Source organism: Candoia aspera, chromosome 6, assembly GCF_035149785.1.
Source record: "Candoia aspera isolate rCanAsp1 chromosome 6, rCanAsp1.hap2, whole genome shotgun sequence".
In the NCBI taxonomy this organism is placed as follows: domain Eukaryota; kingdom Metazoa; phylum Chordata; class Lepidosauria; order Squamata; family Boidae; genus Candoia; species Candoia aspera.
In genome coordinates, this window is record NC_086158.1 from 97,429,224 (window position 1) to 97,500,527 (window position 71,304).

Sequence of the window (71,304 nt, forward strand, 5' to 3'; positions counted from 1 at the left end):
ATCACCAAACAATATACCTCTTTCTCGACAACCATCATTTTTAAAAGATCATTTGCATTTCTCCTTTCTCCAGAAAGGTTGCAGTGTGTTTCAATGGCTGCCTTCTTGATTTATAACTGGATCTGAGCAGCTTCTTGTACTTGCTGTTGGTCTTCAGACAGATTGGGCAAACTCATTTTCAAAACAGATGAAATAAAATGCTGTTTCCACAGTTGGGGAACTCAATTGCTCTGGTTGAACTCAGCAAAGGTATTCTGGGTTTACACATCGCTGGGAATGGACAAATGGCTTGCCCTTGGCCTGTGTGCTAAACATGCTGGAGGGTGTGATTAAGCTGTGGCAAAGAATCCATCACATTGTGTTTGGGTAAATGTCATGAGCTGAGTGTTTTTGGATGCACACAAGTATGCATGCCAGGCACAGGTTGTAATATTTCACACCATCACACGTTGGGGCCTATTGTGACTAAACAGAAAACACGAAAATAGTTCCCATACTAATCTGTGAAAGCAACCAGCCAAATTTAGTGCAAAAAATTATGGTGTGTTAGTAGTAAATCAATAAGCTGGAATTGTTAGCCTGAATTCTGTAAACAATAGCTTTGTAAAAATATACATTGCAGGTGGCATAACACACTCTTTGGTACAGTGAAATGCTACATATAAAATATATAGCCTTTGGTCCAATGTTTTTCAACCCTGGCCACTTTAAGATGGTGGACCAACTCCCAGAATTCCCCAGCCAGCTATGCTGGGAGTTGATGTCCACACATCTTAAAGTGGCCAAGGTTGAGAAACACTGCTTTGGTTTATTATACTACATGCATACAGCACATTGCCCAAAGCTGCATGTGTGATTCCTTAAGATGAAGCCAGCTCATATCAAGAGCTTGCAAATGGCTTGTAGATAGATCCTCCTGCATTTGCCCAGTGTGACACCCCCCAGAATATTTGGCTACAACACCCATTATCTTGAACCTACAGTACATGCTGGCTGTGGATTATGGGAGATTAGTCCAACACATCTGAAAGGCCCAAGATGGGAGAGGCTGAAATAGTCAATGTTGGTGAAGTTAATTTTCCTTCCAGCTGTTTCCCCAAAGCTATGTGGAGGCCAGATAAGAAAATCAAGGCAGCAGGTTTTATAACACAACCAAGTTTTCACTCGTCTTCTCTTGGTGTTTTCTGCTTAACTGTCCTAGCTGTGAGACACACACTGGGACGAGGAGTAGTTCTCTAGTGTTTATTACTGCTACACAAACAGAATCCTAACAAACTGAAGAAGCGTGGGAAAAACCCAGACATATAAACCCCAAAAGCTAAGGCGGGCCTGATCTGTGTCTCTTTGAATGGCTGCTTAATTCCTCAGTACTACGCATGCGTTTGCCACCCTGGATGGGAGCCCCTTCCTGCTCGCCATCATTACTCATGACATCAACCTTGTTAGCATTTCTCCTCTCTTCTGCGCGTAGTCAGTGTTGATGGTAGAGTGGGGAGATGGTGGGGATACCATGATAAGTGGAATGGAGGAAGTTAACCAAAGCCTTACGAGATGGGTGGGGAGGAGCTTACCTAGATGGCTTCCAGCTTCCATCTGAATTTGCCAATGGTGAGACTGTAGAAAAGGTAGTCAGACCTCTGGCTGAGATCTCCTCATGAGCATTCTTGCTTGTTCTTTGCATGGGGCAACTGTATCATGGGAAAACTAGACATACAGTATACTCAAGCAGCACTTGGGATCCTATTTATGAGTGAGTGAAGTCTGTGGAGTCCTTGGTGCTCTCTGAGCCTGGTGGTTTTCTTGTAGATGTTTCACTGCCCAGCTAAGTAACATCATCAGTGCTGGAAGGGGTTGGGGTTAAAGCAAACCCCACTCCCTTCTAGCACCAGCACTGAAGATGTTCCCTATTTGGGCAATGAACCGTCTGCAAGAAAACCACCAGGCTCAGAGAGCACCAAGGACTCCACAGTTCAACCCTGAGCTACATTCTCTTCTATTGGTGAGTGAAGTCTCATTGAGTTGAGTTCAGTTCCTGGGGATAATATACAGAAATGCTCACCATTTTAACCTCTCTTTAGTAGTAATCTGAAACTCTTCCAGGAATGTTCCATTCAGATCTTTGATCCCGTCTACCCATCTTTTCTGTTGTCTTCCCCTTCTTCTTCTCCTTCTCTCAGCCTTGCCAAGCCTCATCTTTTTTCCTAGCCCATCATCCGGTTGCACCATACAAGATTCAATCCAATTCAGTTCTGCGTTTTCTGGCATGGGCCCTCCTGCAACAGGGCCAGGAAGCAATACTCCGTTTGTATCAGGAAACATACGTATCCTTCAGTTCTGAGTCTCGCCTGCCCAGCTTTGATTGCATTTTCTGAGCTGCCCAGTTAATGCTTCATCTCAAAGAGTGAAGGAACGGAAACAAATAAAGCTGTGGCATAGTTTGCTGCCCGTTCCCAAGCCCTGCGAATCTGCACACACTTCCCCGTTCCCCACCCAGTTCCTTCTGCGAAAGGAAAGGAAAGGAAAAAAATATCTTTGTTAGAGTGATGTGAGCACCCTGCTCAGATCAAAACATGGGTGTAGGGATGTATGTATGTGCCGGTTTCTTCTTCCAAGGACTGGAGCCCCCAAGAAGGAAAGAGGCTTTGCTTATATTGTCAGTGGCTGCCAATCGTTCTGTCAAAGGAAGACCCAGGGCTGGGTTTGGGATCCCTTCACTGCAAGAGCAGAAATTATCCTCCTTGATGTATGCCAGTGGACTGCCTTTGCCAGCAACTCCCTGAAGTGCTTCTCCAGAATAGAATGTCCACTATATGTACAGTGACCATATTTCCTGGAAAACATAAAGGACCAGCCTGAAAAGGGGGCAGATCTGAAAGAGGTTCATAAGGATAAAAACATGTTTAATGGTTTATGTTCATAGCTTTGTTTTACGGGGGAAAATTCAAGAGCGAAACCAAGAAAAACTTGACAAAAACGCATATTCTAATAAAAGATATCTAAAATCACACAGTACGAGTAAGTTTATTTCATAAAGAACTCCATTTCCATATTTTTCACAGGATTGTGAAAGACTGTGCTACTATTTGTACGGTAAAAGTTAAATCACCAAAATGAAGGATCAAAGTGAGTTCTTGAAAAATAAAGTAATCTAAAGGACAGCTTTCTGAAATAAAGGACTGTCCTTTATAATGAAGGACATAGGGTCACAGTACCTATATGGCATCAAGAGAGAGAGACTGGGGATTGGCATCCCTGCCATAAATCATTCCCTGTCTCCAGATCTTGTTCACACAAGTCACCTGTTGCTAATAACTACCCATTTTGCTAGTTCAACCCTGATTAATTGATATTGTAAACCTCTGCATAAGAGAATCACAGAGCACTTTCCAAGACAGAAAATCGCAAAACCTTAAAAGCAATTTTTACAACCTACTCCATAGCAAGGCAAGGTAAAATATAGGTAGTCCTCATTTAGCGATTGCCTCATTTTGTGACTGTTTGCAGTAATGACGGTGATGAGAAAGTAACTTTGCAACCAATCCTCACATTTACGACCTTCACGGGTCTGTAAAGCCAAGGAAAGGTGAAGTAGGATTGTAAGCGCAGTCGCAATTTCACTCAGCAACTGCTTCGTTTAATGACCGAGTTGCTGCTCCCAGCTGTGGTCACAAAATGAGGACTACCTGTATTTATCTCTCAGGCACGGTGAGATGAGGTTCTCTACCAGGGTGCTCACACCCCGGAAGATCTGGCATGACCAGGATATAGAGCCACATGATTTCCTCCAGAGATCCTCAGGAGATCTCCCTCATTTGCAGAAGGGATGGGTCTGGCCCCTTCTTGAAAGAGGAGGAAGTAGGGAGGAAGAAACCTCAGTATATACTCATCTAGTGCTTTGAGCAGCTGGTGATTATAACTATGACTTCTCTGGTATTTGCTCATTGACCCTTAATTCTGTTTATTTGCCCTTTTAGCTACAGGGCAGGGTGGAGATGGACTTCCCCAACTAAGTAGAAGGTGGTGGATGGAGACATCAAGTAGCCCCTGGATAAGGGCTGGAAGGACACACAGAAGTGTTGTGTATTTGAAGAAACGGGGTGGGAATGAAGTTGGAGCAAACTTTCCCCCCAAGCAGAAAATAAGCATCTGCCAGAAGGTTGGGCAACCTGATTTTTCTTTTTGCTGTACCTGTGTGTGTTTGTGTACCCAGAACAGGTAGTTGCTGTGGCTGGTGGAGTGGTGGGTGGACTTCTTCTGCTGGTCCTTCTGGGGATAGCAGCATACCTCTTTTGGAAGAGTAAATATCTCAAGGGGTCTTATGAAGAACTGACTGATCCATCCACCCCGGTTTTGCAGGAGCCAGATGTTGCTCAGTCAACTTCAGGTCCTCCTCAAAATGCCAGGTAAAAATGTCCTTCCTGCTGGCCACCTCCTGCCTGTGGGGACAATGATGAGAGGATCTCTGTCCCATCATATTCTCTGGGAGCTTCTTCTTCTGCCAGGGTGGGGAGTCCAGTCTAGTCCCAAGTGGGTCATCTCGGTAGGTCAGGCTTTGGGGAAGGAAGATCAGCCCAGGGAATCCAAGACTTCTCTAAACACTGGGCTGGAGACAGGGTCTCACTCATCTTTCATCCCTCTCTACCAAGTAGCAAAAGAAATACAGAAAATACGAATAAATAGAATGGAGATATTTAAGGCCCTTAAAAGCATGTGATTCTTCAATAAAAGCAATGAACAGCAGACAGTTTGCTCTTTTCCAGACCATTGAACACTCCCTGTCTGAATAATAACAGTGTGAATAATAAAGTGACTGTAAATAACTGAAAAGCACACCACATTAAGAGAGAGGCAGTTTCAACAGATTTTTCCTTTGCAAGAGCTGGGGAAAACTCTTATTTCTAATTATCAGCTAATTGGAGACTGAAGATGTCCTTCTTGAGCATCAAGAATGTGAACAAGGAGGGAGGAAAAAGAACTGGGAAAACTGGGGAGAAAAAGTTTGTGTCAGCTCCGGGGCAGAATTTCCACAACCAACCTATCAGTATAAAGCTCCCAAGCCTTTGGGATTGCACTGATCCACCATTAATGTGATGCTGAAGCATCTTTGGCAGTGATGCACTGTAATTAAAATATATAAGCAAACCAAATGGAAGTTTTCAGAGCATGCTGCCTATTCTTATAATTAGATTTAAGGCCCCTGAAGTAGTTGAAGGGAGATTAAACAAGATGTGTCAGGTTTCAGAATCTACTTGTCATTGGATGATACTAAAAAGTTTATAGTAATTTAGCCATGATTTGGGGGTTCTTTGGGCATTCATGTGGTTAAGGATGGGTTTCAATTTGAAACCATTTTTCCACAGGAAAATTTAAATCTCCTGGGTTCCTATCCACTTTTTTTCAAATTAAGTCAAGCCAAGAAGAAGGCTTTGTCTTCTGTCTGTCTGTCTGTCTCTCTCTCTTTCTCCCTCTTTACTGGTTTTAAACGTTGTTTCTCACTTTTATTCATTTATTCATATTATTTATTAGAAGAAAAGGAAAATGCAGCTCTAGAAAAGTGCTAAAAAGCAACAAGCATGACCAATTAATGTCAGGCACCTTTTTAATTTCCTTTGATTTCAGTGGGGAGAATTTAAGCTCCAATTTCTTCCATTTCAGTTGGAAGGATTCCAGATGCTCAACCTTGCCCGCATTCTTTTCAGAGCATTTAGATTCCTGATATATTTTTGTTTTCTGAAAGTAACTCAATGCTGTGTTTGCCTTTGGACAGAGCAAGAAGTGTTCCTTTTATTGTTCCACCCAAATTTCATCGGCAAGGGTGGACCGATACGATAAATGGAGAACAAGTTCAAAAGGAGAATGACTTTTATGTTACGCCAGATTCTGGGCCTCGATCCTCTTTCCATTCTTTAGGTAGGTTGGCACTCTTTAGGTGAGTAGAATGTCAGGAATTGGGTCTGCACAACAATCCAGCTTCGGTATTATATTTAATGAAAATTGCTATTGTGCTGCTGTTTAAATAAAATAGTTTCCTGTTTAAATAAAATAGTTTCCTGTGAGTTTGTACAAACAAATGTATCTGTTAGAGACGGAGGAGGAGACTTATTAAAGTAGTTAAGGTCCAAAACCTATTTTGATGGTACAATGGTGTAACCTGGTTTAAGATCACTTCCTGTATTTCCAGTGGAACTCAGAATACTGTAAGTGAGCATTTGTTCCAGCCTTGGATTGGCTTCCTACCTACATGATCCCACAGAAATTGTCTTTGGTGACAATTAAGCCTATGATAGTTGTACAGGAAACATGCTGGGCTGAGTTTTCAACCAATGCTCTGCAACTCTGCATAATCTGGGGAGAATAATTTCCTGTTGGTGGGAACTTTACTTCGCAACAACTCCTGACTCTTGGACTGATGAGTGTGAGGCCCTGTAGCTTCACACTAGTGTTTCCATGTTGGTTTGATAAAATGAGAAGATGAAAAGTTCCTTGATGGCATGGTGCGCTGCTGGCTTTGCAGCCCTCCCCCCTGCTCCACTGGAGCAGAAACACTCATGGTGTAGAAGATACTATAACAAGAAATTTGGAACATCATCAAGCTAACTTCAGAGGGTGTATATGTCCTGATGAGATCTCCAGGTGCAAAGCAGAAAGTTTAAGGTGATGTCTTAGTTAAGAAGAACATGCAGTTATCTTGTCCCCATATCATTTATTCTCCTAAATTCTTTCATTTGGATTGAAATAAATTGCACTTAAGGTCTGCTGTGAAGTTTGTAAAACAGCAGATCTTGAAGCCTATATGTGTGGATTTATACTGCTAGTGTAAATAATTGTGCAGAAAAAAGGAACCATATTTCCCCAGAGAAACCTGTATCAGAAATGCAGCATATTGTCTTGTTTGTTCACCACAAAATTTCCTTTTTGTTTCTTACTTGCAAATATGTAAGTATAGTTTTTCGTTTCATATTTATTTTGGTCATTGGCCAGTACAATACATAAATATCATACAATATTATAAAATACTAGAACTAATATAGGTATCATATGTGAGTTCATGAAGACACACAGGTTGCTTGAAAATTGTCAGCTTAATCCCAAGATTTTTTGTATGATTTTTCAGGTCACAGGCACTGCTGTGCAATTTTAAGTGAGATCATGGCCATCAAAAATAAAATAAAATAAAATAAAATAAAATAAAATAAAATAAAATAAAATAAAATAAACATGTTTAAGTAATAAAAAAGGTTAAATAAAACATTTTAAATGCTGAGATTCTTCTGAAAACACAGAGATACTGTATTGTGTGTTTTGTGTATCTTGAGATTTGGCTGCTTTTAATTAATTAACTCCTAATTAAGAGTCCATTGGAGTTGGATGACTATAAAATTTAAATAAAGAACTAAAACTTTCGTTTTAGGATTCATTGATTATCTTCTACTGATTTATTAACTAACTTCATTGAACCGTATTACATTTAAGGGGTGGAATGAAGTAACATGCAGGTTCTGTCTTGGAGGCTTGATCCAGATCACTTTCAGAAGCCAATTATTGTATCATCGTCATCATCATCATCAAATGAAATGTGTGGATGATCCCCAGTGAATTCTGTAGAAACCATCAGCTTTTAAGTACGTTTTGCCTGTCTCATGTTTTTAACTCAGTGAGGCTGATGTTTCCTTTCTCTCCTGAAGCTGGAGCTTACCTCGTAGGGACCATTAATCCAGAGCTCTACCGGTTTCCCGAAGACAAGAGTGAGACGGACTTCCCAGAGGGAAATATTGGTCGGCTTTGGTTCTCGGTGGAATACGAGAAAGAGTCAGAAAGGCTCCTGGTGTCCTTGATCAAAGCCCGAAAACTGCAGCCTCCCTCCGGTTCCTGCAACCCCTTGGTGAAGATCTACCTCCTACCTGATGAGCGACGTTACTTGCAATCTAAAACAAAACACAAAAATCTCAATCCCCAGTTTGACGAGAATTTTGTTTTCCAGGTAAGCATGCTGAGGATGAGCTAGATCACTTTGGACAGCTGACAGCCCGAAAATGTCTACCCTAGCCTGGTGGGCCTTCATTTTTAATGAGAAGTTCCTTTGGGAGGGGGCAATTGGACAATCGGTGGGAAGGAGGCCAGCTAATCTTTCTGAGGCTCAGTCCAGTCCAGGTCGTTCAATCTGACCCTGAAAGAGTTAAATCTCATTCAAAGCTCAGATTCAGTAAAACAAAGTTGTAGGGAAACACAAACTGCTAGAAGTTCTGTTTTTTGTTTTTTTTTAACATTTCAGAAAAGAGAGTTCTTTAAGATCCAGAACTTTATGAGAAGATGAAGCATGGCACATTTTGTAGAAATCAGGATGAGTTTACACAGCTATATTCATATGGATTTTTTAAAGCTGAGATTGTCAGGAAGAAGTTTGGCAGTCTCAAACTTCCCTTCCCAGGAGCCCTCTCACCCTGGCCCTGCCTTCTGCTGTGGCTTAGTGGCTTGGTAGTTCCCATTGCCACCTCCAATGTTCCAGGGCCTCCATTCCCTAACTTCGCTCTATGAGATAAATAGGGGTCTTAAAACCACCGATTTCTTTCTGTCATGTGGGTCAAAATGTTAAAATAGAAACAATTCTAATCATGCTAGTTCCTGGCCATGTAATATACAGGAGTGTGGCTGGAGGTTTCTTTTCCTTTTTTTCCTCCTTGCCTCACCTTGGGAGATAGACTCACCTCACCAGAGGGAACTGGGCTAGAACGTATGTGAGAGAGCGTCCGTCCCTTGTGAAGATGTGGATTCTATGTCTTCCCTGTCTCACATGTAAGCTGGCCAGCTGTGAATGTCAGGTTTGCAGCCAGCCAGTCACAACAGCCCCAAAACAGCCCTCAAGACTGTATCACCCCAGATGGGGTGACCACAGTGGCCTAATAGAAACATCATTCTCATTTGAGGGCAGTCCATTTAACTGTTGGATCCAATGCTCCTTCATCCTTCATGAAATCACGAAGAAGGTCCCCTATGGAGAAAGTGACTGGAAAAGGTTATCTTGGTCTGCCTCATGTTTGGAGTAGAGCTGTGGTCAAATCCAGCCCAACCGTTTATCCTCCTCTGCTTCCTACTATCTAGATTTCCAGCAGTGTCTTGTTTCAAAGGACACTGAAGTTCTGTGTCTACCATGTTGATAAACAGAAGAAGCACATTCTCCTGGGCCAAGTTATCTTCCCCCTGAAAAATGAAACCTTAGCTGAGGATGGGAAAGTTGTTGTCTGGAGAGATTTGGAACCAGATACCCTGGAAGTAAGTGATGAATGCAAGTTCTTTACATAAAAAGCAACATGGCTTTGTTTTTGCTTTTTGAGGACAAGTTTGTAGGCAGTGAATTTGATGGATCCTGACATACTCTCTATGCTGATTAGTATTCACACATTATCTAACTTCCAGTGTGATTGTTTTTAACTTAGTGTGATCCATGCAATTGCTCACTTGTGTGTGGGAAAACTTTTAGTGTCATTTTAAATTTGGGGGGAGCTCCGGGGTCAGAGAGAATGGGGCAGTCATGACAAAAATTGGTTGAGGCTGTTTTTTCTTTTGATTTTGTCCTAACAACCAGGAAACACACTGAAACAAGGAACTGGTCTCTAATATTTATTGCTAGTACTTACCAGGAATCCTAACAAACTGAAGAAGCGTGGGAAAGCCCAGACATATAACCCCCAAGGGTTAAGGTGGTCCCGATCTGTGTCTCTTTGAATGGCTGAACAATTCATCAGTGCTACGCATGCGCTTGACAGTCTGGATGGGAGCCCCCTGCTCGCCATCCTTACTCATGACAGATTTGGTGGGACATTTCAGAGCAAGTTCTCTGCTTTCTAAGCTATGTTAAGTCCATGCTAGGAGCTACAAGCATCAAGTATGTCCTGCCTTGAAATGGTGAGCATTTGTGCCACGCATTTTTAACAATAGTGGAGATAACTGGGAATACAAATAAGGGAAGTGAGAATTCAATTAAGTCCTGAAACCTCAAACGAGACTTACGTTCAAACTAAACCATTATGGGTTCTTCAAGAAACCCTGGCTTAGCGTTATGTGTGAGTACGATCAGCAACAGATGGGACGAGCTAAGAAAATCTTATTGACCTTATCTTGCCTTCTTCCCTCTTCTCAGTCCAATGTGGGAAATTTGTTGAGGAAAGGAGCCTGATTTTGCTGATGTGGGATAACCTTTCCCATTTCAAGCTGAGTAGTGTTCTCCTCCTTCACCACAGTGCTGACCACTGTCTTCTCCACCACCACATCTGGGGTGGATAAGGACTCAATTTAATGAGGGACAAGAAGTATAGTTAATTACTGCCTCATTAGCTATGTCATTTATAGTCCAGCTATCCCACTGATTGGGGTGAGCAAGACGTCAAGTAGTGGAGGAGATAATGTTTGTTCAAGACATCTGACCCATGTCTTCTTCTACCTCCTCCAAGCCACCTTCTGAACATGGCGACCTCCAGTTCTCCCTCAGCTACAATGACTACCTGGCCCGTCTCACGGTGGTGGTGCTGAGAGCTCAAGGTTTAAAACTCCAGAATGAAAAAAGTGCTGTTGGTCAGTATGGGGAGACACCTACAGTTGTTTTGCTTTGTTCCGTTTCTCCAGCCAAGTATAGTTGGTAGGAATAATTTTGTCTTGCTCATGACTGCATTCTGAATAATGGACTAGCTGATGACAATCTCTGATCTTCAACTGGAAGGTCAACATTTGGCTAAACTGGCACCTTCATTCTTCAACCGTGAGAGGAAACTAGGCAAAAATTGAACATTTGAATATGTTTTCCACATCTCAGTTTCAGTCTAAATTGCTACCCTTCCTGGGTTGCAAAAATCCAGACCACTGGATGGCAGGGTTGATAGATTTCTTGTTTCTCTTTGCTGCCATCCAGTGCTTATTCAGAGTGTTGCAGCAGCCTACACTAAATTCAAGTAATACCTCCATGTACTTTAGCCCCAAATTCCTCTGTTTCAAAAAGTGTTTATCCTCGATATCAAGAAATTGTATTCCCAAAGATTTTACTTGAGACTCAATGTCAATGTCAAATGTCCTCTAAATATTCTTAAGACATTTCAATATTTGCTTAATATCCTATCTGTGTTTGACATCTCATGATCTTGCATTGCAATATTTGACATTTGCTATTTACCGGCTGGTATGTAAACTTACCTACTCCAATCTATTAAAAAGTTGACAAACAGTGATTTTTGAGGGTACTATTAATCATTCACATTTCACACACCCCTACTTCTCTCTTTCCCATGGCACCCCAGATAGGCAATGCAGGTGTGGTCCAAAAAGTCAGGTTGACAGATGGAGAGATGCAATCAAAGCTCTGTCTGTTTTTGTGTGTGTTGCATGTGCAATGCAGATAAAAACAGGTGGAACATTGATCACATCATTGTGGCCACCATCTTGACTGTTTTTTACCATATCCTGAGGTCAACCCTGGAGTGGGGGGATCTGGACTCATTTCCCCTATGTTGGCATCTACATGCTTATGTTGCGAACAAAAGATCTCAGCTGCAGGTGACACCCCGCCCCCCAGATATCCATTTTCATGGCCCTCTGAGAGCTTCTCCAAGGTCACATGGCTGGAATTTTGTGAGTCAACAAATCACTGATTTTTAGTGCCATGATTTCTAGGCATTTGCTTTCTCTTACAGTCATAATAGGGTGTCTAGGAGGTTTAACACTTCTATTTTGCAGGGACCCCACCCACAACCTGCCAAAACTAAAAAAGCCAACCATTTCAGCTCCAGAGACATTTCTACCATGTTCCTATAGCTTTTGGAGGCTGAAAAAAAAAAGAATTGAAAAGTTGTGTATTCCTGCCCCTGTAGATACCTGAGGTGAGAATAGATCACACTCATAGTGGCTGGCTGAATTTAAATAGTGTAGGATAGCACTGGAAGGAGTCTGATATCAAAACTATGTTTTTAAACTTTCTCATAAGGAATCAAGAGATGATAAGCTCGAAGCATTCGATTTATGGTAAGTTACAAGACTTTCCATTAGCTGTTTGAGCAGCAAATGTTGAATGTTGGCCAAACTTCATTTTAGACATATCCATGTCTAGTTTCCAACAAGATCAAAATTTCTACTTATCCATGCTTCTGGTTGCCTGAAAATTTGGAGCATTGTTGCAGGTGCAGCCCATTAAATTAATTAAAATTATATTTTGAGTGGTGGTCTTCCAAAGGACAATCTTTGGAGGCTGCATTTGACTATTGCTTTCTTCTCAGTATTTCCAACCTCATCCTTTTGTCCCAGATGTGTTTGTCAGAGTGTCACTAATGAACCACAATCAGTTCATCAAAAGCAAAAGGACCAGAGCAATCATTGGATCCTCCAATCCATTATACAATGAGACTTTTAGCTTCCGGGTTGACCAGTTGGACCTCGATGCTACCAGTCTGTGCTTGTCTGTTCTCCAAGGAGATGGTAAGCAGCCTATGAGGTTAGTTTCAAGAGTCCTGAATTAATCTTGCACAGGCCTAATAGGTGCCTCTCCCCTGAAAGGTGCCTGAAGATCCTGGAAATAATTCCATACTTGGTAGCCAACCAACATTTCAAATCCCTAGTCAGTCATGAAGATCTCGGGATGATCTGAGGTCACTTATTGCCTCTTAACTTACCTTGCAGGCTTGTTGGGAGGGAAGAGGAAGAGAGATTATTAGATTAGGTCTTTTCACTTATGGTCAGAAACTAATATGAAGCAGAGGGAAAGCATCAGGAAAATGGCCTTCAGCTTGCAGAGGACTGAGTTTTGTTACTTCATCCCTCCTGCTCTCTGTTCAGAAAAAATCACCAGATGTTATTTCTAGTGGAAAAGAGGCATGCTATCTATCACGCTTCATCTGCCCTGTGTAAAGATCTCCAAGCTGGTTTCTGGAAAGAATTATGGAACACAAAAGGCCCATCATCTCTGGCCAAAGTAGCTACTGCAGGGAGCTGAATTTAGCTACTTGAAAAGGGGGCCAAATTCTTCAGACTTTTAAGTTGTTGCTTTTATACTAACAAGGAAGGAGAAGAGGCTATTGTGAGAATCTGGATATTGATGCCAATGCTGTGGTACTGTGAACTTCTTCTCTGGGTTGGAAGAGGAAGGATCCCATTTTGCTTAGCCCCATGTGGCAAAATACGTTGGCTCAATCCCTGCAGACAGCTTCCTATCCATTACTTCTTCAATATTCCTACTGTAGATGAGTTATAGCTGCTATAGATGAGTTACAGCACAGGCAACCACTAGATGACTTGGGATGATCTCTAAAAGCTAAGCAGGGTCAGCCCTGGTTAGTATTTGGAGGGGAGACCATTAGGAAATCTCAGAACTAGGACTCCCCTCAGTTATATTCTCAACCCATCTGGAAAGTGCCAAATTGTGGGAAAACTGAGTTAGAAGTTTTGACCACCCAAGAATGTACAAACTATTCTTGTATGTACAAATCTGATGCTGATCATTATTATTGTTTAATTCTCATTGTTTTTCTGACCTTGTTTAGAAACCTCCTCACTGGGCTGTGTGATTGTTGGGCCCTTCATGTACACCCGGGGGAAGGAACTAGAACATTGGAATGAGATGATCAGTAAACCCAAGGAGCTGGTGAAAAGATGGCACTCACTGTCGCTTAGCAGCTGAAAGATGGAGTGCTCTGCTGCTTTTCTTACAAGAGAGTTTAACGTTATTATCTCCACGATGGGTCCGTCCGAGATACTTCCTGCTTCAGTTCATCACAGAAGTTCTGTGCCTCAGTGATCAATGGCAAGGAACAACATCTCTAAGGAGGCTGGATCTCATTCTGATCTCATGCTAGTGGATTATTTCAAATCTACTGAACTGCAATGAGAAGATTGTCTGATCCTAAAAATCAGAAGAACTCATCAGTCACTGAGAAATGTGTGCTGGCTGTATTGCTACATTTACCACAACTGACATTTGATGTGCTTAACCCCAAAGGTCTGTGAATTACTAGAATAATGCATCCTTAAGTATAATCCAGAACTGAAATCAAGGAGTTTAAGAATACCTACAACAGGGTGTTTTCTTTTTTTAAACCCCAGACCAATTACTGTTTATGAAGCCACAACCTTCAAGGGAATCTTCTAAAATGATACTGCAGCATTTCTGCTGAAAGCATGGGCTATTGAACAAAATGGGATAAACACCATAAGTTCATTTTAGTCATTTATTTAGCCAGTTTGCGAGTTATTAACAGAATATAACCTTCAGAATACTTAAACTGGAAAATTCAGATAGCTAAAGGCTGGCTTTTCCATCACAACTCGATGGAAGTCTGCTGCCTAAAATGTTTCCATAGCTTATTTGTTGTTCATCTTGGAAATACCCGTCTAGACCTGTAGGATCTCATAGTGTTATCAGTGAAGAACTGAATAAAGTTGCGCAGCCGGAATGGTGTAAGGATCAGAGAGTTGCTTTAGTAAGCAACTTCATAAACATTCAAGCTATCTCCCTGGTGAAATATCCATGGATTACCTCTGCTTACTAGTGACAGTAGAAGAAATGGACACTCTGGTTTCTATCATGGAGTTGTCAGAAAAGTTGATTCTATTGACAAGAGAGTGGTAGTTTAATCCAGTGTTTCTCAGCCTCAGCAACTTTAAGCTGCCTGGACTTCAGCTCCCGGAATTCCCCAGCCTTGCTTCAATTCTGGGAGTTGAAGTTCACACAGCTTAAAGTTGCCAAGGTTGAGAAACACACGTTTAATCCTTTCTATAGGGAGGAATGAGTTGTTTCTCTTCCCTCACTAACAACAATTAGCTTATTACTTGCCTCCTAATTTGGCAAAGAGCTGGCAGAGAAACACAACAATGGGGAAATAAAGGAAAGCTGATCTGTGCAACCACCACTGTAATATCTGTGTTATTGGAATTGTTTCCTGTTGCATGAAGACTTTTCCCATTTTCATGCTAGTCTCCCACGCCTAGGTGCAATTCTAGTAAGTGAAGTGTTTTAGCTACTACGTGAGTCTTGAAAACCAGATTACGGATCTGTACACAAATACAAAAAATGTTCACAAAGTAGGGCTCCCCTCCAAAAAAGAACCCCCCTTTTCTATCTGAAATTCAGCCAAGTTCTGGTAAATTCTACTTGTGATCCTTTGCTGTGTTCACAAACAGCATGTACATTCTTTAAACAAACGTAGGGGAAAAATCAAGTGATTTCAGAAACTCCTCTGAGAGTCAACCCGTGATCTTTTGTAGCTATTAATTTACTCCTTAGCTCAACAGCTCTTGAGTGAAGGAAAATAAAACCGGGAAGCTAGTTGAAACAGGAACGGCTTTTCTGCAGAACAGGATACAGTATTAATGAGTCCCAATTCCCTTTTGCAAAAGCACAGGATTTTACTCTTTACTGCATTATTACGGTTAAAGGCGTTCTGGTAAAGTGCCATGTCCTTCACCGAGTAGAAAACAAAGACTTTATATATTGTGTAGAAATAATGTCATTTGTTTCATTTTGGCTTGGCTCGCTGTGGGAATCTGGGCACTGTGGTCTGCAGGCCATGCTGTAGTGTTCATGTCCCCATGATTAGAGATGAGCTTGTAAATGCTGATTTCCAGGTAATCCAAAGGTCTCAATGTGCATTAACAGACATCCTGGCTAATGCTGGAAGACTACCATCCCTTTTATTGCAGGGCGGGGCACATTGTTGCAAAACATGTTAGCCCAGGATCACCACAATATTGGCAGCCATAACGGGGTTTCAGCTCGTGAAACTCATTGTTTTGTAAACCATGCTTGGGGCGATGTGTGAATCCAGCTATCCTTGCTTTTGTTAACACACTGTGATCAAGCAAATGAAGACTGAGCGTAACGTCCAAACCCACCACTGTGCTATGTTCTGTGTTGGCTGGTGTATCGCAAAAGAACACGTGCTTGGTGTCACTTGAAATGTCTTTGAGCCATACGTTGTATATTTTTGATGATCTGCCATGCATCGCATTTTGTTAAAATAAGTATCGCAAAGCCCAAGAAACAAGGCATTTCCCCTGCCCCTCTCAAGTGGGCACTGTATGTCTCATCTTACATAAAAGGGCATTTGAGAATAATAAACTGTTGCACATTCTCTAATGATTGTTGCACCTTGTCCGTAAGACCTCAGACGCTGGTACCAGGTTCTGCCTCGCTTTCTGCACGCACCTTCTCAAAGGCCCATCCCTCACAGTTTTCAAAGTACACAGTTTTGTTGGGCACAAGGAGCTCCAGGAAGGTTAAAAAAAGAAAAGAAAAAATCCTTGCCTACGTAGGAAGCCACTCAGGTGGTGAAAATTGCCAGGCAAATACTTCAGAAAAGACAAGCAATTGCTTTTCTAATTGCGAGGATAAGGCCTCTCCACCTGGCTCCACGCTCTGGGCTGAAGCAGCAAGGGAGCCACTCGAGCGAGAGGCTGGCTGCTGCAATTGGCAGGGAGCGAGGCGTGCCACCCAGTGCCTTTAGACTCTGAACTCTCTGGGGGAAGAAGAGCCTTCAGTCGGGGATGGGGAACCTGCCCCCCTCCAGACATTGCCCAGCTAAATTCCCAGCTGTCCACACCACTGACAGCGCAGGTGGGAGATGCAGGGTGGCACCATCTGGAGCAGGCGCGGCCCGTGTTTCACATCCCTTGGGAATGGATGCTTCTCTCCTGGTTCTCACTGTTGTTGAGGACTCACACCTCAGAGCCGGTTTGGAATGGAGTAGCATGGTACTCTTAGTAAGACATCAAACAAAAAATATATGTATTTCAGTAAAATGTGTTGCAAGCATAAAAGCTTTTTTGGCAACATGGAGAGGTTTATCCAACAGAGAAAATAATACATCTGTAGGACTGAATGACAGCTGAGTAATGTGCAGGGTTTAGGGCAGTTCTGTATATGAAGGGAGGGAGGGGTGTCACTGCACTCACAAGCTCCCTCTTCCCCAAAACCCCCCTTGCTGAAGCACGGTCCCTTCCGAGAGCAACATTTTAAGATCTTCTTAAATCAGAAGAGGTTCGGTTGGGCTCCAACAAGCTAAAATTCCCAAATTACAGAAAAAGAGGAAAGAGTTATTAAATTTACTTAAGGCTGCACTTTGAATTTGAATCTATTTCCCAGAGGAACAGCCTGGGAAACAGAATTTTTGGGGGGTGTCTTTAATCAGATGCATAATTTAAACTCTACTTTTTTTTCTTCTTTGAAGCTCTTGTTTGCTTTGCAGGCTGACTGAATTTGGCACATCTCCTCCAGGAAGTAAAAGGTTTTTATGTGAATGTAGAAATTCTTGTTAACAGTTTGATACTATAGCTGAAGCCCCTGCAATGTACTGAAATGCAATTACTGATATACTTTCATCTCAGTACATCAATATTTACTTTGAGAAGTGGGATTTCTATAGATAAACCAGGACAATTACATCAAGGCAAAAATTGGGGTTGATAAAAAAAGGGTGTGGCAAGGAGAGGTATTTTCTTAAGCGACACACTTAAAAATGTTGGTGGTGGGAGTTTTCAGATTTCTTTGCCATTAACTCTCTTTCAGGAAATTCTTGAGGTCCTGAGGATAAAAGACCAACAAGGAAAACATCAGTCATCTTTTCAATAGCTTTTAATAGCTACCCTGAAGAAATGATTGTTCTCAAAATGTACAAAACATATTCATAAAAATAAAATGTATCCATTCCAGGAGAAACATTTACTTTCCCCCCATTTTACATCATTACGTGGATGTGGATGGAGTTGACTGAAGAAACTCATTAGAAATGGCTGCTTCAGAGATCAAGGTGGAAACTCAGGAGCTGGAAATCTTTCTCCAGAGGAAAACTATTTTCATCCAGGACAAAATGGCTCCTGATGGTTAGAAGATAGGAGGCCTCTGGGTCAGTGAGCAGCGAGTGGCACAGGTCGGCTACGATCATCCCGTACGTGGTATCTGAGGAAGGCTCTGCAACAGAAGAGGAGGGAGACCTGACAATCCAGAGAAGTCTCTTTTCCCCAGCTATGCTACGGGATGGAAGTGCAAAAGTATGCGGAGCCTATTCTGATTTCTAGGGTATTGATGGAGTGCTAGCAAATCACTGCCCCTGCAATTTTGAATTGAGAAGTGCATTCTGCAAAGGGTCCAGGCTAATCCACTCTGACTCCAAATTCCTTGTTCCTGCTGAGAAAACACCTGTGGGACTGCTCTCGGAGGTCCCTATAGTACAATCCTATAAAAAGCAAGTTATTCATGCGCTTTGCTAGCACCCCATTTCAGACCATGCTTCCATCCAGAAAAAGCACGTGTTGTGAGGTGGTGTGGTGGTCAAAGCTTTGTCCTGTGACTCAGAAGACCCAGATTCAAATCCCAACTCAGCCAAGCATTTTATAGCATCGTCCAACCCTGACCGTGTCAATAACACATCATTAAAACCAGTTTTGCAATTGGGTGATGCCAGCAATGCTAAGAAACGCCTTCTCTCTCAGCCCAGCCTCCGCCACATGGCTGTTGGGGGAAAATCAGAAGGTCTGTTATGTGCACTGCCTTGAGCCCCTGAAGGAAAGGTAGGGTGTAGATCTAACCAACCAGCCAAATCTTCCCTAGCCAAGTACCCTATAGGCCTTTTGGAGGACATCTCCCATCATCCTGAGCAGCAGGGCACAGCTGGAGGGTGCCAGGCTGGGGTGAGACATGCCCTGGCCTTTGAAGACGGAATGTGGTGTGAGAACGGAGGCCAAGGAAGGGTTGTTGCTCTCTGCTTCATGAACCAGGAGTTAAGGGATGACAGACAAAAAAAAGTCTCCAGAGTTACACAACAGATTCCAGGGTATTACCTATGGCCTTCTTCAGCCATTCCGCTGGAACATTAAGGAATATCTTCTCCATCAGTTCGGATCCCACCCGGACGGGGATTTCATACCCCTCATCCTCAACGGTCATCACAGCAGGTCTAAATGAGGAAACAAGGGGAAAAAAATCTCAACAGCACCTCAGTTTAAAGGCTTGATGTTTCCTATTACAAGATGCTTAAGGATATTATTGTCTACAGTTGCGTATTGTTGTTTATCTAGGAGTGCAGCGTTGTGAGGCAGGGAGATGCCTTGGCTTGCTGCGATTGTGTGCAGTACCTGGCGTTAAAAAGCAGCTTAATTATTCCTCTAAGCAATGAAACCAAGTGCATTATTTTCCAAGTCTCTGGTTCCATTTAAAAGGATAAAAGTCAGCAGTACAGATCTTGGAGGCCAACTGGGTTTAAGAAGCAGGCGTATGTGAAGCACCCAGGCACTGACCTCCCTGTCTGGGTAGCCTCGCCACCCGAAAGCACGACGCTGCTGCCTTGAGAATTCCCATGTTGTCTGAGCATGCACAGAAGACCCAACTGCTGCAACCAAGATACAATGAGCAGCAAAGTCAGAAGATCCCTTCTGAATTTCCAAATGCTTCACACTGCCCTATTAAGAACGTCTGTGCCCAGGACTGTCCACAGGAGAGTCAAAGAATCCAGTTGGTAGCCACAGCCATGCGATCAAAGCCTTGCCTTTACGTGTGTCATAAAATTTATGTTAAAAAGGGGGGGGGCTTTGATAGCATGGTTATAGCTGCCATCTTGACTTTTTTGACACCTCATGGACAACTCTGGGCTGTGCTTCAATACAGCACTTTACAGTCTCCCCTAAAAGTAAATACAGGTAGTCCTCAACTTATGATCATTTGTTTAGCAATTGTTCAGAGTTATGAAAAAATGACTGGACCTTGCACTTATGACCATTGCAGCGTCCCCACAGTCACGTGATCAAAATTTGGGCGCTTGGCAACCAGCACATATTTATGAGAGTTGCAGCATCCCAGGGTCATGGGATCGCCATTTGCGACCTTCCCAGCCGGCTTCCGACAAGCAAAGTCGACGGGGAACCACACGATTCACTTAACAACTGCTGCAAAAAATGTTGTAAAATAGGGTGTGGTCACGTGATGCCTCACTTAACAACCACATCACTTAATGATGAATTTTCCGGTCCCTATTGTGTAGTAGCCATTTTTCTTTCTTTCTATAGAAATGTCTTGACCACTGCACTGCAGAAAGTCAAAATAGGAACAAATGATATTATTGGGGTTGATTTCCAAGGGTAGCATTTGGGTTGACTGCCCCACAGACAGAACCTACAGGTCACTTTATATGCAGATGCATCTTAAGCAACTGAAGACAGGAAAGGAGATCCCAGACATGGCTATCGCTGGATTCGGAAACATCTCCCTGCCACTGCACACCTCCCCTTGTGCCTGCCCCACGCTTGGCACTTCCCAGCTCAAGGACGTTTCCCACTTTGAAGTCCAGAGTGGCGCCTAATCAGCCCGGTCTCTGCAGGCAAGCAATTACTGCGAGCAGAAGATGCTGGCAGCCAAGCCAATCCCCCACCAATCCTTTCAGTCAACAGCAATTAAATGGCAATTTCAAAGTGAAAGAAGCCAACTTGCCTAGTTTCACTCTATACTAAATTATTTACACATAAAAAACAGTGTCCAATTATAGCCTTATCGGCTCCTGATATAAGGCTGCCAGAAACCATTTCACCAACCTTCACTGTCTTTGTAAAGTCCAAAGCACCCTGGCACACGAAGGGCATAAACTTGCCCGGCAAGCATTATTATAATAATAATTATCCATCTTGTTTCATTATGATCAACAACTGTGATTGTATTTTACCCACTGCGGCCTACCTTGAATGCCTGGAAAAGGAGGGCAAGATAGCGAGTTAAAAGAAACAAAATCCAAACTCAGCTTGGTGCAGGATCATCTAATTTAGCTTTCTCAACCTTCTGACCCTGGAGGAACCCTTGAAGTATTTTCCAGGCCTCGGGGAACCCCTGCACATTCAGGCTCAAATAGAGGCCAGAAGTCATACAATTAGTATATTCGTTTCATGGGTAGGCCTGTATATATGCATTCACAGTATTCTTAAACTAAAGAAGGAAACTTACTTCTTAAATGTGAAGTTGCCCAAATTTGAAACAATTTTTTAAATCATGATCTCCCAGGGAACCCCCTAGTGACCCCTCATGGAACCCTGGCTGCGAAACCCTGGTCTAATTCGACTCAACAGAGGCTTGTTGCGAAAGCTGGAGTCCCATCTGACTTTCCCCCAAGGACATTGGAAGCCCTGGAGAAGTGGAAAGTTTAAGAGAAAGACCCTCAGCTCAAAAACACATTGCCCAAATGGCTGGGACTGGAATATGGAGCCACTAGGCATCTTTTCCTCTTCAGGAAAAGAAGCAGACTGAAAAGAGCATTACAGCAGTATTATTTTTTGAAGAATAAAAGCAGAGAGGACAGGCCTAAGCATCCTGCCGAAGCTACTATACGAAACCTGAAAATCACCAACAAATGAACCAAAGATGGAAAACTGATGGAAAAAAACCAGAAAAAACTCAGCACGAGTTTTCATCAGAAGCAACTCCCTCATTACGTTAATATTCTGCAGCTAAGAAATGGAAACTCTTTCGTATGAAGTTCATAAGGCAAAAGCTTTGCCTGTACAAACTTCATGATGTTTAAATAACGGGCTCCCAGAGAACTTCAAGATACTCCAAAGAGGGCTTCAGAAGATAAAGGAGGTAAGCAGGATGTGTAGGACTGGAGCCTCTTTTGCTTTGTGGTTTTAGACAGAGGTTGAAGGGGCTTTACATCAATTCTCCAAGTCTCTGCAGTGACCTAGCATGGCACGTATGCTCTAGTGAAGGGTGCTTCTTTCTAACAGGGCAATTCCTTCCCACTGCAGGTATCTGCTGAAAGTATGGAAACATCTCTTACAAATCCAAGGGCCTTCACAAAACTGGGGAGCTAAGAAAGTCTTTCATCCTAGACAAGAGCAAGAGGCAAGGTGAATATAGTATTTATTTAAAAAATTGCCCTCCACTCCCCACTTGCAAGGAATATTCAAGCCCCTACCCAACCTTGGCTAGTCAAGAAAGCAGACCTAGTAAGTACTTGAACAGGACACCACTAGCTTTGTAGGCTAGACCGGGCAGTCCACAACAAAACTCTTGAAGAAAGCAAGCTACTTCTATATAACTGAGAAGAAAGCTACATAGATACGTCCATAGAGTCACCCTTTGCTCAAATGAGAGCTTACTTTTATAGTAATATGCAACAATTTTATAACAAAGCCACCAAACAAACCTAGGAGCAGTGATTAAAAATCATACTGTAGAAAGCCAGGCAGAAGAGAAGTCTTTGTCCATAGTTGGGAAAGAAGAAACTAAACATGAGAGTTGACTTCTCCTGACTCCGGGAGACAGAGATGGAGAGACGAAGAGGGAGGGAACACCATTGAGCCAGTTAAATCAAGTGGATCAGTCCTGGAGATCAATGAAGTGATAAGTGCTGCAACTTGATTGCCCACTCATCCTTTATGACTTTATAGGTAAGAACCAAACATCATAATTGGGTTTTGAAAACACTCTAGCAGCTGGTGTAATGGGGAAAGGATCTGTCTTAAGCCACACTGGAACGAAAGACTCTAAAATCCCCAAATTGTTCTGTTAAAAATAACTGGGAAGACGATCTTTAAGACCTTATGATTCACAAGAGGATTCCACAGCAGGGAATGGCTCTCAGAAACCCTTTATGGACTTTTTGCTGAAAACGAATAAAAATGAACTGGTGATATTGGGATTTATTGATTAAAAAGGTTTGTTTATTGGAAGAAAGAAACTATGTTATGTAATTTGGGAAGAGGGAGATGGTTATTACTGTGTTTGTAAATGCTGCAAAGAAGATCAGAAGTCGCTTCTTCAGGGACTTTTCTTGTTCTTTTGTTACTTTTCACTCTTTCTTTTACTCCTTTATATTTTCTTTCTTTTGTATTTTTATGTTTCTGTAGTTTTTTTTTTAAGCTTCTGTAAAATCTTCTTATAATAAAGCTTTCTTTAAAAAACAAAAAACAAAGCAGGGAATGGCTCTCAAACAGTTATGGGAATGCTAACCCTGAATCAGAAGCCATCCCAACAATTTCACTTTCTGAATTACCCATCCAGCTGGCTGCTTAGATGATCTACAGGACAATTAAATATACCAGGAAAAGTAATTTTAACTTGATCTTTGAATGCAATTTTTCAATAAGAGAAGAGTCAACCTTTAAAAACTCGGTATTTGCATTCCAACCAACGTAAGCAAAAAGCTTTGATTTAGAAGCCTCTAAATAGTGGTGTTCAGGTTTCCATCTTTATCTTGTAGGTAAATAGAAAAGCTATGCTGTATAAAAATATGTCATTTTGCAGATTCCCATTTTCCTCTGTCACATTAGAAATACCTTTCTTCTCCCCATCTTAATGCTAAGTTGCAAAGCCCCCAACTTCTATAGTGTGAGCGGAGTCCCAGATTTATCTTCTGGACAAGTGCAGGACAACTGGGAGTCCAAGTTGCACCACAAGCAGATCCCAGCCAGAATAGGTCATGAGCACAATGCCAGCACTGAGTTAGGCCTGGTTGAGATTAGTTTTACGGCGTTTCTAACCAACTCCTTGGCTCAGACTCCAATCAGCGTAGGACATGTCCACACAGAAATTCTAAGCCTCCTTGAAAGGCGTACGGCTCTTTGTATTCCCACGATGTCAGGGGCTGCTGGTGGTGGTGTTCTTCAGATCAAATCCTGGTAACAACTAGGAACAGCAATGAGTTTTGCTCCTTGTTCTTCTTGGTTAGCAGAAGTAAAGATTATTACTTTCAATCTGCTTCTCAGAGATGAAAATGGCTTTGGTGTGAAAGCGCCCATTGACAGGTTTGGGCACATTTCAGTCACAGATTGGGTTGCAAGTCTGGCTGTGAATTCTTATCACCAACAAGCACCTTCTTATACAAACTGTGTAAACACAAGGGAAATCACCTTCATGGCTTCTCCACAATCATGAGATTCTTCAGAAGTGTCAAAAGCCAAGAACGTTTTTCAGAAGGGATGCTGGGCAATTTTAGCTGAAATGGCTTTTGGCTACCCTGAAAAGTGAGGATTTTGTCACTTTTGTATGATTTTACATTAATGCTTAAACTAGCCTTGAGTAGGTAGCCTGATGCAGAAACAAGCAGCAACCCTACCACCACGCAGGACAAGTGCTACGAGAAACAATATAAATTTGATCTTTTCTGTGAAGCATTCCTGTTAGCCTTTCTCAACCAGATGCACTGGACCGCTAACTACAGATTATGACAGTGGAAATCCAACACTTTGGGAGGGTAGCAAGCAATGGGAAGCTGGTTTGAGCATTCACTTCACTGCACAGAGAAGATCAAGTTTTGTTCATTTGTACATTTCTGGGAGTCCCAGGGCTGTATATGGTTGTCCTATGTGGTTGAGAGCTTCTGTTACTCAGGTGTTCACGTATGTCCTCCAAGACATTGCTGGGGATCCTGACACAGCTAATACAACTACAGCCAGAGCAAAAACTTTGGGATCAGAGTAAGGTGAGGGTGTCTTTGCATCTCTGCTTCATTAAATAAGGTCTCAAACTGATTTGTCCTTTCCAACTTCTACTATCCTTATACGAAGTCAGATGCAACCTGGAAGATATTCCTTTTTCTCCACAAACTGTCCCTTACTGCCATCTGGTGTCAGCCAACAGGAAGCTGCTCTTCCTGCAGATAAAGTCTCTTTCAGGTCCAGCTTGACTCCTGGTGACTTCATGGACACATTCTTGGCATTTCCTTTGCAAGTACTAATGAGGTCGGATAAGGTTTAGCTGTCTAAGATCAGCCAAGATCAGCTACATGGCTGCCTCCTAACCAGGCTTTCTGTACAAACTGCAAAATAATGGGTTTCTAAAAACAGGATGTAACATCTAGTTTTCAATGAGCAGCTGTTTCAACAGCTTTTTTAAAAGTTTCCATTCCAAGTTTGCATCTAGAATCCTCCTGACATATTGATGTATGTTCTTCTGACACGGAGACTCCCAAAGATTAATGTGTAGCAAACAATGTAATATCCAAAGTATTTACCTTAACGATGTCTAGATTTCCCAAAGAGTTCCACGATGTATACTTAAAGCTTTCTAATTTCAGTACACAAAACCATGTGAATGAAAATTCTACCTGAGAGGTCCTAAGTAAGATCTTTTCAAGCAAGCTAGGTGTGGTCAAGGCTGTCCTTCAGCTGGCTTCAATTTTTCAGGGTTTTTTTTTGGGGGGGGGGGAGAAGGAGAAAATGACTGGGAAAAAATTAAGGTCCTGGAAAGGTGTCACTCTGCCATGCTGCTTGCTCCTCACCCGTGCCCTTTGTTCCCCTTCCCCAAGAGGGATGAAAAGAGTTGTCTAATTTTCTCCATCACTTGGCTGTGTGCCAGGACTTCAGTGATTTATAAATCTACCTGGACTACAACGAGGTGGGGCCTATTTTGGTTTTAAGTTAGGTCTTCAGTGACTCTCAAAATCTTTCACAATCTAGCTCAGGAGAACCAGAAGGGCATCTCTCGGTGATTCTCTGATGCAATTTAAGGCCCAGAGAGGACTCCAGATGTGAAGGGCAGTCCTCTGTTTTAGATGCCACTTAAAACAATTGCTGTATTTACTACTCTGCTTAGCACCTTCCTGCTCCCTCCTTGCCTCCAAAACCTATCCTAGTAATTCCACAAGCATCGGAAGGACTAAAACTTGGCTTTTCCATTGGGCTGCAATAGGATACTTTGCCCAAGCCTGTTCAAAGACTTCTTTGTGTGTAAGACAAATCCATTCACCCACTGCTGTGAAAAACAAAATAGTCTCCATTCACTACTGTCCATCCCCAGAGGCAGAAAAAATAATGGGACAAAAGCCTTCAACCCCTCAGCCCATTCAGATGGTGAATGTAATTTGGTTAGTCTTCAAAGCAGGGCCATTTTGCTACAGAGGGGTTTCTTAAAACAATTATGTCATGTAACTACAGAGAACTTCAGAAATATAAATGGGAAGCCGCTACCAACTTTACTGATTTTAGTTTCTTCTATTCCTCCACTTTTTTGCTTACCTGTAGAATATTTTGACTTTGTTAAAAGGTAAGCAGGCAAGGCACTGGTTGTAGATCTCATTATCGTCTGCCTGGAGTTCACGGCCACATTTTGCACATCCCGTGTAGGTGATCAGAGGCAGAGAAGCGAAGATGTGCTGCAGCGAAGTATCAGCGTCAAAGACAGCCTGCCCATATGACAAGCACGCGCCCGTAAAGTTCAACTTTGAAACGCAGGCCTTCGCTTGGATTATTCCTATGAAAACCACAAGAATGGGCAAGAGAATTTTATCACTTTTTCTGAGGCAAGAAAACAGTAACTAACACGAATGCTTTCTGGGTCAGTGAGGTTTGCAGCACAGCGTAATTTAAGATCAGTGGTTTCTGCTTGTCCATACAGACTCACAGGAGAACCGGGCTGGGCTCATGCTCAGGTATGTAAGAGGTTATTCTGGATTCTACTGCTGCCTGTGTCAAGTAGCACAAACAGAGGGTGACGTTCTTGATGAGGGATCATATCCATGCGGTTCCCTGTCACCTATAAGCGTTGCCAAAGAGCTCTGAGCATGTTTCCTTTCGGAGCTGACATTCATCTACCAGGCTTATGAAACAGAATTAATTCAGGCAGAAAGTCTGCATTCCAGTGGTCTTGCTTTATTCTGAGATGCAACACTTTGCCTCAAACTCTTTGGAAGGGAAAAGGAGAGGAGTTAGGGCAAGACCCAGGGCATCTTCTTCCTGAAAGAGGAATAAGGATCTCACCAGAACACTTCTCATCTAGATGTGTAGCAAGAGTGGTCATCTTCATTGAGTCTTTCACGTTCTTTTCAAACTTCTCTTTGAAGGCAAGAGCTCTTCGATCATCATCAAAAAGGCACTCCAGGACCGACCAGGGAGTTGTGTGCAGTTCCAAGTCACCAGAGACAGGACTGTGTTTTACAAAGAGATATTTAAATTCCCAAATATGATCTATGAAGAAGAATAAGAAAAGCATTAACATCACTGAAGCTTTGGACAAAACACTCTACTTTCAGAGATAAAATAACCGATAACGAAGGAGAAGTCAGCGTCAAAATCTTAACCCATCTTAAAACATTATTTTACCCAACAGTATTATACTAAGCAGTATTTTACTATTCGTGAAAATAGTAACTATGTCATATTTTGAGTATACATACAGTTTCTGCAGAGATTGAGATGTTTGGGGCAATCTCTTTTTTGGGGGGATAACTAAAGCAGTGGAAGAAGCAATATTATGGCCACCGGTCCCAATTAAGTGCCGAGACCAATGTGTCTCAGTTTTGGCCACATCCTGATCTACTGGCATGAACCCAAGAATGCAGAGTCTGTTGGAATGGGTGGCTATAATAAATTTAATGACATCAAATAACTACATTACCAAAATAAAACCCTAGCCATTCCTTAAAATTCTGGGAGCTGTCCGCACATCTGGAAGTTGCCAAAATTGGGAAGTGCTGGAAACAGTTGCCAATTAACACATCTTAGTATTTCAATGACAATACAATAAAGCGTGTCCCTACGGGAGCTAGTATAGTGACCTGGTTAAGATATTGGACTTGTAACAAAGAGACGCAAGTTTAAGTTCCCACTTGACCATGAAGCTGCCTGGGAGACCATAGACCAGACATTCTCTCCTGTTGTGTGAATAAAACCGGAGATGTAATTTGCCCTGGCTTGCAGAGGAAAGGCAGGTTATAAATGCAGTAAATGAACCATCTCTGAAAAATACTGTAGGTGCAAAGTAGAGATCATTATGGATGTTGCTAGTACTAGTTTTGTTGTTTATTCATCCAGTCGCTTCCGACTCTTCGTGACTTCATGGACCAGCCCATGCCAGAGCTTCCTGTCAGTCATCAACACCCCCAGCTCCCCCAGGGACGAGTCCGTCACCTCTAGAACATCATCCATCCACCTTGCCCTTGGTCGGCCCCTCTTCCTTTTGCCTTCCACTCTCCCTAGCATCAGCATCTTCTCCAGGGTGTCCTGTCTTCTCATTGTGTGGCCAAAGTATTTCAGTTTTGCCTTTAATATCATTCCCTCAAGTGAGCAGTCTGGCTTTATTTCCTGGAGGATGGACTGGTTGGATCTTCTTGCAGTCCAAGGCACTCTCAGCATTTTCCTCCAACACCACAGTTCAAAAGCATCGATCTTCCTTCGCTCAGCCTTCCTTATGGTCCAGCTCTCGCAGCCGTATGTTACTACGGGGAACACCATTGCTTTAACTATGCGGACCTTTGTTGTCAGTGTGATGTCTCTGCTCTTAACTATTTTATCGAGATTGGTCATTGCTCTTCTCCCAAGGATTAAGCGTCTTCTGATTTCCTGACTGCAGTCAGCATCGGCAGTAATCTTTGCACCTGGGAATACAGAGTCTTTCACTGCTTCTACATTTTCTCCTTCTATTTGCCAGTTATCAATCAAGCTGGTTGCCATAATCTTGGTTTTTTTGAGGTTTAGCTGCAAGCCAGCTTTTGCACTTTTCTCTTTCACCTTCATCATAAGGGTCCTCAGTTCCTCTTCGCTTTCAGCCATCAAAGTGGTATCAACTGCATATCTGAGATTGTTAATGTTTCTTCCAGCAATTTTAACTCCAGCCTTGGATTCCTCAAGCCCAGCATGTCGCATGATGTGTTCTGCGTACAAGTTGAATAGGTAGGGTGAGAGTATACAGCCCTGCCATACTCCTTCCCCAATCTTAAACCAGTCCGTTGTTCCGTGGTCTGTCCTTACTGTTGCTACTTGGTCGTTATACAGATTCTTCAGGAGGCAGACAAGATGACTTGGTATCCCCATACCACAAAGAATTTGCCACAATTTGTTATGGTCCACACAGTCAAAGGCTTTAGAATAGTCAATAAAACAGAAATAGATGTTTTTCTGAAACTCCCTGGCTTTTTCCATTATCCAGCGGATATTGGCAATTTGGTCCCTAGTTCCTCTGCCTTTTCTAAACCCAGCTTGTACATCTGGCAATTCTCGCTCCATGAGTTGCTGAAGTCTACCTGGTAGGATCTTGAGCATTACCTTACTGGCATGTGAAATGAGTGCCACTGTTCAATAGTTTGAACAGTCTTTAGTGTTTCCCTTTTTTGGTATGGGGATATAAGTTGATTTTTTCCAGTCTGATGGCCATTCTTGTGTTTTCCAAATTTGCTGGCATATAGCATGCATTACCTTGACAGCATCATCTTGCAAGATTTTGAACAGTTCAGCTGGGATACCATCATCTCCTGCTGCCTTGTTATTAGCAATGCTTCTTAAGGCCCATTCAACCTCACTCTTCAGGATGTCTGGCTCTAGCTCACTGACCACACCGTCAAAGCTATCCCCGATATTGTTATCCTTCCTATACAGGTCTTCTGTATATTCTTGCCACCTTTTCTTGATCTCTTCTTCTTCTCTTAGGTCCTTGCCATCTTTGTTTTTGATCATACCCATTTTTGCCTGGAATTTACCTCCAAGGTTTCTAATTTTCTGGAAGAGGTCTCTTGTCCTTCCTATTCTATTGTCTTCTTCCACTTCCACACATTGCTTGTTTAAAAATAATTCCTTATCTCTTCTGGCTAACCTCTGGAATTTTGCATTTAATTGGGCATATCTCCCCCTATCACTGTTGCCTTTTGCTTTCCTTCTTTCTTGGGCTACTTCTAGTGTCTCAGCAGACAGCCATTTTGCCTTCTTGGTTTTCTCTTTCTTTGGGATGTATTTTGTTGCTGCCTCTTGAACAATGTTGCGGACTTCTGTCCATAGTTCTTCCAGGACCCTATCTACTAAGTCCAGTCCCTTAAATCTGTTCTTCACCTCCACTGCATATTCCTTAGGAATATTAGTGAGCTCATATCTAGCTGATCTGTGGATCTTCCCTAATCTCTTTAGTCTGATCCTAAATTGTGCAAGAAGAAGTTCGTGATCTGAACTACAGTCAGCTCCAGGTCTTGTTTTTACCGACTGTATAGATGTCTTCCACCTTTGGCTGCAAAGGATGTAGTCAATCTGGTTTCAGTGTTGTCCATCTGGGGAAGTCCATGTATAAAGCCGTCTCTTAGGTTGCTGGAAGAGAGTGTTTGTTATGCAGAGTGAGTTGTCTTGGCAAAATTCTATCAGCCTATGTCCTGCTTCGTTTTGTTCACCCAGGCCATGCTTACCTGTAATTCCAGGTGTCACTTGACTGCCCACCTTAGCATTCCAGTCTCCCGTGATGAAAATAACATCTCTTTTAGGCATGTTGTCCAGTAGGTGCTGCAGATCCTCACAGAACCGCTCTACTTCAGCTTCTTCAGCATCTGTGGTCGGGGCGTATATTTGGATCACTGTGATGTTAGATGGCTTGCCCTGAATTCGAATTGAGATCATTCTATCGTTTTTTGGATTGTATCCAAGCACTGCTTTAGCCACTTGACTATTAATTATGAAGCCTACTCCATTTCCTCTGTGGTCCTCTTGTCCACAGTAGTAGATCTGGTGGTCATTTGATGTGAAGTGGCCCATTTCAGTCCATTTCAGTTCACTGACGCCCAAAATGTCTATCTTTAATCTTGACATCTCACCAATAACCACATCCAATTTGCCCTGGCTCATAGATCTTACATTCCAGGTTCCAATGGCGTGTTGATCCTTAGAACATCGGATTCGCCGTTCACCACCAGCACCGTCGGCCGCTAGCCTTCTTTCAGCTTTGAGCTAGCTGCGTCATCACGTCTGGGGCTAGTTGTCCCAGAACATCCTCTGTTCCTCCCCAGTAGCATTTTGACCATCTTCCGACCTGGGGGTCTCATCTTCTGATGGTATACCGACATATCTCTGGTTGTACTGATCCATTTAGTTTTCACGGCAAGAATACTGGGGTGGGTTGCCATTACCTTCCCCAGGGATCGCATTTAGTCTGACCTCTCTGTCATGACCTTCCCATCTTGGGTGGCCCTTCACGGTTTAGCTCATGGCATCACTGAGGTGCTCAAGCTCCAGCACCACGACAAGGTAACGATCCTTTGCTGAAGGCTAGTACTAGAGTGAGTTGATATTACAGGAGGAAGCTGAGGTTGACTTTACTTCAAGAAGAAAGACATTAGCAATCAACTATCCCAAGACTCACCAGATGGTGAAAAGTTCATTTGTGTTAAAACAAGAAGGAAATGGGGCAGGTAATGATCATCCTGCATTAATTGTTCCTTGCTGCAGTATGGCATTGTGATACAGCAATATAGCTACAATTATTTTAAAACATTTAATGACTCTTTACCTTTTTTCCTTTGAAGGTGAAGGCACTGGTCTGCTGCTTCTCCCCAGACAACCAAGGCATAAGGCTGATCCTTGATTTGTTCCACCGTTAAGATAATTTTTCTTTGTTTTTCTCCTTTAAAGCTATACATAGATTCTAAAGTTGAAAAATTGGAACAATAAGTATGGCTAGCTTCAAAAAAAAAAAAAAAGGAGGGGATACCATAGGTTATTAAGATTACCTGAAATAGTAATTTGTTAAATGATTTCTTTTCTCCCTAACAAAGCATTGTGTTCATCCAGGGTTATTTATTATTCACTGAACTTGCTGTATCTCTGAACTTATCTTAAGGGTTTTTTTGGGGGGTGGGGAGGGATGACTTTGAGTCAGTCTTGACTCCTGGCAACTCTTTGGACGAGTCCATGAAGTTTTCTGGGCAAGATTTTTAGAAGTGGTTTGTCCTTGTCTTCTTCTTCCTAAGGCTGAGAGAGAGGGACTGGCCCAAGGTCACCCAGGTGTTTTTTTCCCCCTAAGGAAGGACTACAACTCATGGTCTTCCAGTTTCTAGACTGCTGCTGTAACCGCTACACCAAACCAGTTTGCTTATGTTAACCTGATTTATAAGAACCACATATGATAATGATAAATTATTTCAGCAAGTCCTGAATTTCCCGCCCCCCCCCCCGAAGATACAGCAACATGTGCCTATTCAATCATTTTGATAAATATCTTTTTACTGAAATAAAATAGAACAATAATAAAAGACAATACAAACTAAAGTCAGAAAGGAAAAGGAAAACAGAGAGGCTAGAAAGAAAGAGATATAAATTATTTTGGATTTAGTTATTGGCTTAGGTTACAACGTCACAAGAAGTAGCAGCACCTAATCGACCTTGGCTGGTTTCAGAAAAGCAAAGCAGGATCTGACCTGGTTAGTAGTTGGATTGAAGCCCACCAGAAATTCCAGGGCTATTGGCTAGCCCAGTGTTTCTCAACCTTGGCAATTTGAAGATGTGTGGACTTCAACTCCCAGAATTTCCCAGCCAGCCATGCTGATGGGAATTCTGGGAGTTGAAGTCCACACATCTTCAAGTTGCTAAGGTTGAGAAACACTGGGCTAGACTGAGAAGTCCAAAAATCATTCCAGAAAGCAAACCACTTCTGTGCTGTTGTCAACCACCCCGCTCCCTTGATAAGGACTGGCCAGTGTTGTCACTAGGAACTTGATTTGAGTATGATTTTATTAAGAGTACAGTAGTGTGAAGAACTACTTTAGATTGGTAGGCTTGTAACTACCATCTCCCCCAAGACTTCATATTTAATCACAAAATGCTTTGACAGTTCCCTTCATGTTAAAAATGATTTCAACATGGTATCTGAAGGAATGAGATTCAAGGCCCTTAAGGACAAGAAAAGCTGAGTGGCATTTTAGATTTATTTTATAGGCAGATGGAAGAGGTAGCTATAGTTTCTTAAAATTCACTATTAAGTTCTAGATGCTATGTTTTCAAAATGACCAAATTTCAAGACTAGGATTCCAATGAATGTTTATAATTAAGCTTTCAGTCTATTTAACAGGTTTGTTGTTTATTCGTTCAGTCGTTTCCGACTCTTTGTGACTTCATGGACCAGCCCATGCCAGAGCTTCCTGTCAGTCGTCAACACCCCCAGCTCCCCCAGGGACGAGTCCGTCACCTCTAGAATATATTTAACAGGTAACTAATGCCTTTACTTTAGGAGTGGCAGAAACTAGGCTGTATTCTGAAGCTCTCAATTTAGGACTGAGAAGCAAGAAGGTAGTAAAGAAAGTTATTTAAGTTAATATGAAGAGTAAGAGATGCAAAGGTCCAAACACTGTCAATAATTCTTGACAGCCTCTGATTTCATGAAATCAAAACTTTTCTCCGTGCATTATCTAGGAAGTTAATTATTAATGGCTAAAGGCTGATGCTATGCACATATTCCTTCACATCACTAATATCACTTTAATCCTCAGGAAAGGATTTTTTTTGTTGAATCAGGCTGCTCAGACACAGAGAAAAATCTAAACTTGTTTTGTCAGGAGGAACCATCAGGTGGTCTCAAAGCAACCCATGACCTTTTTCTTATCAGTAAGGTTTCAGATACATGGTACTCTGGTCCTGCCTCTTCCTTCTCCTTGAGATCGACCTGGAAAGGATGTTTGCATGCTTAATGGGAAGACAGGACAATATCCCTCCACAGCTAGCTGCACCAAAGTGCTTAGCTGGTGTTTTTGTCAGAGGAGTCACGCAGAGAAAAGAGAATTATAACATCTACAGTTTGCAGCACTCACAACTCCACTACTCCATTCCACCGCCACACACAGTTTTGGAGGCTTCAGGAAGTCCAGGATTAGTCGTTCAACCCACCTGTCAGCACTGAGATGTTGATGATTTTCAGTACCGCATGCACCAAGGTATCTGGTTTGAGCTGGCCTAGAAGAATGTGTGGAACCTGGTCCAGACTCTGCCTTCGCCTTGGAGGGAGAGCTTGAAGGGGGGCATGCTTCGCAGAAACACACGTCAGCAGATCCTGGAGAATATTACTGTCGACTACGTGTGACACTTGAGAAAAAACAGAGAGAGAAGTACTAACGATTATCTCACCTTTGGCTATAGAAGTTGCCTATTTGTTCTGCTGGCAGCTCTGCACCAAATATTACTAGCAAATGGAATAACCATTTGTCTCTGATATAATTTTATTAACACAGAGATAACAAATGCTATTTCAAGCAAGAAGATCAGCCAGGGAACTTCATCCTGCTGCAAACTGGATATAAATGCCAGCTTAAGGCTCCCTGTATTTCTGAGGCCTTGAAGAACTGAGCTTCTCCCTCTTACCCTTTCTTTTATCTTTTATTTATTTATTTATTTTATTTTTATTTTTATTATTTTTTTATATTTATATTTTATATTTTATATTTATATATTTATATTTATATATATTTATATTATATTTATATTTTATATTTATTTTATTTATTTATTTATTTATTTATTTATTTATTTATTTTTATTTATTTTTATTTTATTTTATTTATTTATTTATTTATTTTATTTTATTTTATCTTTTTATTTTTATTTTATCTTTTATCTTTTCTTTTATCTACAGTATGTCTAACTTTTTAGTCTGTAATAAAGGCTATATAAATTCAAAAAATAAATAAATAAAATAAATTTCGATTGTGAATAATTTCATTATTACTGAATCTGAAGGGACCCAAGCCCATGGGCCCTGTTCTAGCCCTTTTCTTCCAGCAGGGGATCTCTTTTGGGGTTATTTACCCAAACCTGGGTAAAAAATAAAAAAAATTTATGTGCTGTGTTAATAAAATTAACAAATTACATCATTTGTTTAATTAACTTGGAAAAATGTTTGTATTAGTAAAAGCCACCACACATTAATGACTTGATAAACACAGAATATAAATTAGTGACCTATCCTTGGGACAAGATTCCTCTGCAAGGTTTGTTAATCCTCACCTTCCTTCTGATTAATAGCTGAACAGCTTCCAAGATTCAACAGTCTGGTGGTAAACGTTGACTGCAGCATCATTTCACCAACCCAGTGGTTCTCATAAACAACAAGATCTGCCAGAAGAAGACAAAGGAGATCTATCAATGGAAAAATCACCCGGTACATCCAATGCTGTACTTGCACTGGACGCCGTTTATTTTTAGGGTTTCAGCCAGACAAGATTTTGAATGTGCAAGAGCATTGGGAAGTGAACCTATGGCCTTCAAAGTGCTTCTACTGGATCAATAGCAAACCCCAGGAAAATTAAACCCCAGTGACATTTCAGGGGGATTCATGTCATAACAAAGATTGAATAGGCCGAACGTAGGCAATCCATGTTTCTGAGAAGTAAAAAGGAATTACAGACCTGATGTCCTAACAGCCAGGAAACACACTGAGACAATGAACCGGTCTCTAATATCTATTGCTAGTACTTAACAGGAATCCTAACAAACTGAGGAAGCGTGAGAAAAACCCAGACAAATAACCCCCAAAGGTTAAGGCGGTCCCGATCTGTGTCTCTTTGAATGGCTGAACAGTTCCTCAGTGCTACGCATGCGCTTGACAGTCTGGGTGGGAGCCCCCTGCTCGCCATCCTTACTCATGACACCTATTCTCCCTTTCCTGTCCCATTATGGGCACCCTCTCAAAACTAGAATCAGAAACTCATTTTAGCTTAGAGGGTGACCATAAAGCAGTAGTTGGCCATTTCAATATCATGGCGAACATGTAGATAAGAGTTAAAGTGCAAAGTTAAAGTGAAACTACACCCAAGGGAAGATCCTTCCCAAATCCTGGTCTGGAAAATCCTTGAATGAGCACCTGGTGAGAGAAAGAAGTGACCAAAAAGCTTGTGCTCCAGCTTAAAGTCGTGTCCTGAATTAAGGCAAATCAGAGAGATAATAAACACAGTGTGAGACAGCTTCTATGAAAATAAAATAAAATAAAATATAGTTCCACAGATGCTTCCTAGATTTCCATATGGCGATGGGCAAGCTGCAAGAAGATCCAACCAGTCCATCCTCCAGGAAATAAAGCCAGACTGCTCACTTGAGGGAATGATATTAAAGGCAAAACCGGAGTACTTTGGCCACATAATGAGAAGACAGGACACCCTGGAGAAGATGCTGATGCTAGGGAGAGTGGAGGGCAAAAGGAAGAGGGGCCGACCAAGGGCAAGGTGGATGGATGATATTCTAGAGGTGACGGACTCGTCCCTGGGGGAGCTGGGGGTGTTGATGACCGACAGGAAGCTCTGGCGTGGGCTGGTCCATGAAGTCACGAAGAGTCGGAAGTGACTGAACAAATAAACAACGTGGGCATATATCTCATTTTGTTCCCCATTGTGCAGGTCTCAGAACATTTTTATTTTGTACTTTTTCATCTGCGCTTACAGAAGAATGCCTCAGAAATAGAGAGATACTGGAGGGCATCTGAGAGGCAACAGAAACATACATGGAATGGGTCTCTTTGTATGATTAAATTCTGGACGCAGTCATGTTGCATAGTCATACCAATGCAACAATAATGAAGGACGCCGTTTTCCAGTGGCTGGATAATCCCACCTTCTAAAAATATTAACATGGTTGTACCAGACTTCACAACACTACTGTTGAAGAGCCACATCAACCAAAACATTTCCGGGTACCGGGTTTTGTTTAAACAGCCTAAGAACTGTGAAAACAAAGCATATAAAATATCCCTCTTACAGATGCAAATGTAACTGTTTTACAGACTTACCTGTGAATAGTACGATATCTCCAGGAAAGATGGCAAGTGATAAAAACACTGCTGCTCTCCACAACACCACCTTCCGTTGTACTTCCGACTGATCGGAAACGACAACTGTGGCTAAGGGGACTTTGGAGGACACGGCAGTTCCTAGCTTGACTTCTTTGATATGACAAGGATGCAGCACCAGGACCAAGATGGAGTACTTCCAGCCTTTGGCAACACAGTCTTTTAGCAATGAGAGCTGCTTCTGAGCTTTTTCAGCTCCTGGGATCCTCGTTTTTTCAGTTTTTTGTACTGGGCAGACTGGGGAACAAACTAATTTAGTTCTTTTGGATGGCTGCTCATCTCCAAAAGTAAAGTGAGAAGTAGTTACATTATCTTCAGACACTTGAGATCTTTCAGCACAGTGGTCTTCTTGAGAACACAGCGGTCTTTTCTGCTGGGGTATAAGGTGGTGCCCTTCATTATCAAGTTTCTTAACAGGTAAATATAGAGGACCTATGGACACACAAGTATTTTCCTGAAAGCTAGTTTCTTCCAAATATGAATTATCTTGACCAGAGTTATCTGAATCAAAGAGTTCAACAGAATTGTCAGAGTCTGGTTTACAGTTTATGTCAACCTTTTTAGCAGCCATGTCACCATCTTCATTTAATTTAACTAGGGGTTCTGCATCTGCTTCATCTTCCTGACAAGGTATGGCCAATTCTACTCCTTCCACTGCTATAGGTTTGTTTTGCATTTCATTTTGACCTACAACATACCGTCCTGAAAAGAGAGCTACTTGGCTTAAAGTCAGAATACTAAGGAATTCAGTGTCTGTTGATAGGTCAAGATTTGCATGTGTATCTCGTAGGTTTTCAGTTTTTGATTCATCTGTTTTTTGCAAACACGTTTTCAGATACTGGCTTGGGAGTAGATGAGGTTCACACTGAAAATATGATGGATTATGAGTCTCTACCACACATTTTTTAAATTCTTTCATCTTAGAAACCAAGGGAGAAGTATCAAGATGGTTACGTACTATACAACTAGCTTTTCCTTCAGTATAAATTGGTTTGCTTTGTTGACACACAAGATGTTTCTTCTGGTTCCCTCCGCTTATATCACCGCAGACAGAACAACCTCTGTCAGGTGATTCACTCAGCACCTTATTTACATTGCTGAAGGATTTGACACTTCCAACACACATTGCACAATCTGTCATAAAGGCATCAACTAAGCCACATTCTTTTTCGAAGTTTGCTGGGAAGTGATCTTTGGAATCGGCAACCAAAACTGCATCATTTGTGGTCTGATGGTCAGAGCAAAGGTTAAAAGTGTCATTGGTAACTGAAAGATAGAGTTCCCTCCATGGCTCCTCAGTAGCTAAAGAACATTTATCTTCTTTAGAGCTTCTTGGAGCAGTTGGAAGAATGGGTGCACCAAAGAACATGTGAATTTGAGGTGTTCTGGACATTTCGCAGGATTCTGATTATGGGGGAAATTTAGCTTAATGTAATATACACAATAGTTCATTTTATATGTAGTGCCTAAAACATAATTTTTACTCATTTACAGCTTTTCAAATAATTCATTCAAGGATGGTAATGTTAATCTGTCATAAAATATTCAAGAAACAAATTTCTTCCATTGATTTTGGGGAAATGCACATATTAAATATTCATAAAAATACTCAGATTGATTTAATCAACACACTATAAACATGGAATTTATAGTCCTTTTAAAATCCTTGGAATCTCATATTCTCTGTATTTAAGAATTAATTTTAAATTATACTTCCTATTTTAAAAATCTCAGAGCACAAGAGAATACAACAGGCATTCTACTCTTTTATCGTTTAATTTATTGTCGAAAGCGCCTCCTAAAACACTGAATCCTATCACAGAATTATACTGATAAAGAAAAAGGTGACAATTTTTAAAAATATACACTCTGATGTCTTGAAACGTTGCTGTTTTTTTAACATATGGTAAAATATCCAATTTTGTTCAATAGCACAGACACAGTGAAATGAAAACAAAGTCAAAGATGAAAATTTCCAAATTATATTTCCCTGTTGAAGTCACAGACTATTTTTCACATTACTGAAGTCTTCATGCTTTGTATTACATTACAAAGTGCAAAGAACCAATTTCTTGCATCAAGAATTTTTTGAAAATTACGCAAAATGTACTTTGGTAGAGGTATGAAGATATCCACTTGAAGTCAGGAATCCAACATCTCTGGTAGAAATTTCAGATGTTCATTCTATGCAAAGAACTGAAACACATACAAAAAAACCCATTAAGCATTTTAATAACAACATCCAGTTTTCTTCTAAAATAGGAGTTCAGTGGCACATCTCCTTCCCAATTTAGGAGAAAATGTTTAATATTTAGGATGCTGATCTGACCATTAGAGGTCACCACATCCTCAGAAACCTTCATGAGGCATATATGCATATTTTTCATTCTTAACCCAGCTGTGATGTTGCAGAAAATTACAGCATCATCCAGTCATGATGAAGAATTTGATCATTCAAGAGTTAAGTACCAAGGTTACATTTCCATTGTAAATCACTAAGATATAAATCCTCTCAAGGTAACCTGAATCATCGTAATTATTTAAAACAAAATTTCCTGAACTTTGGACATCAGAAACACATTTTTTTTCCATTCTGCTTTTATAAACTGCTGTTATAAAATACAAAAAGTAAAACATGGGAAAAGAGATTTACAGAAATAACGATATTTCATATACAGTATATCTTACACAATCACAGAAAAGTAAAAATGTTTTTAAGGATTTCCAGCAGGCCTTTCTCAAAACCACTCGTATCCATTAAATAAATGGGGAAAAACAGATGAAGAAAGCCAAATTGATACCTAGAATATTTTACTACTGGACAAGCTAGAAGAGAATAGAACCCAAGATGACTTGTAGAAAGCTACAGCTCCCAACAAAGATCATCTGGAAGCAACATTGGTCAGTTACAGGCCATCCTGGATGAAACTGAAAACTCTGCAACCAAGCTCCCTTCTAGACAGTAAAAGGCAACAGGAAGGTCCCGAGCTGCAATTCATCAGGAGTAGCTCTAATTTTCCCCTCTGGAGGGGCTCCCCTCCTTGCCTTCCCCACCCAAGGCAAGGGTAGACCCCAGATTCCTGGCCTTCTGGAAGTTCTGGTGGTCCAGAGAGCCTTTGGGAATGGAGTACTATACAGCTGGTGATGCCAGAAAGATTATCGTAATTATAAATTGTATTTGTGTTATTGTCTGTTAGTGTAATTGTTGCATTGGCTGAGGTTATTGCTTTTGTACGCTGCAATGAAGAGGTTTATAAATTCATGAATGAATGAATGAATCGATCAATCATATATCTACAATATGTTCTACATTATATTTTTCTTCTCATCTGTTCATATTTCCTCTTCCTGTTTTTATTAGTCTTCAAGATGCAAGCTCTGCCTCAGGAATTTTTACTTCATTATTGTGCTTTAAGGGTCAGGCTGATAAACACAGAATGTAATACAATTCTGGTTCAACAGCACAGAGTATAAGGCATTCTGATCCCATTTTGTAAAAGCAAAACAAACAAACAAACCCCAAACAAAAAAACAAAAAAACAACACTCAGTATTTGTAGATTAACAAAACCAAAATAAACCAAGGATGGAATTAATAGATGAGAATTCAAGGATCAAGTAAAGAAAAAGTGAGAAATTCTTAAGTTGGATGGAGAATATAGTTTAGTTTTGACTAACAACTGTAATATTTAAGCATTTAAATAAAATCTGTAGGAGTTCAGTGGGTTTGTCTGAGATCAATCAAGTTAATTCTGAGTTGTAATTCTGGGAAGATTCCATATACAGTTGCGTATCAGTAATGGCCAAGCACAGATTAAAGGTTATGCTGTGTTTAACAAAAGATATGATGAAATTTTAGGCACTGACCTACTATCAGCAGGATGGAATTTGCTGTCTGTTGGAGAGTTCAAAAGTAACAGAGGAATGACAAGAGTAAATAATATTTCAGTCAAAAAAATTGAAATTCCATCCCTTCCTCATGGTTTGTAGATAAATTACGTTTAATGGTAAAAAGGGGGATATTTTATTTGGATTTGGATAAATTTGTCACGTTTTCAGCATTTTAGAATGCTCAATTGGTATGTATGTATGTACCGGAACTGTGGGAAATCTTGAGACTGCACAGCAGAACACTCTTGGAAGATTACTTAAAGGATAACATATATTAAGCAAAAAGAGAATAAAATGAAAGTCATTTCTGCTCATAGTAATTTGTTTTCTGGGAGCTGTCCCTGAACCTGCAGGTCCCACCTCTGACCTGGCCTGCTGCTACTTTCAGGCGCTTCCAAGCTTTGTCTGGGATGTTGCCCTGGGCAAGGGAAAAATCTGGGCCCTGCAATGGTTCTGCACCTACCACAGCCCCCCACCCCCCGGATTGCATGGGAGTTGCTTATGGGAGTTGTTACGAACTGTTGCATGGACACCGACTATATTTCAGGTAGTCTTTGTCTTCGACCCAGGAGAAGAAACAGGATGCCCGAGCCGCAGGGGCCGTTGTTAGTTCTTGTCTTCAACATGAAGAACAACATCACTTTAAAGTTTCCATTCTCAGACTTCAGGGATGGATTGAATATAATTTCTCAGATTTAGCACAAATTTGTGGCCATCACTAAGCCAAGAACAATGTCCTGTGTTGAATAATCTACCCTGACTACAGAATTTCAAATAACTCTCATTATGACTACCTAAATGTGCCTCTCCTGCTTAGTAGATTCATTAGAAAGAAAAGAAAGAAAAAGAAAGCAGTGTTTAGTCCACTGTCCAACGCTGCAACTTCAACAGAGCTTTGAAGATTTTGATGGTTAACGTCAACTATATCTGAACTTTGGGGATATCACTCACCAGCGTTTGTTTCTTGAAATATAACTACGCCCTGGACCCTGTTCAAGAGGAAGATCCATCTAAAGCTTAATGTGTTAGAGAAGTTGGTTGTTATTTATTTTTCATTCATAAATGGGACGGCAGGGAATTCAGAAACAAAAACAATGGAGTTCCCTGGCAAATTCAGACTATTCCAATTATTTATATCCCCCATTCAAAATACAGGCCTCTCGAAGCTGGCTTACAAGTACTACCAATAATTAATAAAGCCACTCTAGAAAATAATACTAAAACAAATTTTAAAATGTGACCAGAATCTTTCCCAGAAGACACAGATGCCAGACCAGGTACAGCCATTCTGAACTTAACCTAACTTCCCTTCCCTTCCCCTTGTTTAAAAGCAGAATTTTGCAAGAATATAATTTATTTTCACCCATCCAAATTTCCTTTGATAAAATGCCCTCTGACAGCGGGGTGACTTCCTAGTTCCTTTCACCTGAACTGCAACTTTTCTGCTCAAAAATCTGAAATTAATGTCAGTCTTCACTGAGGGCCATACTGACAGCTCATGTTCTGCTCAAGGTCTCAGTGTCCCTTTTTGTACTGGTTTAGGTTCAAAAAGCTGAGGGTGGAGCAGAACGTGTGCCAAAACTCCTTTCCCAGCAAATACCTATTGCTTCATCCAGACTGGGAGACCGAGAATCTTCTCGTACCTAATTCCAAGCAGCAGTTGTCCTCAGCAAAGGAAGAGTCCTTTGCAGAAGTATTCTTTTGCTTTGCAAAAAGCAGAAAAACCAGAACAATGTTTGGTGAGTCAAGTCACAGATAAAGGCATAGAGGGAGACCACAGTTGGGGTCCTTGTGGCCAAACTAGATGAAGAAAGGACAAAAGTAGGAGGCCTCCTTGGGCTTGTTCCCTTAGTGCAAGGATGGGCAACCAGAGGCACCAGGATCGGATACCACCCAAATCACTTCTATGTAGTTCTCAACTGCCTAACGACCAAAAGCAATGTTATGGTTTCTGACTATTCCAAGGCAAAGACTAAAGCTATTCTTAAGCCTATTTCAAACTAAGTTCTTAAAAAGTCTCCCAAAGGAAAGTTTCAGACAATTACACCCCAGCCTCACCGGCTCTGGCCTCCAGCCTCCCAGTGGGCATTTGTGTGGCCAGAAAAGTTGCCTCTAACCTGGCTTGATTATATGTCAACAACGCTTAGGAAGTCTCCATCTTCCACCTGAGCCTTGATCACTTTGCTACCCTGAGCCAAGAAGGGCAAGGGTTGAGCAGGCACACTGCAGCATTGGTCAAACAATCTGCTCATGACCTGAGATAAAATCAACTGAAACAAATCCAGGTAATTGCAGCTACGAGAAGCCTAAACTGGGTTGCATCACGGACCAACAAGGATGGATGTAATTTCATCCACAGACAGGGATTTTCTGCCCAGCCACTTCTATGGACTGAATATACATACAGTACCCTGGGATACGGAGAAGGCTACAGGCCAGAGTAGATTTGCAACTGAGCGTAGCCACGGGAGGCCACCTTTCACGAAAATGGCTGTCCTAGCTCCCATGACCCACCATCATTCATCAGAAGGCCCAGGGGCCCCTGAGACGGTCTCTACCATCCTGCTGGGGTGGCGGGGGATTTTATTCATTGATTATTTAAATCATTGGCAGCCTGCCTTTCTACTCAATCTAACCTCTCAAGGTAGTTTTGTGAATCCCAAAGGTATTCCCATCAATAAATATGAGGTTAGATGCCGTATAACGTCCCTTATTAAAAGAATCTTTTAAAAATAGCCAAGCTAGTCGGGAAACCTTGTGGGCTCCAGGGGAGGTTTCTGGGGAGATAATGACATTACAGGCACCACACTGCCAAGCCTTGGAATCAAGTTCAGTTTCTAGTGGATTCGTGCCTGTGTCCATGCAATCTTAGGAGTTGCTTGAACTGTCTCCTTCTGTTTTTTGTTTTGCCAGTTTAGCCTATGGTCCTGGCATTTCCTGGGGGTCTCCCATCAAATTCTAACTAAATCTGCCCCTGCTTTGCTTTTTAGGATTAGCTAAATCCAGCTAGGTGCTGCCACCTGTTGACAGAACCCTATTGTCAATGTTTTGCATCTCCCTGGTGACTTAATGACAACTTGATATTCTAACTTATAGTTTGATCCTGCAATACAGTTAAAAAAGTAGGGAGTTAATGCTACTGAATAAGGGAAAAAATCTGTTACTCACATATACTAGTTGGAAATGAAAAGGCACATTTCCATTACCAGTGTTAATCATTATACCATTTCTCAGTATGTTCCAGTATGAGCAGCCAGTAGAACATTGCCTCTTTATCTCCAAAGTGGTCAGAGTCTTACAGATGGGTCAATGATCTATTAAAACCCAATGACTTGCATCAGCAGGTTTTGAGCTTTGCTATGAACTGCAGTTGATTGTTGAAACAGCTCTTACCACAGTGTTCGAACACATGAAAGAAAGGAAGGGGGAAAAAAAACCTTGCACAAGCATGTTAATAAGATAAAGGATTTGTACATGCAATATTTGAGCATCTACTATTGTTTGGGCCATACTATTTATGCAATTTTGTACTAGGGCTGTACGTGCTTCAAAAATGATTTCAAACTCAGGAACATCTCTTTAAAGCAGCCTGATCTTTTTTTCTGGCTCCCCTGAAAAATATGGAATTGTTTTCAAGAGGAGCAGTCTGTGCAGTCTTTCCATTCCAGAAGACCTCTTCTGAATCCTTTCCGAAGCATACACAGCCCTATTTATACATCCTATATCTTAAGGCAACGTTCATTTTTCTGCAAATTTGATTCCTGGCCACTGGTCTCAATGGCCTTGATCACACATTATACTGAACGGCAAACCGTATTTTACCAACCACAAGGCTGGGCTTATACATTATGATTATTTAGAATTACAGCATCTTAGTGCCATACACAGATTCAGCTGCTATTGCTATACAGGAAGAGTAGAGTTAGGGTTGAAACGAGCAGGTTACTACAAGCCGCTGTGTATCTGCAGCTATCTAGAGATCAAATTAATAGTTACTTCTCAGAACAACGAATAAGGCTATGCATCAAATTAGATAACTTTGTTTTTAAGCATATCCACGCTGAATACCTGGGTCCCAAGAAAGCAGTAATGAAGACGTAGGTCACGTTGGCTGTCAAGGAGGCAGGTATTGCCAAAATAGAGCTGGGATATTCCAGTTTCTGACTGCAAATATCAGCAAAGGGCAGATTTTATACTAACAAGCCATTTTATGAGATTTTCTAGGTTTTTCCCTTTATCAATATCATGCAACTCAGACAGCCTGAATTTAACAGGCAAAAGTACCAAGTGAATTTTTAAAATTAAACTTACATTGCAACTAAATCATTATTCAAGCTTTATTTTCAGACTGAAGCTGCATAAAAAATTACAAAAGTGAATTTAACGTAATGGTAGTAATCCTCAAGGTATTTACCCAGATGTAAGACACTCTGCCATGGAGTTCAATGCAGAATACAGCTTGACTAGTATCATTCAATGGCATGTAAAAATTATTTTATCTGTTTTAAGTGAAAGCAAAACTGAATCCCCACAAAAACCCAGGGCAAAGACTTAGGTCAATGGAAAAACTCCTACTTTTTAAGAAATTCTGAGGTTCAGTTCCTGGCATCTACATGCTAGTTAGCAAGGCCAGATTTGACCTTGAAAAATGGCCCAGCACTGACTTCAAAGGACCAACAGCATTTCTAGGAAAGAATTAAAAAAAAAAAAGGTGGGGGGTAAGGAAACCATGTATATTCTTGCTAATTTTGCATGAACAACAGAGGACACTTTCACTTTCCTTTACCCTTTTAGCCATTTACTCCTATTTTTCTTTCCAACTTTATCATCAAGTTCACTACTTGTATGCCCACGCTCTTACTTGTTATCTGTGTCTTTTTATTTAATTTGGGGGATTACAAGATGAAACTTCCAGAGCTACATATAAGACATAGTTTCCTTATACTGAGCCCTCTCACTTGAAGGTTCTATTTCTGAATGACATGTACTTTACTTTTTTTCTGAATAGTTTATGTAGATGTCAATTATGACAGGATCACCAATTCCATGCAGTCCAACAAGAAATATATTTCTCATTAAAATCAGGCACTCTTTAGGATTAAATGAAAAATTATGTCTCAGGTTGGCAGTTCCATAACCATCGACATCATAATTTATTGTTAACAATTATTCTTTCTGTAACCCAAATTTACAGCTTTCCAATAAAAACCATCCATCATTATGTATTCTAACTGGCTTCCAATAAAGATAGGAACTCAGAGAGAACATGTTAAGAAATAACCATTTTTCATTTCCTAAAAGTCTATGAAGTAGAACACTTGGTCTAAAAATGTAAACAAATACCTTCGGCACAATCAGGAAAGTTTACAGTTATACAATATGAAGTGTTCCTGTTAAAATGTAACTCATGTGAAAAATGAATGCATAACTAATCAAAGACCGTATTAGGCAATGAATGAGAGCAAGCAATGGACTCTCCTGTCATAAAACAGCTACGAGAGTGGGCTACCATTTGCTCAAGTAGAATGCTATTTTAGGAAAAATCAAGACGAAGGATTCTGCATTATGAACATCAAATTGATCATGGGGTGGGGGGAGCTTGGAAAGGTTTGGATTCATTTCAGCCAAGAGATTTTAAAGGGATTGAGGAGCGTAAATTATTTGCTAGATTTACACTACCACCCAGGGTGGGTTTCTGATACAGACAAGAGAAGTGGCTTCATCATCGTTAATTTTTACTTAAGTCAGGGATCATGAAATTATGAATTAAGCTCAATATCCATAATCAAGTGGGAAATATTACATGTTTACACAGTCAGTGAGAGCTCCAGTGGTGTACTGATGAAGATGCTGGAGTAGGCTTGGGGAGCTCCGGTTCAGATCCTCCCTCAGCCATGGCTGACTTTGGGCCAATTCTCCCTCTCTGACCACCTACCAAATAGGGTTGCTGTTGGGATAAAACCATGGGTGTCTTGAGCCCCCAGATATAAATCTAGTGAAGGAAGAGGAGGGATATCAAAAGCCAGAGAAAACTCCAACAACTGGACAGTTGTTATTCCCTCTGTTTAGTACCTGGCCAAGATCAAATATTAGTATTTGTGTCCCAGACTTGCAGACTGTAAACACCCATCTGGATAAACTATTTTGACCCAGAGTTCCCTGGAGCTGGATTGCTCTTATGTGGGATTGTGTTTTATTTTAACATGAATGAAAAGTGTTCTTAAGGAACTCCAAATTCTCTTTAAGCCACCTCTCTTGCAAACATTCAGTGATAAAACACAGGTTACCTCATCAGGATGGGTTCTATTTCCTGAAGTAACTAGACAGCTCAACACTTTCTTAGAGACCCTCAGAAGGGCTGCTTGCTTGTGGGACAATGGGAGACTTAGTTATGTCAGCATATCTTGTTCGAGTACCTCAAAGAGATGTATCTGCAAAGTTTTATTTAAGGACACCTGTGAGCTTTCAAAGTATTGTTTTCTTTCTCGCAGCGGAGGAGAATATAGGTAGCTCATACTGAATTGTTGGGTTCTTGCTATTCTGACCTTCGTGTTTTTTTGGGGGGGGTTGCAACATTTCAATACCAGGCTAACTCCCATGTCCTGATGATATTTTATCATATTTTTCCTCCCCCTCTTCCTTCTCTTTTCCAGAATCATTCTGGCAGGCTGAACCAACCTCCCCAAGTTTTATTTACACCAAGTTCTATAGTACAACCCAGCTTGCAAAAAATGTGCCTGCTGACATAAAGTTGCAGAACAATAAGGGTTTGGGGGATCATGCTGTAGAAGTTGTCCTTATTTTAAGGCAACATCTGAAACAAACTTCCAAGAATTACACAGGAATGCCTGACATTAGGCAGCGCCTGTCATTCCCCTTGAGCAAAAGAGAGACCAGCGTATCTGTCACTCTTCAGGCTAGTGAAACCAGACATGAGGCTGTAACCGACTACATGAGGATTACTGTCTTTCACAGCCCAAAATGGGGCTTGCTGTAATGAGGGCTCAGCATGGAAAGCCAGAGGTGAAGGAGAATGTTTCTTTCTCACTCTCAAATACACCTTTTATGAAGCACTTTCCTTATGAGTAGCCAGCTACATGGCCACTGTTTCTGCAGTCTGTCCAAAAAAGATAAAGGGTCACAGAGTTTTCCAGACCTGATGCACAAGATAAAATACCTGTGCTGGCCAAAGTGCTGGGCGCTGCCACCCACAATTCTTCAAAATAAATGGTGGAAGCAGAGGTAAGTTAAACACCGCTGCCTTGTGAGCCTTTGCTAAGACATGCATTTCTGGGCCCAGTGAGGCTTTTCTCCTCACGGCTGTGATTAAGAGTGCCAGCAACCTGAGTTCCTTTCCAGCGTAGGCACTGCCATGCTACCTGCAGAAGATTATGTAAGGCCAGCAGAACCAAAAAGTTGTGCGCTGTTGAACAATGATGTGGGGAAACGACTTGTCCAGCTCACTTATTCTTAATGGTTGATAATGGGTCTGCCATATTTCTGCTCCAGAGAGTTACTGGGAAGTCCTTAGAGTGATATAGCACAGGATGCAAAGGCCAAAGCCAGAGACAAAGGGTCTCTTTGTAATGATCTAGGATTCAGGCCATAAGCTTTAGTTCTTCTGCCTGTGAATGGCAGCACAAAGGTTTTGGCACCATTAGCTATTTATAAGGCATAAAAGGGTTCCCAATTAAGTTCCTTGAAATGCGCTTCTGGATACCCTAGGATCAACCAGTTTTCTGCTCATAAAAGTTTGACTGTCATTTGCATTTCCCTGCAATGCTGAAGGTTGCCTGGCACTTCCCCTATTGGTTTCCACTGGGCAGTTCCAAAGGCAATACTTTGGGGCGGGGGGTTAACTGATCTGTGTGGTTTTACTTTTTACTACACTGTACGAGCTAAGGTTATTTATTTGGTTTTTATTTTGTAAACGATCAGGGGTCATTTGAGCTGAGCAGCATAGAAATACCACCAAATAAATAATTATGCTCCTGTTAGTTTCTGAGAATCACTTCAAGGCAGTAACTTTGTAAAAATCTAGTTGCTCTTTTATTGTGGGCCAGAATATGTACATTTCTGCAATGGCTGAATGAACAGAAATGCTGTTTCAAGAGACCAGCAGTAAAGTACAGTTTTATATGAGTAAGTAAAAGCAAGTGAAAGGTCTATCCACGTTCCTGTTGTCTTCAAAATGAAACCACTGAGTTCTCAGTGTCTATCTATTAATAAAATCAGGTATGCCACTGTGGCTTACAGACAAGATTCAGAAGTTGGGGTGACTTTCTCTTTTTAAGTCAAGATACCTACTTGCCCAAGCAGGAAAATGAATAAGGAAAACAAAACAATGTTTCCACTGTAACAGAGTTGTAATATTTTACAAGTCCAGCTCTTACGTGGCGTTTAAAGTTCTTATCTACACATTCCAGTATCTCTTTGCAGATATTTCTTAAACTGGGAATTCTTTACAGTACCACTTCTTGTCACACCGAGCCTGATGCATACAAGGAAGAGTGCTGGGCAACACACCACCCTCCACGTGGCTATCCAGAGGAGAAATGAGAGCTGCAAAGTAGGGGAAGAATGTTTTTGGAGTCAAGAAAACTCCCCTCTGATTTTGCAATGGTGCAGAGCTGAGAGTTCAGCTGCAGGGGGAAGGTCTTCCTGTCTTTGATCTCTGCTCTATTTTGTTACCTCACGTCTTTCATTCTGGGATCATATCAGCCTTGTTCACGTGACCAAACGTGAAATACTAAACGAATACTAAAAAATACGGAATGGAAGGCACAAAGGGCAGCAGGCTCATGCCATTAGCTTATGCCCCAGCCTCTACGTGGTCACAAGTTCCTGAGTACAGACCATGCCGTGAGGCTGTGGGCCGCTGACCTCTCCCATTCAGTCAGGACACCATGTCCAGTCACAGTAACGAAAAAAAGAAAAGCTGGTTCTAGGCCATGAGAATTTCAACTACCGTACATAATTCTTCTCTTGGCTAGAAAAGCATTTGTGGAACATAATGGCAGACTCTGAAACTTGCAATAAAGATAACTGTGGGGGGCATACAAAATAAAGATGCTAATAGAGGTCTTTCTGTCTTCAGGCAGTCTTAGATGATTAATGATACATGCCAAGCACAATCATAGCATAAGTGGATTAGGACCCCTCCGCCATTTCTTTCCTCTACCTAATGAGGCTGTGCACTGAGCATTTGAACATTGTTCGTTGAACATACCCAGGCTGACCTACACATTTTGCATTTTCCTCTAGTAATCTAGGCCACTTTTGAATGCTTGCTTTATTCCAACTTTTTTTCGTGTCTCTTGTTCTCGTGCTTAAGAAATGCCAATGTTTCATTTAGAGCCCAAAGATCCAAAAAAGAGTTTTCTAACCAATTCTCCTACTTACGTGACCTCAATCACAGTTCATGGAAAAAGGACAGGAGGGCTAACAGTAATTCGTCAGGGACTGGCTGACGATTCCCCCTTTCTTCTTTAAAAAAAGAAAAGGCACTTTAAACGGAAGGAAGCGGCCATGCTCCAGACTGTCAAAGAGAATATGGAATAGGTTGTCAGCAGACTTCCTTAAAGAACTTAGAACAGCTGATGCTGTGTAGTCACAATGGTTTAGAAGCCCACTTTTAAAGTACTGGCATATACTGAGAAAACAGCACGGTGCATTTCAGAAAAAAACAGTTTCTGCCCATTTACAGGCTGGTGATCTAGACTGTCTACAGAAACAGCCAAATATCCAGGCTCCTGTTATCTCTTGGGCATCTGAAGCAAGCAATTTCTGCCTTGGACACCCAGCAAGCAACCCCAACGCAAACAGATTGAAAGAGGAGGTTTCCCAAAATGGTCAAGCTTCAGAAATGCCACTTCACATGAGTTACATTATTTTTGCAAGCTATGCGCTTTCCTTCCACTGTGAGGGAAAAAAGCAACCTGCATCAGTGCAGCTGTTACTTAACTATGTAGCAGCTTTCTAGCATTTTGAAGGTCACAGCCGTTACATTTAATGCGTTCCCATACAGTATATAATAAAAACTGCTTTCACGGAATTTAACCAATTTAAGTTTATTTCAGGGTTTTATATACCACCCCACATACAATGAAAACAGGAGCAAACAGTATCAAGCTATATATCTAGGTGGCTTTGTTATATTATCTTACAATAAATCAGCTTTACTTTCATCAGAAGCAAGCCTCCTTTTTAGTTCCCCCAGACTTATTCTTGTAGCAGTACAAAGCACGGACAGAGAATGTGCCGTGAGCTTCTGGACTCCATTTTCCATCAGCTCCCGAAAAATGCTCACTTCAGTTTCTTTTCTTTCTGAAAAGCTGATTAAGAAATCCCAAAAGATAATTCTGCCAATCTCTGTTTCCATCTTTAAAAAGCTCTGTGGACTGGTAATGAACCTGATATAAAACAAGCCAAAATCCAGCTCAGAATGTGCTATTAAGGTCAAAGGAACACATTTTATTGCACTGTAGTCCTATTTAACGATCAGTGAAGACATTGGGGGATCCTGTTTCTGTTACTGTCAAGGCTGATCAGATACTGTACTAACCTACTATTTTCTGCTAGCTCAAATATATGAATTTCTCCTAAAATTATCTCAGTTTACAATGCCTTTCATTACATACCCACTGAACTCAGTAGGAAAACACTTCTGTGTAGATATGCCTTAATTTAACTGATAATGCCATTGTTCAAATCTATTGCAATGGCATCCAAAATTCAAATGGGCAGGTTAGTTTACAAATATGACTCATTATTACCAAGGATTGGGAAAGACAAAAAACGTGTATGTGATCGGGGAAGATGCAAGGCATAGGAAAAACCTATACCATCATTATCCAGAGCTAGGAGAATATTCAGCAGGCCAATCTTCTGCTACTACTGATGAAAAAAGGGAGCTTAGCATCAATCAGCTCTACTAATAAGCGAATAAACAACTTGCATTTTAAAAATTTCAACTAACAAACTCCATCTGTAGTTCCCAGACTGAAGAAATGTTGCCAGCACATTATACCCCCAAATTCTGATTTTTAATGTAATTTAGGTATATTTTTCCATCTGGAATGTCAGAGTCAATATACATTTCTTCACAGAATGCTAGTTTTCAGAAATTTAACACAGATCCCCATAGTATGGTATCATTAATGAGATTTCAAAGAAACTCTAAACATTAACAGATAGCTTTCTATGAAGTTTTCTGATGTGCACTGCAGAGCTCAGGACAGAATTGTGGTCCATGTCCTAGAAATAAAGATTAAAGCAGCCAATCTGTCGTTCCCATTAAGAGTTGGTTTCAACTCTTAAGGCTTAGAAAAGTCCTACCCAAATTCCATGGTAGTGAGCTGGTCCTTATTCCTTTCTGGATGTGCGCTCCCTACAATAAACATTCTGCATATTTTATTTTTAACTTTATTGGCATACATTTCAGCAGCAACCTTATAAACTCTGCATTTTCCCTGTATGCAACCTCTTCTGAAGACAATGCAGCACGCATGAGAGAGCAAAAGACACCAGTGCCCATTATGATAAAGCGAATGGATGTGTTCACACGAGACTCTTAATCAGGGCAATCCAAGAACCAGCAGTTGCATTGGCCTAACATGTGACAGTTGGCACTATTCATCAAATCCAATATTTATTTATATGACAGAACAGGAAATCATCCAAGACAACCTAACCAAAAATGAGGAAAGACTGTCACAATCCACCCAGGGAAGTGCACGTTAATAACATTTAAAGTAAAAAAAAAGTTGTATTAGTCCAACAAAGTCAGCTGTCACCACCCTGGCGGTTCAGGGCTAGAATGCTGGTCTGCTGCTATTCGTTAGTCATTCGATCATGGCTGTGTTCACATGACACGCTGAACCAGGGGCAGTCCAAGAACAACCAGTTGCACTGGCACAACGGGTGATAGTTGGCTCTATTTATTTATTTAGTCCTTCATCCATTGGACTAACACAATGCAGTTGATTAGGGCATGGTTCCTTCTATTGCACAATCCCAGAAAAATGGACTAATTGGGTAACCGAGATTAAATGTGTTGCCCAGGTATTCCAACAGTCTCCTCCTTTGATGTGGCTCAGCTTGCGAGGCCCTAGAGCTGTGTTTCTCAACCTCGACCGCTTGAAGATGTGTGGACTTCAACTCCCAGAATTCCGCAGCCAGCAGGCTGGCTGGGGAATTCTGGGAGTTGAAGTCCACACATCTCCAAGCAGCTGAGATTGAGAAACATTGGGCTACAGGATGCCTCATATGGAGCCTTGTGATTGGAAAGGGCTTAGCCTGCACCGTTGCACCCGAGCAATCATTTCATTTCACAAAGACGCAGGAATAACTATTATTATATACACCACAACATGAAATCACAGCTGCCAGTTCTGTAGCTGGTGTTGGCCTGCATTCCCATCACGTTCTTCCCAAGAACCTAGGATGCCATAAGGAATCGGCGTAGTAGATGTGCGGATCCAAGCAGGGTGGCCTGCTGCAATTGGCAGATGGAATTTCATCAACGCGCAGATTTTCTAAGTGCCGTCCAAGGTTTTTTGGTATGGCACAGAGTGCCAATAACCACTGGGACCACCACGGCCAGTTTGTGCCATAATCTTTCAACTTCAACATTATATCATCATCACCACCATCAATATATTTTATCCCTCATCACCATCCTTAACGTATCTTATCTCTCCTCCTCCTCCTATTTTTATCCCTAGCTCGAGGTGACCGACATACCTAACACTCCCGCCTCCTTCTTTCCCCACAACCACCCTGTGAGGTGGGCTCGGCTCTGCCTTAAGGGATGTGCGGCGGGGGGGGGGGGCGGGTTGCAGGCAAAAACACGGACCCGCGGGCAGGAAGGCCTCGGATCTCCCCCCAATAAAAAAGCATCTCTCGCGGAGGACGGACCGGACTAGGGCGCGACCCAACCCACCTCCCCGAGAGCGGCCTCCTTCCCCGGGGCAACCGCCGAGGGGGCCCGGCCCGGCCCGGCACGAAGGGGCCGCGTCAGGGAGCAGAAGGCGGAAAGACGGATGGGTTGAATGAATGAAATAAGCCAAGGTCCGCGTTCGACCTTCCGTTCTGACACCTGAACTGCGACTGGAGCGCTGGCACAGATTTATTCAGCTCTATCGCTATTCCCCTCCGAGGCTGGTCCGCGCCGCTGCCCTCCTCCCGCCCGCCCGCCGGCGCCGCCATCGCCATCTTACCCGCCGCCAGCCGTTCCGCCGAGTGGGCGGGGCGAGCGCGGCGCGGGCCAATCGCGAGGCGCCCTGCGGCCCGGGCCTTCCGGTCGGTTGCCTTGGCGCCCGGGCGGCGGCGGCGGCGGCGCGTGCGCAGAGGCGCGCGGGGCGGGGGCGCGCTCCCGCCCGCCCCTGCGGGCTCCTTTAAAGGCGGCGGCGGCCGGGCCGGGCGTCCCCGTTGCCGCAGCGCCGCCTCCGCTCCCGCCGCCATGTACCGCCGCCTGGGAGAGCTCCTCGCGCCCGCCCGCGCCGCCGCCGCCGGGCCCTCCCCGCCCGCCGCGGAGCCCTGCGCGGCCCTGGCGGCGGGCGCGCTTCTCCCGCCGGCCCGGCGGCGCCCCGGCCCCGGCCCCGCCGAGGCCCGCCGGCGCTACAGCCAGGCCGTGGGGCACGAGGACGGCGAGGACGACCCGAACTTCTTCCGCATGGTGGAGGGCTTCTTCGACCGCGGCGCCGGCATCGTGGAGGACCAGCTGGTGGCCGGGCTGCGCACCCGCGAGAGCGCCGAGGAGAAGCGGCACCGCGTGCGCGGCATCCTGCGCATCATCAAGCCCTGCAACCACGTGCTCAGCGTCTCCTTCCCCATCAAGCGCGACAACGGCGAGTGGGAGGTGGTCGAGGGCTACCGCGCGCAGCACAGCCAGCACCGCACGCCCTGCAAGGGAGGTGAGCCCGGCGGCGCCCCCCTCCGCTCCGCTCCCGGGCCCCGGCGGGGACAGCCGCCCCGGCCCGCTGCGCGTCCGACGTAAACGCGGGACGTTCCCGTAACGCGTCCGGGAATTTTCGGCGGTGTGACGTGTCTCTCTCCGTGCCCGTTGCCCGGAGGGGCACCTCCTTCCGGTTCGTGGCCCTTTCCCTCTGCCTGACCCCACGCCCCGGCAGAGAAGCTTTGGCTGGGCCTTACACGTTCGGCTTTGTCCTTCGGCTGCAGCCCCTGCAAAACGTGTGAACGCCTGGCGGGCTGCGGTTTTTCTCCGCCATTTAGGAATCTCCTGAAGTTCGGGTGAAACAGGCTGTTCTGCTTTTTAGAAAAGTGGGGTGCAGCTTGCAGAGGCTCATTCCCTCTTCGTTTGTCTGCCCTCCACACCCCCTTTTTTTTTAGTGCTGCCGGAGAGTTCAGAAGTAACTATGACTTGTGTGATAGGTTGTGAAGTTGCTGCTGGCTGCGAATGGAAGATTTCTTCCCAAAATTGGTCTGACTAAAATAATTAACAGACCACATAAGGGGCGGGCTACTTGCAGCATTTGCACAGCATGGCCTCCTGAAAACAGGGTGTTTTTCTTCTTCTTCTTGCAGAATAGTGCAGGGATTATGTTACTTACATGAATTTTTCAAGTTGGGCTATGTTTGTGCAAGTATACAGTGGGAGTGTTCTGTGTCCTGTCTGTGCATTAGCGATTTCTGTTTTGCTTTCCATATAAGGGAGAACTTTCAATCAAGTCTGCTGTTTTTGTGATTTTCAAGGTGGAAGTCACTGCTGTACCAAGTTGCTCCTTAGAGACTGGCCTTCTCTTGCACGGTTCTTGCACAGATATATTTCCTACTATCGCTGCCTGGAGTATCACCCTGGTTAACCTTTTGAAAGACTTCCATACTCTTAAGCAGAAGAAAATGTGCCTTAAGTGTGGAAGTCATTGTGAGAGCAAATCAGCAGTCAAATGATCTTAGATGTCTCGTGCTAGAGTATGCCCTCATAGCTAAGTGGGGGATTAGAGCCTTAATACATGAAATTAAATGTCTGCTTTGGTAGGTTGACTCTGTTTATCGTGTGACTAAAACGTTCTAAAAAATAAAAAGGCTGGCCTGCTACATCCAATGCCTTTGGATGCTGTGTGGATCCCAGAGGCATTCTTACAAAATGGGTGAGTATAGCTTTAGTGCTGTTCCTTGTTTGAACCCCCCTGCCCTAAAGAAGGCAAAAGTAAGCTGAGGGTTGGCTGCATGCATCCCTGCAGGCTACAGAGAGCATCATCTTCGATATTTTGTGACTCATCACACCCATGTTGGTGTCCATCTTGAGAATAGCCAGTTTCTGGCTCTACTTGGATCTGTATCCCAAGTTTCCTCTAGGAGTTCAAAGGGGTTCCTCCTTCAGTTCTCCCCTCCCCAAAATAGCTCTGTAGGTTGCAGTGAGAAAAAGTGACTGGCCTGGTCACCCAATGGGTTTCTGTGCTTGGGGGGTTCTTTAATCCTGGGCTTCCCAGTCCTGGTCCAACATCTTAAGCACTGGACTTGCTTTTGAAAGTAGACTGTTGGAAACAAAGCATTTGAAATGAATCTGCATAGCTCTTAGAAAGCAGAAAGTCCATCTAGAGAGATTTATTCATCTTTTGCATCACTAAAGACCTTTCCAGATAATGCTTTTTTGTGCAATCATTGACTTGTAGCCTATCCAGCAGTGGACAATTGGTTAAGGACAAAACTTGCAAGAATTGCAAAACATCCTTTCCAAAGTATTACCTGCTGCTTCAGATAAGAAACCTACACCAAAGGTTAGAAAGGTGCATTTTTATGTAATGAAGACATACCTATTCTCTGTAGGAAAGAGGTTCCTCCTTTTCTTCCCCGCTTTTAGTCCCCTGTGTGATAAACCAGCTTTCTACAGGTTCTGACAATTTCCTACAGCCTGTAGTTCATTCTTGATTGAGTTGCAAGAGAACAAGGAAGTTTTCTGTGGAGTTTGGAGGAGCTTGGTGTTCCATAGGTTTGAAGGACAAAGGCCAATTAATTGCCAGAATTGTATTTTGGATGCAATGTTTCTGTTCAGTTGCTTGATCATAGAGTGTGACTCCGTCTTTGATAATGGCTTGGGGTTTGTAATAGCATATCAAGATAAATATTTTATTCGATCATGAGGTTTACAAAGGAATTCTGAAGAGTTTGTGGTTTGCTGAAGGCTTCAGAGGTGAAGTTGGTGCTGCTGGGAAACAGAGGGCCTGTTTTGGAATTCTTAAAGGATGGGTGCCCCAGTTCACCCTGCCCACATTACTTTTGATGTACGGTTTTAAAATTCAGTTGTGGCCACTGAAGGATACGGAATAAAGTAACTGCTTTGATGCAAACCGATTGTTCTTTAGTGGCTACATATATGTAGTAAAGATGACTTCAGAATGGCACAAGACAAATGCAATGTTGTCTTAGTTTCTGCCATCCAGACTGATTTGCCTCAGTAATCTTGAAATAACTTTTTATCATTACGTAGCAGTTTTTACAAAGTTGCTAATGCAGCTCTTTATCCTAATGCCATTCTCTAAGAACCATAACGTTTTACCAGCCTATGTAAGGAATTGGAATCCATTTAATATCAGTCCCCAAACTATTCTATGAGAAAGAAGAGAAGCCTTGCTTGATGAGCTGCATTCATCCAATTGGATTGGCTTCTTTGATTTCCCCAGTGCTGGTAAGCGTCAGTAGCTTCTAAGGCTCCTGCCGATCTTCTGCATTTTAGTGTAGTGAATTGCATTACCCTCAGATAGTTGCCGAAGCACCTTCAGGGTGTTTGAATTACTTGCTTGTGAAAGTTTTCTACACAAGTGAATGCTAGGAAAGATAGTGTGTTCGTAGCATGGGTGACATGCCTGTGGACCTGCCACCAATAAAGTTGCTGTGTTTGAAGCAGGAGGAGATGTTTAGAAGATACAGGTAATCCACAGGAAAATTAGATCCACTTGCTTTTTCTGGATTTGCTCCAATTTTTTTTTTGTTTCCTTAACAGCCTCCCTTTATCTGTAACTGATTCATTTAGTTGCTTTATATTATTTGTCCTTTTTAATAAGGCTTTTTGATAATTGCAAATTGGGATAAGGTAGCCTTCTCCCTTCTGTTGAATATTGAAACTTCACACCAACTTATATATTGCTTCTTTTTACATAATGTGTGACACAAACACTAGTTTCTGGCATAGCATGATACATGAGTTTGACAATAGTGAGAGGCCTCTAATAAATCTGTAATATGAACTGTCATGCTTTGGACTTTTGGCATACTTTTGAATATTGCTGAATGATTCCCTCAAAGGTAAAATCATAGTAATAGAGAAATTACTTGCACCTTAAAGAATGATTACCTGTAGTAAAGTTTAAAGCTTGGATCCTTGGAGGTCCTTGAGATACTTCCAGTGGGATATTGAACTAATTTGAGTAGCTGGTCCCTGTATCATCCCAGCCTTTAGAAGTGCGACATGTTGTGGCCTGTTCATAGAAAAACCTTGAATAAAGTTGGGGTTTTCAGTCAGGAATTCTTGACTAGCATACTTTCTCATTTTTGGAAGGATGTCTTGTAAAAACCTTCAAGAAGCAGGAATCTTTTTCCAAACCTTATTACCGATTATTCATTGGTTATAAACTATGCCCTAGTTTTTTGAAAAATCAGATACTTGAGCTTTAAGCTAATACAGTCGTAGTAAATAAAATTTGGAACGGCATGTTTACCTTTAGCAGGAAGCAAGAACAACTATTAAGTGGAAATGTAAAATAAAAGGTAGACTGCTATCTGCCTGTTACAAAGGCTGTGCCTACTCCTATGTAGAGATTGTCATGTTGGGAAAGCCCATTTGAGAACCTGTCCTGTGAACCGTTTAAAGTATCAGCGGGGGAGAAGGTAGCTGTCAATGTTCTTTGGCCATTTTAGAGCAGATATGTTTGCCAAGAATCCCAAGGTTTGCCCCAAAGATCCATTTGCAATCGTTTTAGAAACTCTGTGTGCTCAAGTTAGGGCTGATAACCTGACAACTAACTCTATTTTCAATCTGTATTCCAAGTCTGCGTCATTATAAAATTCAACTGGACCAGTACAGGGATATGTTTTGTTGTGCTTAGCTGAATTTGTGGATTTCATTTTTAAACAGCTGTGGTTAGCTAAACTCTGCTTGTTGGGACTTCTAAGAGCATCTTTAGATCGGCCATTAAATTAGCTAATAAAAACAGTTCCACTTTCTAAATATTTGTCTAAATCCAAATAACAAAAGAAATGTTCTTTTCCAGTAAGGTAGAGGAGGAAACGGTAGCAGCATCATGCATGGATTAAAAATACTCAATACTAAATTTGTAAGGCTTATGGGCCTTGGGCTTCTTTGCTGAGAGTTAGATTTTTTTTTTAAGGCCATACCTTTTTTTTTTTTTTTTTGGAAGAGCTGTCAGGAAAACCATGCAGACAATTCACAATCATTCATAATATAGCACACTGGTGTTAGTTTGCTTGCATGGCCATGTGCTCAAAGGTGGTGCTTCAGAAGAAACTGCAGCTGCTTGTGTTCATCATATGGACAGCTGTTTAGAGAACTAAAAGTGTCCTAACAAGGTACAGGAAACAGGAATGACCTTCTGCTAGAGGAGCGTCCTGTGTTAATCTCTGTGCTTTATCCAGACTCTAATAGAGGTACACAGTCTCAAGGAAACCATTGTTCCTGTAGAAAAGAATACATAGGCGTGTTGACATTTTCTTTGTCTTTGTATCTGGATCGGCTAGTAGAGCCTTAAGCCCGGTTATAATGGGTGTTTTATGTCATCTCTGTCTGCAAACATCCTTAATCAATCTTTAAAATCCCTATTAGCTTCTTAATGGTGAATGTCCTTCCTTCTTGAGTAGTGCATAGATAACTGAAATGGAGGTTGCTTCCAATGTCACAATAAACGTGCTGCTAAAAATTAAAACCTCCAAAGCTGTTCTTGTTAAACCCAGTGGCCTCTGTAAGGAAGGGAAACTATGCAGCACACGAAGGCGTCTTGCCTAAGTTCCAGATGCTCAGTTTTGGTTCTCGTTCTTCACTTCCCCTTCCTTTCCTCCATGTCTGAACTTGGCTCGGAAGGACCTGGGGTCTGTCTTCCAGTGGCAGCCCCATTTAAAAGTATCTAGTGATGAAAGTTTGGCAGCAAAACACACCTCTGTTGGTATTTTGTGGCGGAAGGATTTTCCAGGGATGTTCTGAAGCCTGTGCTTTGTGGGGTAGCTGATCCCATGCAGATGTCTCTGTTCTTAGCTATACAATAAAGAAGTATTCCATCATATAAGCTTTATATAAGGGACTCCACTTCAGCTGTGTTATTACTGAATTGCTTGGATTGCTAGCATTGATAGGTGCGGTCTTTGGTTGATTGTGTTTTTGTAACACCATCATTCATAAACTGAATTATTGCAGTTTGTAAACAGCTGCTAAATTTTGTGTGTGTGTGTGTACAGCTTTATCCTTAATTCTGTCTCTTCCAGGAGGAAGTTAAAAGCTCACAAATTTAACATTTTTGAGGATTTTTAGTGATTTTTTTCATTGCTGCTTCAATTCAAAGGAAGTGAGTCTGTTCTTTGCAAACTGTGGTGTCTTAGTAAGTTAACTTTCTTTTTTGGGTGTGCCGGGAAAAGGAAAATCCGTAACAAACAACATCTTGTGCCAGTTCCAGTGGAAAATTTCCCTGTGGCTATGAGTCATTTCATAGTAGGAGGCTTTTATAACAGAAAAGCATATCATCTTAGGATTTTGACAAAGTGAAACTTAGCCTCTGTTGGGCATGATATTGCTAACTTTGGTGTGTTTTTTCTTGCATTTCTAACAGAGCTGTTTTCTTCCATTTCTTTAAACAAAAGGCAATTGCAATACATTCGATTAGGAAGATATACCAGTGCTGGATCCTCAGTGACAATACCTGAGCCTCTAAAATGAAATACTTGACAATAGAAGGGAATAAATGTAGCTCTAGTTGAACTGTGGAGTTCTTGGTGCTCTCTGAGCTTGGTTATTTGCTTGCAGATGTTTCATTGTGAAACTAGGAGACACCTTGAGCCTGAGTGATGGTGGAACAGTTTTCTAGATTTAAAGCAGAGTAAAGAATGTATGTGCGTGCTTATGGATCTAGTTATTAACTCCTTTTTTTAAAGTAGTTGCTATTTATTCCCAGCCTTACCATTTCAATAATATATTCTCTAACATCTGTTTTTTTCCTTGTGCATAATTGAAGTCTCCATTATGTTCAAGAATAGTTTCTTAGTTTATAGCCTTTAGACTTATAATCCTTGGTTCCTGTCAAATGGAGTACATTCATTTTCTCTTTCTTTTTAGTTAATGGTGGACTTTCATTATGTTATCAGGAGTTCGATGACCTGCCATTGCTTTTAAGTGGGTTGATAGCATTTGCAGCGTCAATGAATGTTTAAATGCCTTGTGGCTCCAACTTGGTAAATTTTAATTGTTAAAGTAAGATTGGAACAAGACTGGCTGTGAACTAGCTACCTTGTTTAGTTGTGGAGGGTTAGGTAATGCTAAATAAGAAGGCAGGAAGCAGGCCTTCCCAGCTTAATGTGCTTCCAAACAGCTGAAATGAGGAAGTGATAGCTTGGCCTAGAGCAGACTATGCAAGATGATGTTGTACATTGCAGGCACATGAGCATTAGCAAGTAATTCATCTCTTTTTCATAAGTAGATACTTGATTGGCCAGTGATCACAGAACAGAGTAAACAGTTGACTTATACCAGAGAAATCCTGCATCTGTATTATTTCTGCTGTCTTATATTTCAGCAGTTGAATCCAGGAAATTGTGGACTGTTTAACTTAACATGTGTTTCAAATCAGTCAGTGGAAACCACTAATGATTATGAATCGTATGGAGGTGTAGATCTTGCTGAACAAGCATGAACATCATTTATGCAAACGCAGATCCTTAGTTCTTTGACAGTATCAATAAGCATGTGGATGGGAGCGATCTGGTAGGCATTATTTAATTGGATTTTAGAAAAGCATTTAAGGCCTCAGCTCCTGGAAACTTTAGGTATGGTGTCCCAAAATTTCAAAGATTTTCTAAATTTAACTTTTAATGCAACTGAAAAGAAAAATTCAAGACTGGAATAACCTAGTCAACTATTTGATTTTACTTAAATTTTAATGTAAAAAAAATCAAACCAAGACAAATTGAGCTTTTGCCTTGATTTGGTGTGTTTCTTTTTAGAGTTCAGGCTATGACGTGCCTTTCCATGGCCGGGTTTCAGGGCCCTGAGTCCTCAAAAGGTATTCTCCGTTGGATAAGAAGAAACATTTTGTAGATTTCTAACTGGCTAAAAAATGAAAACACATGGGCAGTACTCATAATAGAAGGATGTAAAAAATTATGGTTTGCAAGATGCATAAAAGCTAGCATTGCGATGCGCTCTTGTTGATAATTTTAATTCACTTTTTTGCTTTTGGTTTTAACTTGCTTTTATGGTTTAATAACTTATTGTATTTATCAGATTAGTGTTTTCTTTCTTAAATGCATTATTTGTGAAAGAGACACTACCACTTGGGAGGAGTTCTTTGCTAGCGAGTTTAACTCTTTAGTACTGCTTTCCCCCCTCTCCAGTCCATGTGCCCCGTCTTGTCTTCATCCAGAGGTTTCTCCCCTTCCCTTTCCTTTCTGTCCCTTCCCATCACAGTTGCCCCTTCCCAGTTTTCCGTCCTGTTTTCCCCCGTTTTTTGCTGTTTCTGCTGGAAAGAGGGAGGGAAGTGCCTGTACATACTGGTTGATGTCTATACCAAGTTCAATTAAGTCAATATTTTACTGGCAACTAATTTCCATTAATACACTTTTTTTCTCCTGGTCCTGTCTTGGGTGGGGGGTGGGGGAGTATGGCTTCAGCATACAAGACACACACACACACACACACACACACACACACACAAATGTCATATGCACACACATTTATTGAGGATTGATGATTGACCAAGAAAGGGGTCTTGGGATTGTGGTAAATATCTCTGAAAGTGGCAACTTGGTATGCTGTAGCTATGAAGTAGGCAACTTAGCTATGGCCAAAGTGGATATGCATATATTTATATATCATATCATATATCATAGATAAAATTCTTCTCTGTTCAAGGAGCTGAACCTTTATATTTCAGCTCAGCTTTTTGACATTGAAATTGATCTTTGTGACTTCTTTTTCCAGTGATGGTCTCCTTAAACTCAGCCATCTGTGTTACTCTGTCAGTGTTCTCCTTATTGCTTTGAAAATTGTATTTTGCCATGCACAGATGTGCCTGCTAGTGCTGGTTTGCTTGCAATTGGGTATTCTGGACCCAAAGCGGCATATACAATGTTGGAAAGTGAGCCCTTGTGAATAGTAATATTAGGTGTGATAAAAAGTATTTACAGAATTATGGAAGTGAAGTTGAGACTCAGGTCGCTGGTTGGGTTGGATTCCTGCTTAACAGTCAGATGTGAAGGTAATAATGCAACAGCATAAAATCTTGAACAAAATGGCTCATATTGTGGGTATGTGTGGTGGCACAAATATGAGGGCTGATAGAATTACCTATGAATGTGGCTTCTCTCTTCTTCTATCACCAGAAGATTGGGCAAAACAGATTGCATTGTATTTCCCCCCTTCCCCCGAAGTAAATTGCTTTTTGTACAGTTGTCTTCCCTCCTGTGGTTCTGGCTTATTTCTGATTGGCAGGTGACACAATGCACCAGTCACTGATGTTCCTGTTTCTCTTTAACAGGTATTCGTTACAGCACGGAAGTGAGTGTTGATGAAGTAAAAGCTTTAGCTTCTCTAATGACATATAAATGTGCAGTAGTTGGTAAGTAATTCTAAATGCCGGGGTTCACACAACACACTAAAGTCAGAACCTTTAGTTTTTTCAGAAGGATGTTTGTAAGCTGTGTGGGATTATTCCCATATAAGAGCTAGGAGATTTGGGGAGTGGGAAAGATCAGCCTTGCTCTGGTGAGCTGCTCAAGAAGGTGTTGAAATGGTGGCCTATGAGTGAGGTGGTTTCTCTCCACAGATTTGGTGGGTGGGCTGAGCTTGTAAGGTAATAGTTCATGCTTTCCTCAGAATTTTAAGTTTCCCTTTCTGTTTTCTTGGTATGATTGCTACAGCATGTCTGAAAATGAAGGATGTCCCTGGAGTAGAAGGATGTCCCTTCATCCAGCCTCACTGTGTGGCTCTTTTTCAGTTCATGAAACATAGGAAAGGCGCTTAAATCTGACCTAATACAAGCTTTTTGAACTCCTGTCCATCTTAGCTGATGGAGAATAGCAGAACAAGAAACTGCGCACTCGTCTCTGAGTGGCGTGGTTGGCCTTAAAGACGCCTGAATCAAAGAACCTCAACAGCTACTCTCAAGTCACAAATAAACCTTTTTAGTGCTTCGGAGAATAGTGTTTGGAGATGCAGGTGTTCTAAAACATGGAACATCTCAAGCTTTTTGAGTCTCGTTTTAAACCTGTTTAAGGGACAGATTCAGCTACAGTCATCCAAATAGATGATTTCTGTAGTGGGCGGGGGGGAGAGAAAGCACATGCAGCTCTGCTGATCCGGCTTGATCTCGGAAAGGCTTGGGTTCCATCAACCCTTGCTGTCTTCCTGGACCATCTCCGTGATTTAAGGATTAGAGTAGCTTGCGTTAGGATGCTTTTGCTCCTGTTTGGAGGAGCAATGTCAGAATGGCAGCGGTTGACATCTGTGCACTCTGGCAGCTGTGCTGTGGAATGCCACAAGGCACTATTCCGTCCCAAAGCAATTATAGCATCTCTCACGTGTGTCTTGACCAAGCAGTGGGGCCTACGAGGTCAACAGACCGAGACTGAATCCGAACAGGATGACGGCCTTTCGCAGTTGGGTTCTGAATAGAGGAATTGGGTGAAAGCGGGGAGGGTGTTGCTGTTCTTCCCCAGAAACAATAGGTAGGTGTTTGGGGGTACTCACAGAGTCACCCTTGGAGACCATATGACCTTTGGCCAGCAGTGCCTTCAATGAAGTAATGGTTAATGTATTAGCAACATCCTTTTCTGGAGTTGGGGACAACCTAGTTGTGGTTCTTCCTGCTGAAAAACTCACACTTAGCGCAAAAAGCACATTGCGTTAATCTTCCATCAGAAGCTGCAGCTGGTTCAGGATATGTCCTGTTGTTGAGTGGGGCACCTGGCTGGGTGCTGCCCTTCTGTTGAAGCAGCTGCACTGGCTGTCAGCAGCGGAGAGGGGCCCAAAGACCTGCAGTGACTTGTAGGGCCGTTGGGACCAGGGTCAGAGTCCGGCAGACCCTCCTTTGCTGTCAGACCTGGTTCACTTTAGATCATCACAGCAGGCCCTGCTTGGTGCATCAAGAGCTTTGGAGTGCAGTTACACAGGGTGGGCTTGCCCATGAGGGAGGGAGGTGGGAAGTCTGCTGCCCATGTTGTACCTCTTAGGTGCCAGAAGAGGCCTTCCCTGCATGAGTGGCGTATGAATGCCCTGCTGTTTCTGTTTGCCTTTCCCCTCTTTTTAAAATGAAGGCTTTAAATTTCCTTTATCAGACAATTAATTTTCTTGCTGTATAAAAATGTAGCATGGTTTTTTGGGTGGAGGGGAAATCTTGTTATGTCCTATACATAGTAAAATTGGGCTAGAAGGGGTTCTGGGGAATTTCATGCTGTGGAGTTTATGAAAAATTCCTAACACGAGTTAAAGACTAATGAGCAATGTACATTTGTTGAATAACAATACTTGCTATAAATCTCATTATATTTTAGATCTTCTCATTTTGCAGACCTAATTAAATGTAATATATAAAAGAAATATCCTGTATTTTATATGTAAATAATTCTTTTTAAAAATCAATTGTGAATCAGTCTCAGATACCTGTCCTCTTTTCATTATGTTGAAGGGCATGGTGAATTATTTTAAAATAAATCATTGTCTTTGTTTTTTCGTTTTCTGCATTTTGTGTTAATATCTTTGTGACTAATTCCCAAAGTGGAAAAGACCAGACAGGCATCAGAGCTAGTGATAAGTTAAATCTTTACCATCTTACTTTACATTCTTGTCCTTTGGTTTTTTTTTTTTAACTTAAGCATGAACGTTTGTTTTCAGATGTGCCATTTGGTGGTGCAAAGGCTGGTGTTAAGATCAATCCTAGGCTATATACAGTAAGTTCAAATTCCAGAAAAATATGCTTTTAATCAGCATGTTTAGGCTTAGATATCTGAGGAGCTATTTTGCTGCAATAGGCCAATTAGGACAATGGAGTAGAATTCTATATTTTCTTGGTGTGGAGAGCTTAATTACATACATTCATGCCTATCACTCGATACCCTTTCAGATAAGCAATAATACGCAAATCTCAGAAAAAGGATTGGTTGCCAGATGAGCCTATGAATATTGACCCTACTGCCTATCATGATTTTGGTCAATTGAGGCTTTCACCCCTCTTCTAAAATGAAAATATTAACTTGGTTACCAGCCCCAGTTGTATTCGTGTCACTGCTATCAAGAAGGACACAGATTTTGCATGTTTTAGCCAATAAAAGCCTAGCTTACTTGGTCTGCTCTCATTCTATGCAAGTTAGAATCTCTAAATTAGAGACTACAGTGCTTTGCAAACCAACATACGCTTGGGAGGTGTGTGCAGTGTACTGACAAACACGTAGGGTAAGAGGAGTTAAATAAAAGTTATTCCAATCACAGGGCTTCAGGGTAAAGGGTGGTTCAGAATCACTGCCATCAAATACTGTAATCCTTGGTTTTATTTATAAAACGTCTGGCTTGTTCCTAGTAATCCTAAAGTGGGAGTTCAAGTCATTAAAAAACTTGTTGTCAAAGTTAACAGTGAGACAATAAAAATCTAAAAGGTTGAAAATCCTAAAGAACTAAAAATGCTAAAATATGGCAGCAGGAACAAATTAGACACTGCAGAGGCCCCAGTCTAAACAGACTCCTGAGTGAACAGGTACATCTTAATGGGCTTGCTGCAGGCATTCTTGAACGGGGGAAATTCTGCAGCACGGACACCTTTTTCCTGCAATCTCGTCTGCCTCCAAGAGAGAGAGTGTTTTTCTTGACCTCACAGCTGTCCACTTGTGGAGTAGCTTCCTCCGTTCCAAGCACTTCAGAAATGAATGGCAAAAGTCAGCCCGGACCTCCTCTAGTTCAGCGGGTGGGAAGATTAATAGCCGCGGTTATACTCCGAGGTCCGGGTAACGTCCGAAGTAGTGGGCTCTGGTGGTGCCTCGCGCGTTATCACCGTGTGGCTGAGCCTCGGCTCACAGATGGGGGTTTCTCTTGCCTTTGGTTGACTTGAGGGGTTGCTTGCTCACATCCTGGATATTAACTGCCTCCTTTCTTGTAGGATAATGAATTGGAAAAAATCACAAGGCGGTTTACCATAGAACTAGCAAAGAAAGGCTTTATTGGTATGTAATACTGGAATATCTGTTGATTTGGGTGAGAGAGATCATTCAGTGGGGCTCTGCAAAAAAAGAAAAAAGCCTTGGTGACTTGGATGTTGCAGTGCATACTTTGAACACCCTCAGAAGGACAAGAGTGCTTTGTCTCCTTGCTCTAATTAATCAATTACAGCAAAGCCCAGTGTCTGAGCTGTAGGCCTGCATGCTTGATGCATTCGGTTCCAGGGATATGCAAGATTCGTTAACCTGGGAACAGAATGCTTCCAGATTGATGAGTTTTGCACCTCTCTCTTCAGCACACCACATACAAGTACCTAGAAAATTATGTTAAAGGGACCAGCTCCTACCTGGCTTGTCAAGTCAAAAGAGTGTTCTGGTTGTTTGTTGGCTTCATAGCTGAGCTCTGGGCTGGTTGGAGAAATGCCCATCCTACCCTGCTCGCTCTCTGCTGTAAACATGCCATTCATTCTTTAATGATCCCTCCAACATCCACATAATAGAAATAAATTTTCCTTCCCTTCTTTCCACCTGCATCTGTCTGTGGATCCTGAAACCCCTTCTTAACAAGATGGGATAGGACAGAGAAAACAGGAGAAGAGAGATGTTCAGTTTATAAACTCCCTTTGGTGGTTTGGGGCACATGCCACTGTCTTATTACTTCTGCCTTCCTGCTATTTTTTTTTAAAAAAAACTTTAAGGGACAGGTAGTCCTTTTCAAGAAGTAAGGATAGTCTATTTCTTTTTGTCTTCTAAGAAGTTGAAAGGGGACCCTTCCCTCTATTTGGACCAAGGGATTATAAATAATAAGACTCATTAATAAAAACAAGACAACATTACCTCCAATGGCTTTGCAGTGTAGCCATAACGTAACTCTAAGCAAAATTACTGCAGATCGCAGCTGATTCTTCTGGTGTCCATGCACAGAAGTGGTTTGTGTTTAATGGTGCTCCCTCTTTGTTCCCGGTTGTGCTGAACAGGGCCTGGTGTTGATGTGCCAGCTCCCGACATGAGCACTGGTGAGAGGGAGATGTCGTGGATTGCAGATACCTACGCTAATACCATAGGACACTATGTAAGTTCTGAACAAAAGCACAAGCTTCATTTATGGCAGAATGGCCTTAGAGCATGTACTTCAAGTTGTGCGCAACCTAACATAAACCTGGAACTTTAGCGCCACCTGAACAGATTTGTATTTCTTTGGACAAGCAACATAAGGCAAAGGGTTGCATGATATAAACAGTCTAGATGTCTATAAGTTACACTGTGGTGAGTCTCTTTTCCCAAGTCAGTAGTTTTAATTGGAAATGTGCATACCTAGAAAAAGCTTGCCTGCTTTATACATGGCTTGACATACCACGAAAACCAGGATAAGTCTCTTATAAATTTCCCAAAATATAATCATACTATAGGAATCGTCCTCCAGCTTTAACCCTGTGTCTGCAGAATGATGAGCCCAGCTAGTTTTAACTCTTAACCCATGTAGAGCCTCTCCTCCAACATGGCAGGTGGGTTGCCAGATGCTCTCGACCTACAGCTGTATCTGTGTCTCTGCCACCCTCCCTGGTGGCGTGCTAGCCGACTGAGCGGGGACACCTACTGCGGGCGATACGAGAGCTTTCTCTCTACAACAGTGCCTGCTCCTAGAAGCTTGCAGATCAGTTAATTGTTGGGCCACTGGAAGAATAATTATGTTACTTTATAAGCAGCCATAAAGGAGGACAAGCCCTTCTCACCTCCTTTTTCTCCCAATGCAACAATGCTCCTCAACCTCATACCGTTTAATACAGCCTGTCAACTCAAGCTCAAAGCCTACATTGGATTTTCTTCCCTTGTCTGCTGGTTTCTCTGGACTGGAGCCATAAAGTGATAAAGATGCACATTGAGGAGGAGATCTTGGCATTTTGCAAAGGCTGACGCTTGGGTCTTTGGCATTTGTTGCCACTTGAGAGTAGATAATATTAGGACTTGGAGAGGGCCGGTCTAGTTCAGTCCAATAATCTGTAGCTCATTGCAATGTAACTGGGGGTCTGAGGTGGTGGTTGTTTTTATAGGGTTTATATGCCACTGACTCTTCACAAACTGACATAAAATTATGAACACAGATTCTTGTCAACATAATTACACACAGGCTGTAATAGCCATAAAATATGACCGTGCCCAATTCTAAAAATAGTAAATATTTAGCAGTAATTTAAAGCTCTGCTTTTTGATTTTGACAACTGTATCGTTGGCTAGGGAAAAGAATATTTTTGAAGCGCCATGCCAGGTTGCTTTCCTTCCGAGTTCAGTGCTGTACCTAATCCTCCTAAAGTAGAAGGCAAGAGAGAATTGGAGACTGCATTTTGGCCACCAAGAGACTTCCTTCCTTTCAGAATTCTTTTAATTATTCATGCATGAGCGAGCAATTGAATCATTCCACTCTGGTTCATCTGAGTTAACATTTTGCTTGTTCAGGGCGACCATGGAAACAAGTTTTCTAAACAGCCTCTTGACTGACTCCACAGACTTCTCTCAAGTTATTTTATACTAGATGCATACTTTACTTCAGCAAAAATCAGTCTGGATTGCAAGGCCATGAAGTTTCAACTAAGTGCCTAATGGTATATGTGTAAAGTCTTCAGACACTTATTTTCCTGAACACACGTTGCAGAGAGGAGTAAATGAGCTGCTCTTTAGTATTCTAGTCAGTAAAGCAGTGCTTCAAAGCAAGTTTTTCCCTTCTTTTTTTGTTTTACAGTGCAAGGCTCTTTAAGATGGGTTTCCTCCCTTGCTGCACTGGCATGTTTTCTCTGGGCAGCAGATAAAAATAGGGAAATGGCTGGTTTTGGATCTGACATAATGGAGACTTCACTGGAAACTCCTATTTTTCATTATCACTGGGAATACTGTAGTGTGTACTTCGTTGCCTAAAGGAATTAATTTACTGCTCAGTGTAACTGTGCAGTTCATGAATTTAAAATCCAGTGGATTTTCCTTGTAAGAATTACCTATGTGTGATGCAGCTCTTGTTTATTTAAAGTGCCGGATCTCATCTGCATTGTAATTTGCTTTATCAAAGGTTTTTGTGAAGCCCAAAAGCTACTAATAGACAACAGTTGATAACTTAAGTGTTTTATGGGATGTTCTGATTGCAAACTTGTTAGCTTAAGATTGGATAAACTTGTTAGCTTAAGATTGGATAAACAGTTAGTTGTTTCATTGCTACTCCAAGGTGCTTGATATGATATGAGCCCATAAATAAACTAAGATTGGCCAGGAACTGACGCAGTTGTAGATGCAATGTTTACCACCAAAATGTTGTATGCCAGAGACTCATGGGGGCACAGAGGCTTCCAGGCCATGTAGATATATTTGCAGCATCTATTTCACACTGGTTCGGCCTTGCAGTCTCTTCCCTGTGGTTAAGCCTCAGATTGCAAGGCTCAGCGTGGTTGAACAGAATGCCCTGCGTAGTTGTATGGTGCATATGGGAACGACGACAACAGCATTATACACTTTCTACAAATGAAATGAGAACTTTTTAAAAAAAAAGTCTGGTGCATATGAATCATCAGCCAAAGAAAATAGTTGTAAGCTGTGAGTCAGACAAACCAAGAGGAAGAACGTTTACATTTTGAAGGCGTTCCCATCAAATGTAAATGAAAGAAGAAGAACAGATCTAAAACAAATAGAATATGAGGTTAATTTATGAAGCTCAGTGTCAAGTCTTTTTGGCAGCCATCAAAAAATGAAAGAGATCGTTTCCAAGCACAATTTTCAAGGAGTCTCTTTAGCAAGACTTCTTGAGAAGGAATTTGAGCAACTATCCTGTTTCCCCTTCAGAAGCAATTTATCCCTATGTACTTTGGAGCAGAGATTTTTCTGTTTTCTTTTTAACGGCCTTGCTGTGATCCAGCAAGGAAGTGAGTCTCTTCGCTGACAACGAAGAAGCTTGCAGCTGGCTGCTTTATTTAATGGATTCCTGAATCTCTATCCATCTGGAATCCAGTGGTATACTCAGAAATGCTGAGAACACTGGTAAAATTGCAAGTGGACTCCCCGTGTTGCTTCATTAGTGGCAGCCAGGGTGAAGAAACACATAGCACAATGTGTGGACCCAGTACTCCTAAATAAGAATATGATTTGTTGTTTGTGACTTACTGTGTAAAGTTGAATTACGTGACAGGGTTACACGGACAAGAAGCTTCTCGTTCTGGTAGCGGCTTCATATTTCTAGTGATTTGCAGTTCATTGTCCTTTGAAGAATGCAAACATGTGCAAAAGTAGAAATTACCCAGCTATTTTGGATTTGGTTCCAGTGAAGTAATGTCCACTGTTTTGAAGACATGATTTTACAAAGAAAGGTTGAAGAGTTACCTTTCATGTTTTCTTCTGTCCTAAGTCAACGCAGTGTAGAAAGTTAATTCTCACATAGGCTGTGGTGTAAATAGGACATTCTTGGGTACCAAAGCCCAGTAAAGATAAAACTCAGCAGAGGAGTCATTAACACATTCCAGGGCGGACGTTTTGAGAAAC

The 71,304-nt window shown here is 41.9% G+C and overlaps 3 protein-coding genes across 4 annotated transcripts in view; 2 read left to right on the forward strand and 1 right to left on the reverse strand.

Moving 5' to 3' along the window:
- Nucleotides 1-5,584: 5,584 nt before the first annotated feature.
- LOC134500413 (synaptotagmin-15-like) lies at nt 5,585-14,176 on the forward strand. The gene is made up of 6 exons (XM_063307734.1): nt 5,585-5,910; nt 7,686-7,981; nt 9,100-9,270; nt 10,449-10,569; nt 12,286-12,456; nt 13,518-14,176. The coding sequence occupies exons 1-6, from the start codon at nt 5,745-5,747 to the stop codon at nt 13,652-13,654; spliced, it is 1,062 nt and encodes a 353-aa protein (XP_063163804.1). The 5' UTR covers nt 5,585-5,744; the 3' UTR covers nt 13,655-14,176.
- A 3,473-nt stretch (nt 14,177-17,649) lies between these two features.
- Nucleotides 17,650-38,730, reverse strand: SHLD2 (shieldin complex subunit 2). 2 transcript variants are annotated; one of them, XM_063307736.1, is made up of 8 exons: nt 36,458-38,730; nt 34,684-34,791; nt 33,571-33,765; nt 31,202-31,336; nt 26,704-26,910; nt 25,963-26,197; nt 18,808-18,923; nt 17,650-17,844 (listed from the first exon to the last, which is right to left on the reverse strand). In XM_063307736.1, exons 1-8 carry the CDS (start codon nt 37,908-37,910, stop codon nt 17,786-17,788), a joined length of 2,508 nt encoding a protein of 835 aa, XP_063163806.1. In that variant the 5' UTR covers nt 37,911-38,730; the 3' UTR covers nt 17,650-17,785. The 2 variants fall into 2 exon arrangements, with proteins under 2 accessions (XP_063163806.1, XP_063163805.1); XM_063307735.1 differs by having other exon boundaries at nt 17,650-17,938; nt 36,458-38,728.
- Nucleotides 38,731-53,773: 15,043 nt separating this feature from the next.
- Nucleotides 53,774-71,304, forward strand: part of GLUD1 (glutamate dehydrogenase 1) — a 23,655-nt gene continuing 6,124 nt past the window's right edge. Inside the window, exons 1-5 of the mRNA XM_063307737.1 lie at nt 53,774-54,323; nt 63,123-63,203; nt 65,477-65,532; nt 66,732-66,795; nt 67,767-67,861. Of these exons, the coding sequence (XP_063163807.1) occupies nt 53,870-54,323; nt 63,123-63,203; nt 65,477-65,532; nt 66,732-66,795; nt 67,767-67,861 (750 nt within the window). The 5' untranslated portion in view covers nt 53,774-53,869. The remainder of the gene's footprint in view (nt 54,324-63,122; nt 63,204-65,476; nt 65,533-66,731; nt 66,796-67,766; nt 67,862-71,304) is intronic.

Bases quoted from the DNA above. Each gene is read 5' to 3' on its own strand.
- LOC134500413 (XM_063307734.1), top strand. From the start codon at position 5,745: ATGCTGTGTTTGCCTTTGGACAGAGCAAGAAGTGTTCCTTTTATTGTT. The intron at 9,271-10,448 runs GTAAGTGATGAA...ACCTCCTCCAAG, and splicing joins TGGAACCAGATACCCTGGAA to CCACCTTCTGAACATGGCGA. The intron at 12,457-13,517 runs GTAAGCAGCCTA...GACCTTGTTTAG, and splicing joins GTCTGTTCTCCAAGGAGATG to AAACCTCCTCACTGGGCTGT.
- SHLD2 (XM_063307735.1), bottom strand. From the start codon at position 37,910: ATGTCCAGAACACCTCAAATTCACATGTTCTTTGGTGCACCCATTCTT. The intron at 26,198-26,703 runs GTGAGATCCTTA...TGGTTTTCATAG, and splicing joins TCTAGATGAGAAGTGTTCTG to GAATAATCCAAGCGAAGGCC. The intron at 17,939-18,807 runs GTAATACCCTGG...CTTCTGTTGCAG, and splicing joins ATGGCTGAAGAAGGCCATAG to AGCCTTCCTCAGATACCACG.